Genomic DNA, 72,089 nt, shown 5'->3' with positions numbered 1-72,089 from the left:
TTGGAGCGTCACCCTGTCAGTGATCCTCCACAGGTGGCACTCTGCAGACGGATGATGTTGGCATGCAATTGTGTTTGCAATTCAATGTTACCTTGGAATTATTTAAAATAAAAGTGCTGCAGGAGACTCTAAGGACATCATTCACTAGAAACTATCGATAAACGTATGTACCTTTTCTGAGATGTTAACCTTCACACTAACACAGTAACAGTATGACAAATATTATTTATAGATAGATAACCTTTTTCCAATTATTTTTGTAGCTGAGCTTTTAGCTGTGTCAATAAAAGACACACATTGTGTAGTCAAAGATAGAAGTTGTTCATCTCTATTTCCTCACAACTCCTACAGTCCTGTCTATCTCAGCTCAGCCACCAGGCATCACCAAGCAGTTTGTTATGTAACATTCAGATTCCTCCTCAGTGTAAGTAATCAATAACAAATCAAAATATGAATATTCAAATATAATAATCTCCCGCTTGTAAAGGAAATGCAAAACATACAGTGTCTATTATATTGTAAATGATTCCTGGACTATATGTTAATATATATCTTTTTTCACGTCAGTGAAAGTTTTCACCTCGGCTGGAAAGTGTGAGGACAACTGTCTGTGATTTCCTGTGCTGAGATGTGTGAGGCTACAGTTGGGCACATTATCAGCATGTTATGTCATCAGCAGCAGGTTGACATGGAAGCCTGTACTTATTGAGAAATATATGGAGAGATTGATGTTCTCTATGTGACACAGGGTACAGAGGTTTGCATCCAAACATGCTGGCAGGCTGCGGAGAGCTAAGCCAGTTTGAAGATAAATCAATTATGATATATTTAAATATTATATCTGCATATTTGGATATAGGAAAGAGAACCACTTAACAAATGTACTTTTATTTAGTTTAAATATTATTACATCACAGCTAACAACTTTAAAGTCCAGGATGACATAAGCTCTTTCATGTTGGTCCTTGATGCGCCTAGAATACAGTAAAAACACACTAAGCCCAAAAGTACTTTAATATCAATGTTATTCTGACGATGAAGACACTTCTAACATGACTGGCGTCGTTGATAAGGGATGACTAAAGCTAAGTTATTTAGAAGATGCAATGTGTGAATAATTCTACATCAAACAGTTGAGTTGTCAGTGCTATGTCTACTTGTTAAACCATACATACAAGATCCTCCTCCTTACGTTGATAGATAGAGAGAGCTCAGAGTGTGCATGTCTGAGGAGAGCAGGAGGGAGAGAATACAGGGATACGCAAGGATAGTACATTGTTTCAATTTCACAACTGGTCTGGTCTGCATTCACAAATGTGTGCACTGCAGAAATGGTAAACAAAATGCATGTCATAAGATGGACCTTTACTGATCCCCAGAAAAGCAGGTGTCATAGCAGCAACAGAATAAGATCTTGAAGAAAACTGTAACAGAAAAGGAGGTTCTGTACCCACACCGCTTTCACAACCTGTTAACATCACATGACATAAATATCATACTTAGGTCACATGATGACACATTTCCATGACGACTGAGGAATTAGCAGTAAGAAGGTGTCGGAACAAGAGATGTGGTTGAAGTAATTCGGACATTATGATGAGAATTCATTTTGTGAAGCTGGTTTAGTTTAGTGTTTTAATAAAGAATACCATCATTCAATGTCCTGAGTGTTCATCATGTAGGGAATAGTGTGGGGTTAAGCAGGACATAGACTACATTGAATTACTTCAAATGAATTTATTGTTAAGGTTGACTGAAATATTTGTTATAATAGACAATTGTATCTTCTTTGTTGCAACTCTTCAAAGGGTTGTATTTATTTGGTTCAAAAGTAGTATTTCATTACATGGTTAAAACCATACATGTTTATACTGTAGGTACCCCTTTCCTTTTTTGCTGATTAGGCTTTTCCTGCAAGACTGAAAAGGACAAAAGTGTTTAAGAATTGAAAGAGAGCAAAAAAAAAAAGAGAGGACTGTAAGAAAGTGTAAGAAAGTCCCCTCTGTGGATCGATCAATGAAAACTCCTGTTTCAACAGTAAGGTAACACATGTATTGTGTTATTGTTCATAAAAACATAAAAGCTTAAAAAAAGGAATTCCTAACATTGTGAAGAATCAGGTTAGCCACGTTCAGCCAGTGTGTGTGACCCTGAATGCCTGCAGACAAGAAGCAAGAGTCCCTTCAATCAATGCCTGAGCTAATTGCAGTTAGAGCTGAATGGAAGGGCCAGGCTGACAGCAATAGGATCAATGTTTATTGTGTGGATGAGCCGGCTATTGTGCCTGAATAAACTCAAATTAGAGTATTTTTGCCCTATTTACATATGAGTGGCACCAAGACAACAGGCATTAATCCTTCCATGCTGAGCCGCAGGTGTAACACAAAACAGAGTAGGGACGTTTTTTAAGGTTATTAACAGGAAAACTAGTGTTATAAGACGACAACATGCTGGGCTAAGTATAGCACTAAGTCTATAGGGCTGGAGGTAAATCATTACCTTCCTCCTGCAGCAACATGGATTACCAGTTATTAAAAGTAGAAGCAAAATGATGCAGTTGTTCAGGGCTGGGTTTAAGTGTGGTTTTAAGCTGTGATATCCCTAAACCTGACTTTTAAAACAAAAGACATGTTGCTTTTTTCCACTATCTCTCTATGGTTTTACAAAAGCAACATTTGTACAATGTGTATGTGCTCTGGAAAACAAATAAATGTACACATATTTGGAATAAATTAAATAGAAAAATAACTTCCAGAATCGTGGCTTAATCCAACAAACACTGGCTTTATCTCTAAAACTCAACTGAACTGGCATTTTTGTAAGAGTTTTGCCAACTTCAAGCTACGTATGTCAGGCTGCATTGTTGGTAAATCAAATAAAGCATGGGACATATACAAAACTATGGTTTCAAGAAATGTCAAAAGTGTTATATAACTTGTGCTCTCAATTGTGATTCTTGTGGTAGTGCACTGCCATGTCGTGCAGCGTGAATACTTGAGCAGTTAGCCGTTTGCTTTGCCAAATCATTAAAGACTGCTCAAATGACACAATCAAATCATCGTTGGCTTCTTTTCAGGACCAGTTTAATAATTAAAGCCATATGCTTTTAAATGTGTAGTGCTGTGTTGCCGAAGCAGCTGATGGGGTCATTTCTACAGAAGTAAGCTTGAAACAGCATCAGAAATAACTATCAAACAAGCAGGTGGAGATTTCATTTAAGTTTAACGGTATTTATATTTACAATTTAAATGGAAAATGGGGGTTTCAAACTTTAGAAAAAACACGTATTGTTGAGCCTTCCTTTTTGATAATGATGCATTCATCAATAGAGATAATAAAGGTCGTCCATGAATCCTGTGTGCGGGTTTATCCTGATCAGGCCTCCTGTCAGGGCTCACACATTAACACAGAATATTTATTTTTAAATTAAAATGTTAAGTACAGATGGACTTTGATGCTTTGCAACACTTTCCCAGAAGGTCCATTTGAGAGATGGGTCTTCCTGGTGAATGAAGGGCTCTCTAAGAAGACAAAGCATGTGTCCTGCTGGAGCAGGGTAAAGCCTGAGAGATCTTTCACAACCTGGCAACTCAACAGTAGTTCTTCCTGACTGCTGATGACTGATCTTTGAAACACAGGTACATAATTTAATATCCACTAATATGCCATCAGTTGTCCCTTTACTGTGAATCGTTGATACCATTCCTTATCACAGACTGTCAATATGTTCTGTTCAGCTGCTTGTGAAACCCTCACATATGCCTGTTCTGCATTTAGATCTGTCTGCTGATGAAAACATCACATGTCAATTATCTAAATACCACGAGATGTCTGAAATACTGGAGGGCAAAACAATATTTATGTTGGTATGATTACACACTCTGAATAAAACACCTTTACCAGTTCAACTACAGAGGTGGAAGAAGATCAACCTGATCTCACCAGAATGCGTGACTCCACCACGACTCCTTAACACCGCATTGCGTGGTGGAGTCAGGGCCGGTGTCGGTACACGATGTGTACGGGGTACACGATGTGTTCGGGGTCCGTCTCTTACCAATAACGTCATGCATTGTACGCATTGTGATTGGCTGTATGGTAATTTACCCAGGGGTGCTCGGGGGCAAATCACATCTACAAATCATGACGAACCGAATTGAAGTATTCCTATGCTCCTAGCGTGTGAAAATGTTTGTGAAAAACATGTTAAAAAAACATGAAAACGGAGCAATGGCTGTACGCCATTGGCTGTACGGCAACTCAAGAGGACCATCATACACGGTCAAATTCCGAACATTTAAACATAGCCTACACTTCATTCTTTACTTTGTTCGTTATTATATGTAGAAGATGAACTACCTCTCTGAAAGGTCTTCTGAGTGGTTAAACATCACTAATGATTTTCTGACTTCTGACTGCTTTGGATATATAATTACACCACAATAAGGTTTTACTATCACAGTGCACTGAGATTTGTGACAAACTGTAAAGCACTTACGCATCAGTGTACACTGTAAACCAAGGCGGTTTTGCCATCACTTACTGTACGGAGGCTCAGTCACTGGTACATTTTCATTTACAAAGCCATGTTGGATAAAGTACCATCTTATATCTGCTCCCTGATCTCTCGGCAAATTGAAAGTACTTATATTTTTACTAACAGTAACCAACTAATAATTTTCATAAAGTGCATATTTATTCCAAACTCACAATATATATATATATATATATATATATATATATATATATATATATATATATATATATATATTTGTTCGAGCCAAAGTGCTGTACAAATAATAAAAATACCCTACAGTAAAGACATTTTACAGCTAATACAACAGCAGTTTGTTCAGAATATCAGTATGAGAAGAAAACGACACCCTCTATCCTTAGACCCTCACATCGTACAAGGAAAAACTTCCAGAGAAAACCCACAGTTTAAAGGGAAAAATGGGAGAAACCTCGGAGAGGGATCCCTCTCCCAGGACGGACAGACGTGCAATAGATGCCGTGTGTACATCGAAGAGATAATTAGACCCTCCAGAAAAACGCGATTCTGCGATCGCAGAATTTACCGCATAATCAGCAAAATGGCGCAGATTTTTAAAAGGCCGCATATTTATCAAAAACCCGCATAATCCCCGCATTTTTCCACACAAAGTTGAGGGGAAAAAAAGTTAACTCGTCTTGACGTGACGTCATCAGCTCGCGCATCACAGAATGTAAACAACACTGTATAGAGTGAACGTGTGGAGCTCACATGATAGAGAAAACACCAAGATGAAAACATCTAATCCATCTCATTTACAGACGAACATTTCTACTAAAGACAGGGCAAAAAGTGGGGGGAAACCATTCTGCACCCCGTGCAACTGTGTGTTGGCGCATAAGAGAAAATCAACGGTGATGACCCACTTTGATTAATTCAAACATTCGAAAATGCTTTCTGCTGCTGCGGACAAGAAAGCCAAACAACGCACGTTCACCGAGGCATCAACCTCAAAAACCCTTTCGAGGGCTACAAGAAACGAAAGTGAGTAGCCTACAAGATTGAAGTTGGTCAGATAACGAACAAGTGAACGAAAACAGAATGAGGTGGAGAAGTGTGGGGGGGGGGGGGGTGAGATAAAAATAGCCCAATTGCTTTTAAAATAAATAAACATTGAATTTGTTTAACGTTAGTGGCAGGTTGTGTGTGAGAGAGAATAATCAAGGATTTTTGCCCGCGTATTTCTGGAGGGTCTAGATAATACATTTTACAACATAGGTAGACCGAATGTTAGGAAATGCATGTGTCTATAATAAGAGGATGAATCCACGAAGATGTCAACAATCCTGTGGGAGCCTTCAGGGAGGCAGCACGACGAGACCACGACCCGAAGTCCACAACTTAATCCAGAACTCAGCAAGAGGATCAGCCTCGACTCAAGATCCCAGCGTCGATATAGACACAAAAGAAGAAAAATTTGGCTTGGTTAATCGGAACATGAGAATACACAGATACAGACAGACAGAAGGAAGAACAAGCACTCTGTTGTGTTCTAATATACTCCTGCCAATAGGGGGCGCAGTGTAACCAGAGTATACATACAATGTTGAGAGAAGAAGAGTAAGCCCGGGAGTTGATGCTGTGGCAGTTAAGCATGACGAACAGTAAAGAGTTGAGTACCCGTATCCTCTGTCCCTTGTTTCATTAATTTCTTTCTACTAATACACAACAAATTGGCGACGAGGATGGCCGTGGCTTCTACTCCTTTACCTCCCACCTTTCTTCAGTGTCCGGGAGAACCTACTATGCCATTTGGAACATGGCTAAAAATGTTCGAAAACTATCTGCTAGTGATCGACGTGGAAGGAGCCAAGTGGCCGGATACCCGTATACGTGCAACGCTGCTACACAGCGTCGGAACCGAAGCACAGAGGATATTCTACACATTGACTGAAACGGGAACTACATACAACCATGCCGTGGCTGCACTACGGGCGCATTTCGTGCCGAAGGTAAACGTAATTGCGGAGAGACACAGGTTCCGCCAACGAGCCCAGAGACATGATGAAACAATTGCACAGTACGTCTCTGCGCTACGTGAAATGCTCGTTTTTTGTGAATTTGGAAATGCAGAACAGGATATGCTGCGTGATCAGATCGTGGAAAAAGCCTACAGTGGACGCATACGTGAACGCTTGCTGCTAGAAGACAAACTGACACTGGATAAAGCCATTCAGATTGCAAATCAGGTGGAAATGGCGGCGCGCAACGTGGCCGAGTTCTCCAACAGTGAAGTGCCTGTGAGAGAGATCAGCGCGCCAAAATGGGAACAAAAACGTCCCGCTGCAAGTAAACAAAGGCAAGGTGAGAGAAAGTCTGAGCAAGCACGAAGATGTTACAGATGTGATTCAGATAAACATATGGCCAATTCCACACAATGCCCTGCTACAAACAAAATATGCAAATCCTGTGGAAAAACTGGGCATTTTGCCAAAGTGTGTCGTTCAAAACAAAAACGTGAAGTGAGGGAGGTCGTTATTCCAGAACTGACTGTTTTATTGCTGAATAATTCTGCCCCAAAAGAGAAGAAAATAATGTGCACTGTAGATTTGGGACTTTCTCCTGCTAACCAGTCATTTGAGATGATAGTAGATACTGGTTCTTCAGTGTCACTGCTGCCGGCTCATGTGTACGAGACCTATTTCAGTCAAATACCACTGAAACCTACAAAGGTTCCTCTAGTCACATACTCAAGACAGAGAATCCCAGTACTAGGGAAACTGCATTTACGTGCATTCCATGACGGAAATACTGCCTCAGCTACCCTTTTCATTGTGAAGTCAGGTTCAATACTGCTGGGCCTGGACCTGTTTGAGGCACTGGAAATGGTCATCATGAGAAACAGAGTGGTACTGAAGTCAGAGCACACAGTCAGAGAGATAACAACCCCACCTGCAACTCCTACTACACCGACACCTACTGCATCTGCACCTGTTAATACAGTTTTACCTATGGGCTGTGTTAGGAATGTAGTACACAAAGTAAGAGTGAAAGATGAGGTGAAGCCTGTGCAGCAGAAATTGAGAAGGCTTCCATTCTCAGTCAGAGATGCTGTTTCTGCAGAGTTAAAGCGCCTTCTTGATGCTGACATCATTGAAAAAATAGATGCCTCTCCCTGGGTATCACCGATCGTTGTGACTCAACGAAAGAACTCATCTAAAATAAGGATGTGTACAGACCTCAGGGAGCCTAACAAGGCCGTCATAATGGATTGCTACCCCATTCCACACATGGAGGAGCTCTTCTCAGAACTCAGAGGAGCTACCATATTCTCAACCCTCGACCTGGCTAATGCATACTACCAGCTTCCACTGCATGAGGACAGCAGAGATCTGACTGCTTTCATTACTCACGAGGGACTTTTCAGGTACAAGCGAGTTTGCTATGGGCTAGCATCAGCACCCTCAGCATTTCAGAAGATGATGTCCATGGTGCTGAAAGATTTACCTGGAGTGCAGGCATATCTGGATGATATCATCATTTACTCCTCATGCCGTGCTGAGCATGAAACCCGCCTGAAAGCAGTACTGTACCGACTGCAGGAAGCTGGACTAAGTCTCAACACAGATAAATGCAAATTCTACCAGGACAAACTAACGTATCTAGGACACAGCATAAGCAAGGAAGGTCTGCTGCCAAATGATGACCACATTGCAGCTATTCGGGATGCTCCATCACCCAGTGATCCAGTGACTCTCAAGTCTTTTCTTGGCCTAACATCGTGGTACTCCAAGTTCATACAGAACTATGCAACTGTGGTGGAACCAATGAGAGATGTGCTACGCAGGGCTACATTCACATGGACTGATGAGGCACAGAGTAGTTTTCAGCAGGTTAAACTACTCATCACAGACAGTTCATCACTCGCTCTTTTTGACCCGTCACGGCCCACCATAGTGTCTACAGATGCCTCAGACTATGGCATAGGTGGGGTGCTGACACAGATACATCGTGACAACACTGAAAGAACAGTGGCATTTGCTTCGCGCTCTCTTAGTGCTGCAGAGAGAAAGTACTCTGTGGTAGAAAAAGAAGCTTTGGCCTGTGTGTGGGCTGCAGAGCGTTGGAGAACCTACTTGTGGGGAACAAAGTTCACCTTAAGGACTGATCACCAAGCTTTGACCACACTCTTGGCTACAAAAGGCATGGGGAGAGCTGGTATGAGAGTAGCACGCTGGTCGGCCAGGCTACTCTGCTTCAACTATGATATTGTCTACAGACCCGGTGCTCAGAACCATGCAGCAGATTGCCTTTCCCGCCTGCCACTGCCACACGGACAGGACTGCACCTCAGACACGGAACCAGAGATGGTTGCTGCTGTCTCTGCCCTGCTGACTGCTCTTCCCTCGTCTGACTTCACAGATGCCTGCACTTCCTGTCCAGAGTTACGTCAGCTACGCAACTACATGACAGACGGGTGGCCAGCTTCATCCAAAGGCCTGCCTGCTAACATGTTGCCGTACTACCAGGTGAGAAATGAACTTTCTGCACATGAACAACTCATTCTGAGAGGGAGTCACAGGTTAGTTGTTCCAGTAAAGCTACACTCACACATGGTATCCTTAGCACACGAGAGCCACCAAGGCATTGTACGCACAAAACAGAGACTCAGAGACTTGTATTGGTGGCCTAAAATGGATGCACTGGTACAATCGGTTATCGCCGCCTGTGTGTCCTGCCAGATGAATGATAAAACAGCTAAAACTAACCCTGCACCTATGACACCAGTCCCTCTGCCTCAGGGGCCATGGCAAAAGCTTGCCCTCGACATCGTGGGCCCATTTGAGACTGGTCCGGTGGACTGTAAGTTTGCTATTACTATGACTGACTACTATTCAAAATGGCCAGAAGTGTGTTTTGCCCCAAGATGCACTACTGCAACAGTGATCACCTTCATGAGATCAGTGTTCAGCCAAAAAGGGAACCCTGTGTCTGTGGTGACAGATAACGGTCCACAATTCACATCCTCAGAACTCGCCTTTTTCCTAGAAGAAAGAGACATCCAACACATCAGGACTACAATCTACCATCCAGAAGGAAATGGAGCGGTGGAGAGGCTAAATAGAGTGCTGAAGGAAAGCATTCTCACGGCACAGAGAGAGAACGCTCCGTGGAAAGCTCACGTTGCTGAGTTTCTTCAGGTCTACAGAGCTACACCTCACGCCACTACAGGGACATCTCCGTTCCAGCTCATGTATGGAAGAAAAATGCGAACCAAACTCTCAATCCTGCCACAGCTTACGGATACTCAGGATCAGGAACTGAGAGACAGAGTGGAAAAGAAACAGTGGCACATGAAAACATATTCTGATGCAAAAAGAAATGCCAAGATTCCCAAAATACATCCGGGAAGCCTGGTGCGTGTGAGAAACCCGCTGCATGTCAAAAAGGGAAAGCCAAAGTTCAGTGAGCCTCTGAAAGTGACCAAGCAGAAAGGACCTCACAGTTACACACTTGATAATGGGAAAACCTGGGATGCTTCACACCTGTCGGTGCTTCCAGAAACATTCACTCCTCCATCAGAAGAAGTGAGGCCTGCTGAGCCAGCTACAGTGCATGGTGCTCAGAGCAGGAACCAGCGAATCAGAAAGCAGCCTGTTTGGATTGAGGACTATGTCACTTAAACTGTGGTTGAATTAATGTTTGAAAATGTTCTGCATATTGTGATATGTGAAGTTATTATCATTACAGATGGTTTCATGGTTACTACGTAAGTGTCTGTTTAAAATGCTAATGTTATGCATGCTGTTCAAGGGGAGAAGTAACTCTTTTTAAGAAAGGGGGAAATGTTGTGTTCTAATATACTCCTGCCAATAGGGGGCGCAGTGTAACCAGAGTATACATACAATGTTGAGAGAAGAAGAGTAAGCCCGGGAGTTATGGCAAGCCATTTGAGTATTTATTCCACATCCTTGATATCAGACGGCAGCTGTAGGGAGTTGATGCTGTGGCAGTTAAGCATGACGAACAGTAAAGAGTTGAGTACCCGTATCCTCTGTCCCTTGCTTCATTAATTCCTTCTACTAATACACAACACACTCCTTTTGGAGTGATTTTTTTTAAATATTGAAGTTAAATGCATCAATCTGGTGCACTTTGAGAGCAAAATGAAGAGATATATGGATACCTCTCAACATCCATATGAAACAACTGTAAACAGATTTACTTTGTCTTTATGGATTCGATTGTGGAATCGATTGTGATTGCTGCACATTATCCCTTACTTAATAAATACTTTTTTTGATAATCTATTCTATAGAAAAGTATATCATATTGATATATAATATATAATTTCTTGATAATATATAATATAATCAAATATAACAATCAAAACGAAATAAGTAGTATTAAGTATTAGGGCTAAGAAAATATTGTACCTGTGAAATAGTTGCATGTATTGATTTAAATTGACATGCATCCGCTCAGAAAAATAGTCCGTTGTTACTGTTTGAACTAACCTACCAACGGCAGTGAACATATTACATATTACCTACAATATTACGTTATATACTTCTTACCTTCGATTTCTCTTATTCTTCTCCTCATTCGTCTTTGTTTTTCTTCAAGTTTGTATTGTATTTCTTCAAGTTTTTATCCTGTTGTTCGACTGCACTTAAGCGTCAGCTAAATGCAATGTAATGTAATGATCAAAAAAACCCTCTATACTCTAGACAGCGTGGGTAAATTACCGTACAACCAATCACAATGCTTGACGTTGTGACGTCGTACGTCGTGACGTCACTGGTAAGAGACGGACCCCAAACACATCCTGTACCCGTACACATCGTGTACCAACACCGGCCCTCGGCATAGGCAGTATAGGCGAATGCTAAGGGCGCATCAACCTATAGGGGGCGCCGAAAATTGGGGCGAAAAAAAAAACAAAAAAAGTTGGAAATTAAAAAATAATTTTTTGGGATCAACAAAACACATCTTATTATCTTATACTAACATAACTACGCCTATATTGCGTACAGCGCCCATAAACTATGACACCCCCCCCAAAAAAATCAAGTTGAACCGCCTCAGCCCCAGTAAAAAACAGAGTTTTGTGTGAAATTGTTCTTTTTTTGAAATAATTGTTTTAGTGTGCAATTATAGGTTTCAATTTTGTATTTGTGTTAATTTAAAATAAATCAAACTCCCAAAAAACTTAAACAGATTCTGTTTTCTTTTATTAACATTGGAATTTACTGTGTAAGCGGTCACAGGGGGGAGAGCTTTAGAGAGCTCTCTCCTGAAAGACTGAGCGGCTCTGATAACCTCAGCTCAATGAGGTAAAGGCACACCTTTATATGATCATTATAGTTCTAACAAAATAAGAGAATAGGTGAAAAACAGGTATAAAATACTATATGACAGTGCAAAAAAGTTGTTATTAATAAACAAGAATACAGTTGGAAAGGGGAGTGATTTGTAAAATATCCATAAAGAAAATGAAAATCTGTTTACAGTTCTGTTTCATATGGGTGTTGAGAGATGTATCCATATATTTCCTAATGTTGCTCTCAAAGTGCACCAGATTGATGTTTTTAACTTCAATATTAAAAAAAAAAGTCCCACTTAAATCATGTTCAAATGGATAGGAAACTAAATAGCACACATCTTGTGTCCATATCGTTCTGTTTTGGTGGTCATGCCACAACCGTGCACGCGCGAGTCATAGTGAGTGTCTGCATTTTGGGGGGGGGGGGGGCACCAGCTAAAATATTGCCTTGGGCAGCACATTGGTCAGGGCCGGCCCTAGGTGGAGTCACGAACTTTGCTACATTTACGTGTCTGCACGCAAACAACGTCAATGTAAAGTGAATGAGGCTCCTTTGTCGTGGTGCACACACGCATTTCTACAACGTCCAGCAGTGAGCTTTTATTCTATAAAACGTTTTTAAAATCTACTTTATAGCTTGCAGTAACTCACGGGAGGATTCTTTTATTTTATTTGTATTCATAATAATTTGTATTTTTCGTCAGAATGTAAAAATTACATTATTTACGAATTTTTGTTCTCAAAAAACTGTGCATTGTGTGTAATACAACTGTGATTTTTATTAAATTAGTTAGTTTTTAAGGAAGGCCAGAGCTTCAGCTGTGTCAAATAGATTGTTCCCCTTTAGTTAACGTTATTTAAAAGATAATGATCATGTCCCCTTTATTGTATTACGAGCGTCCATTCCCATTGGATAACGGAGAATTTTTCCCCCGGAAGTAAGTATTCTCCTTACTCTCGATTGATTTTACAGTGATATCTGCACTACTCATCAACTCAAAAACACCAGATTATCCTTGTTGATTACACAACATTGATTGGTTTAAATTGTGTACAATGCTTTGGTATTTTTCCTCTTCGATTCGGAGAAACAAATATTTTTTCGGAGTTTTTGGATGGCAGAAAACGAGAAGACCCAGCTATCGTTTGGGATTACACCATGTGATTAGCTTGACAAACCCCGTGATCAGTCCTCAAGCTCTGTGATTGGTTGACCTCCAACTGCATTCCATATGAAAAAAAAACGTTTCGTAAAAGATAAAATCATACTTTATTCAGCAGTGCTTGCTTTACTCTTTGAAAATCATCACATGAATGCATTGTAATAAATGGTTTGGCTGCATTAAATATTACACATCTGTCGTAGTTCTTTATTTATCTACAGAGATCGGGCTCAGAATAGACCGGAAACTATTCTTTTACCCTTCAGTTTGAATTTCATAATAAAGTTAGTCGTAATATTTTGTTTTGATATTATTGTTTTTTATTAACTACTAGAGCGCTGGGTCATGTTAAGACCATCTTTTCTGTGTTGCTGTGGGTTTTTTCCATCGCTTTTGTGTTACAAATATCAAAACAATAACAGAAAATAATATATCCGTCGTAAACTAAACCAGAAAAAGCAGTATATTTTATTTTGTTTACACTGTAAACTTGACAGCTTTTTAACCCGCACCTCCTACTGGTTAAAGCACGTTATTACACGTTTAGAGTAATTGCAATGAAGGTAGATTGTGTTGCTTTTTAATGACTGTTTAAAATACCTTTTTCTGAATGTCTTTCATTTTTGTAAAGCACTTTTGAAAGTGTTATATTTGATGAAAACATTTAAATATTAAGACTACATACAAAATAGTGGGAAAGTAGAAGGTCAATGATATAAATATAAAATATAAAATATCAAGAAGATACTGTAAGTGATCTCTACAATAAAACAGTTTAGTGCCTGGTAGGAGGATGTGCAAAACAGACAAACTAATAAGGCTTTATTTAAACATTAAATAATACTTTAGGTTAAGGTCTTATTTTAAGTAAGAAAAAAGCTTTGGAGGTATCTATCTAAAGATACATATTAAGCCTGACAAAGTACTTAACGTCTAACATATTGCATGGTTTGTTTTGGAACTTGACAATCAACTTTCCTGCAATGTTAACTATGTTGAAGCACCTATTTTAACCGATATTATACATATTAATTATACTCTTATAAGATGTATGTAGATAGAATAATAAATGTGCAGAATATGACAGTTTAATGGTGGAGGTATGCACACATATTGATAGATGTCTTGTAATGCACTGTTGGACATGTTCGATTCCTGTTTTGAATAGTGTGCCGTCGATGGGTTTCATTCCATTTCAAAGTGCTTTTTGACGTTCCAAACTTCGCGCACTGCCACTCCAACATCCAAATCACAGAGCTTGAGGACCGATCAGGAGGTTTATCAAGCTAAGCACATGGTGTAGTAACAAACATAGCTGAGGATTCTGGGTAGTGTAGTGTCTCGTCTTCTGCCATCCAAAAACTCCGAAAAAATATTTGTTTCTCCAAATCGAAGGGGAAAATGACAAAAGCATTGTACACAATTTAAACCAATCAATGTTGTTTAATAAAAAGGATAATCTGGTGTTTTTGAGTTGATGAGTAGTGCAGATATCACTGTAAAATCAATCGACAGTAAGGAGCATACTTACTTCCGGGTGTAAAATTCTCCGTTATCCAATGGGAATGGACGCTCGTAATACAATAAAGGGGACATGATCATTATCTTTTAAAAAACTTTAACTAAAGGGAACAATCTATTTGACACAGCTGAAGCTCTGGCCTTCCTTAAAAACGAACCAATGTAATAAAAATCACAGTTGTATTACACACAATGCACTGTTTTTTGAGAACAAAAATTCGTAACTAATGTAATTTTTAAATTCTGACGAAAAATACAAATTAATATGAATACAAATAAAATAAAAGAAGCCTCCCGTGAGTTACTACAAGCAATAAAGTAGATTTTAAAAACGTTTTATAGAATAAAAGCTCACTGCTGGACGTTGTAGAAATGCTTGTGCACCACGACAAAAGAGCCTCATTGGGGTTTTTTGCGTGGTACCGACACGTAAATGTAGCAGAATGCGTGACTCCACCACGCAATGCGGTGTTAAAGAGTCGTGGTGGAGTCACGCATTCTGGATTATATCTCAGATTAGTCCCAATCTGCAAAGTAACTAAAGGTATAAATACATGTGGAGTATAAGTAGCCTATACTACTATTCACCTCTGAATTATAGTGGGGTAGAAGTACAAAGTAGCAAACAATTCAAATACTAAAGGAAAGTACTAGTATATCAAAATGCAGTAAATAAATGACTTTACACCACTGTTCAATTAAATAACACACAGGAAACTCGGTGGGGGTCCCTCAGGTAAAATGGCCTGCAAACACATGAATCTAAGGGCCTGGAGGCGCTGCTGGTGTAACTCCCACACAGAGCTGTAGATTCCAGCAAACTTCTTGTATGCCTCTTTAGAGAAAAAGCTCTCTTTTCATTTGTCCTTTCTGTCCAAGCTAAGTCTTTTCTTTTTCCTCTCTCCCTCTTTAATCCGTCCCTCTATTTCAAGAAGGGAAAAAAACACAAAACAAGGTTCACGCAGTGCTTTAGTGGCTAAAAGTGAAAGAGCTTGTGTTTTGTCTTTCTTTTTTTCCTCCCTGCGCTGGGTTGAGCCTTGAATCGCTCTGGAAAATTGCTTCTTTTGAATAGAGGGAAGGAGGAACAACGTTTAATAGGATCCAAAGGGAGTCTTTGCTCTTAAACAGGTGGAAATTGGACGTCCTCGAATTTATACAAATAGTAAGTAAGTATATAAGCCGGCGTGGAAAAGGAGGGATCCCATCTCCGAGGATTAGCAGCATTCTCCTGAAAAAATGTCCCCAAGTGAAAAATAAAAAGATGTCTGAGTTGCAAATGAAAGCAGGAGACGATTATAATGCGTGTTTAGCCAGCATAGCGCAATCGTGATTTGAAGTTGTTTAGGGGAATTGTTTCATATTTCTGTCGCAGGATCATTCTCTGTTTTCAGATGTGTGAGGGCGGCTCCTGTCCCCGGCTGATGTCAGGAGACAGACCCGCTGGGGGGGGGGGGGGGGGGGGGGGGGGTGGCGCTGCGACATGTGACAGATAGCAGCTCCTCCACACCCATCTGACCATCAGAGGTAACCTCACACACCGGCTGTACTTAACACTGCGCATTCTCCGGACCACAACACTTTGTCTCTCTCGCTCCTCTCCCTCTTCTTCTCCCTAACGAGCTCTGTAATGTCCTGTTAATTTTGTGTGCCCTAGTTAATGAGCATTAATCCATCACCCCTGGATGCTATTGTTGCGGGGGGGATGGCCATTTGAATGCTAATGCGTGACACTGTGACAGCAAGGTGCTTATTAAACTGACGTGTCCTCCTGTCTGTTCTGCTGGGAGCTCAGCGCAGTGAAGACACGCGGCGGAGAGCAGCGGCTCGGACTCTTCGGGACTTTCTCACCAAGTTTGGCTCTGCTGCTAACAAAACAAAAAGTACTACAACATGGCGAGTTCTGCTTCTCTGGAGACGGTGATGTCCTGCGGAAGGACCGGGCCCTCCGCGGCCCCTAAGAGTCTCGCCTTCTCCATAGACCGGATCATGTCCAAGAGCTCGGAGCCGAAGGGGAGCGCGGAGGAGCGCGCGGAGGGGAAGAAGCTGTTCTGCTCCCCGATCCCCTGCATGATCCCGCTGCAGCCCTTCAGCTACGACCTGCAGGCCAAGGCGCTGATGAACTACTCGGAGCTGTGGAGAGCCAGTTTCAGGGGCACTTTTTGCGGTTCCGCAGCCGTTCAGTGCAAAGGGAATTGCGGCATGTGTGGCAAATCGGAGCTGGGCATGAAGCAGCCGCTGCTGACAGGGAGCAGGGTGGTGAAGCCTCAGGTCCTGCACCAGGCAGTGGCCGTGCCCAGCGGCGGCTCACTGTACTATCTCAACTACCTTGACTCTGCGTACCAGCAGTCCGAGCTGCTGACCGGACACTGGTTCTCCAGCCCGCAGGCCCAGGCCTCTCTGTCGGCGCACCACAGACTGCTGCTGCTGGAGAACGCCAAACTGACCGCGGCGGGAACCGAAAAGCTGCCCACCCCTCAGTACCCGCACAAGGAGCACCTGCCGGGGCAGCTGGACCAGATAGTGAAGGAGAACCACGGCCTGAGCGCGGAGAAGAACGGGATGAAGCCCCTTAGCAAGCTGGGCAGCGGCGCGAGCAGCGCGGCGGACGGGAAACCCAAAAACTTCACATGTGAAGTGTGTGGAAAGGTACGCAGTTTTAAAAGTGTAAAATAAATATATAGAAGGCCTATATTTTATAATAAAAATGATTTATGACATATGTATTTATTGTTTACCTTTCTTATGTGAAATATATATTTTTAAAGTGTATTAATAAATATCTTGATAACAAAAACTTAATGATATAATTAGAATATAAATATAAAATATGCTACCAATATTTTCCATTAAAACAACGGTTCTCATACAAATAAATAAAACATTATTTCGAAAGCAGCAGACACAACATCCAGAAGATTTAAATATGATAATTTTACGAAAACACGTTTGTGTATTTCTGAATGTTCCTGACTGTTTGTGTGTCTGCAGGTTTTTAACGCTCACTACAACCTGACCCGGCACATGCCGGTGCACACCGGGGCCCGGCCCTTCGTGTGCAAAGTGTGCGGCAAAGGCTTCCGGCAGGCCAGCACGCTGTGCAGACACAAGATCATACACACACAGGTGAGAGGCAGCTCAGACACATCATGTGTTCTGGCTTTTTAATTAAATGACATATGTATTGTGTATTTATCCTAACTGATGTTGTGTTCAATTTCTGCCTGTTCAGGAAAAGCCTCATAAATGTAACCAGTGCGGGAAGGCGTTCAACAGGAGCTCCACGCTCAACACGCACGTTCGGATCCACGCGGGCTACAAGCCCTTCGTATGTGAGTTCTGCGGGAAAGGCTTCCATCAGAAAGGTAAGAACATACACTGATGGCAGCTTAACATGCTCTACATGAGGTCAAATATAATTATTATTATTATTCCAGGCGAGCTTTTATTTTTTTTCTTCTCTTCGTTTATTTTAGTCCTTAGAGTTGGCCCTTCAAAATATTCAGAAACTCAGTCGGTGGTTATTGGGTGTTTGTTTTAAACAAAGCCAAACATCGTGTCTATTGTTTATTCTGGAAACGAATACAAATAATCTACGGGTTTGAGATGATGTATGATACATCAAATGAACATGTTGGCACAATTTGAGTATTTTTCTGGTAAAACACATTCCTGCAGTGTGAACAGGTGAATTCATTTGAATGGAGACGCATTAGACAGAGCAGGACTTCCTGCACTGTCCCTCCTTGTTTTTGTCTCCAAGTGTTCAAATAATTCCTATAAATGTGTTGTTCGGTGGCATTTTTATGATGTAGGCTATCGGTTATATTTATTTATTGTTCTTGCACAGCCGTAGTTATAATTTAAGACAATGTTGTATTGTGCATTAATTTCACTGCATTGAATTATGCGTGAGGGAACAGGATTGGTTGGCAGGTGTTTCCTGTGAAGGAATCCTCAATTGGGATTTGTTGCTATAGAAACAAACCTTATCCGAGTGAAGCAGCAGCATATGCTGGCGCTCGGCTCTCTGTGAGAGTAATGAGAGGGGAAATAATTGCAGGCCAAGCGATGAGCCTGATGCGATCAGTGGAAATAGGACATGTCACTTTACACGGACTAATTCTCTGTTCAAGAAGCAGCATTTGCTCTGGGTCAGCTGCCAGACCCCGCGCAGTGGAGTCGGACTGTTTTCTGCAGTTGTCGCTGCGCTTGATTTTGACAAAGTTTGACAACTTCTTGACTTCGACATACAAACCCGTGATTAATGAAGGCTGTGCAGAGTAGAAGGGAGAGAGGCTGTGCTGAACTTGGCGGGGGAAATACAAGAGAGAAGAGGCCTCCTCCTTATCCTCACTTTCTTATTTGATTCAAAATATGCTAAACAGCATAAACCCTGCTTGTGATCTCTCTGTCCTAGATATTTCAAACATCTGTCAATGATGGAGATCCCTCCCTTTACACATTGAGCAGCTTTATTTCTTTTTCAGAATCAAATAATAAATACTGCCTGGTTTTAGAAAAAAGTAACGAAACTGCAAGTACATGCAAGTTATGTGTAAATATTCCGGATGCTTTCCAGGAAAACAAAGCTGGCTTCTTGTGATGCATAATGGTCTTATATCCCTTCATATTTCTCAGAAATTAAACGGTTAGTTATTGTCCTCCTTTTGTATCCCATGCTGTTCTGAATATGCTGATGCAATATCTTGCAGAGAAAATAATCTTAAATCGGGGCTTCACACAGAATATTTAAATGTGTATGTTACGGAATGTGGAGTTTTCCCCTGCAGTCGCAGCTGTTTGATGGGATATTATTGTACAGACCTACCATAAAAATACCAAACCGCTGCTTCTAACTTCTTCAATCAATCAGGGATTTTCTTCTTATTCCCTAAAAAATATAATGTTTTAATTGTTGGTCATAAAACTGATGATTTGACTATTATCAGTCTTACGTAATCAGTAGTGAAAATCACTATGACTTGCAGCTGCTGTTGAGTTCAGAGAAATTCTTCTTGATGTGTTTCTCATGTTCATTATTCTTTATTTTATTTCCCAGGAAACTACAAGAACCACAAGCTGACCCACAGTGGAGAGAAGCAGTACAAGTGCTCCATCTGCAACAAGGCCTTCCACCAGGTGTACAACCTGACCTTCCACATGCACACGCACAACGACAAGAAGCCCTTCACCTGCAACACCTGTGGGAAAGGCTTCTGCCGCAACTTCGACCTGAAGAAGCACATCAGGAAGCTTCACGACAGTGTGTTCACCCCCCCCTCAGAGGCCTCCAGAGAGCTGCAGAGCTGAGGCCCGCTGAAGCCCTCCACTCATTTCAATATCCACCTGTTAGGCCTCAGACTGCTTCATGTCCTGCATTTGTGGCCATGTTGAACATGTTAAGTCCAGAGAGAAGGTGGGGTGGTCCAATAAAATTGGATATGACCCTTTAAAAGAACTTTGCTATTCTTGCAGGATTCAGGGTGTGTGTTTCCACGGCGACCCTGCAGGAACACAGAGCCGCACAACTTGAACCTGCATGGCTCCAGTATTTTCTTCCTGTCACAAGCTTGGGAGAAACCCTCCGTCTCCATGATGGAACTGTAAATAATAGGTTATGGAAATAAACAAATGTTATTTAAAATGTGAATAATTTCCATGTTGTGTATTTCACAGAAAAAATGTTAATGTGAATAAATAAGTTATAACTTATAATGAAAACTGAATGTTTGAGAGATATTGTTTCAATTTTTTTGAGAGAGAAAAAAATAGCTTTTATTGGCTAGGTTCAGAAACATTTTAAGTGGAATTAAGTTGACTGCAAGACATGAACAAATTCAACACATTTTCAGTAAAATAACATAACATACAACAACATTTCTTCAACCTCGAACTTTTGTGAAATTCTTTTTTAAATTTCGGACACATTTGATCTTAAAGCCTTTTCCTCTCCTCATTTATTTTGTTGGGGCTGTACGTTTAAACCTCAGAATAAGGACATGACATATCAGATGGCACGTTCAAAATGAAACTTGTTAAAATAAACGTTTTCCGTAGCACATTTTTTACAGTACCAGTAACAGCACATTACATTAAATTACATTAATTCAGCTGACGCTTCTAAGTGACGTACAATACATATTGAAGCATGCAGGTAGCCTTTATTCAGAAACGTGCTGATCGTCAATGCTGCATTAGGGACATAAGAAATAGCTTTATTTATTTTCCATTTTGATGGACTAAAGTGAGGATGAGTTTACAGTCTTCGATGCAGTGGTGTAGCTAGACATTAAACAGTCGCTCGCCATTCATCTAAATATTATCCCTTATTAAAGCATACATCACATATCTGCGAAGGCATCCGTCTGATTACATTACATTACATTACATTGCATTTAGCTGACGCTTTTATCCAAAGCGACTTACAATAAGTGCATTCGACCAGGAAGATACAACCTTTAAGAAAACAGAATCATATAAGTACATCAGGTTTCATAGAGCCAAACATTTCAAGTGCTACTCAACTGGCATTTAGAAAGCCAGCCCTTTATTAGTATATAAGTGCTTTGTTAGTAATTTTATCGCTCGAAGTGGAGTCTAAAGAGATGAGTTTTCAGTTTGCGTCGGAAGATGTGTAAGCTATCTGCTGTCCTGATTTCAATGGGGAGCTCATTCCACCATTTTGGAGCCAGGATAGCAAACCCACGTGTTTTTGCTGACGGGAACTTGATAAACTTGGTGGCTGTTTTAATTTGAAGTGTTGTTGCAAAGCCACATATAGACTCAGTCTGGCTCTATATGCTTTGCAGCCACTTTGCCTCACCATTTATTGACAGACACGATCTTAATAATGGAGCATTTACACTTGACTCTGGCGTAATGGCGCAAATGATCAGAGATAACATGGGCCCTTGAAAGCGAATTACATTAAACAGCTAAACGGCCGGGGAGACTTGATTGGGCAGGGGGGGGGAGGGGGGGGGGGGGGGTACTGTCGCATCCGGAGCCGCTCATCAGAACAGGAGATAATGGAGCACTCAGACCGCAGCCCCTCATCTGGGCCTCCGCGTTAATAGGCCACAAGTTATTCTCCTCACGGCTCCTGGAACAATATTATCCCTGCACACATTCTGCACTGAGGCGGCTCCGTGCTCCCACATGGCGCTCCTTCTATTAACAGCCAATTAGCGCCGAGCCGGCCGGCCTGCTACATGGAGCCCGGCTCACAGGAGGCTGGAACCTGCTCCACGAGGCCGGCTGGGAGATGACATATGGCGGGGAGGCTGCAGGGAAAACAGAAGCAGCAAGTTATTCAAATAATAAATAAATGTAACTTAACAAAAGCTGAAAACATTTGTGAACTCAAATCTGCTGAGGTGGATGAGGTGCATTCGCTATTGCTGGATTTGTTCGCTTTTGGCAAAGTTGATAAAGTGTAAAACCACTTTGGTTGTATCCTCCATCATCATTTAAAATAAACTCTATTTTTCTATTTCTTAAACAACAACTTTGAAATACATTTTTTTTTTACACCAATTCCCTCCAAATAAACACTTATTTCTTTATCACTATATCATTATTTTTATTATAGTGAAATTGTTAGAATAATTATAAGAACACAAATAAATGTCCCTGTTCGGAATTCCGAAAACGAAATGCATAATGGAAACACAATCTAAAAATAATATTTATAACAATGTAAAAGCTTTGAGGCTGTGTGCTCATTTTTATAACAACAACCTTTATGCTATACTGATACGTCAGTGTTGTCAACGGGACGCGAATTGGACAATATTAACTTTACTGTGAATTGTATTCAAAGTAATGCGTGTTGTGAGAAATAGAAAAACACACACACACACACACACACACACGCGCGCGCGCGCGCAAACACAGTCAGGCTGGGGGCTGTCTTTAGCAGTAAACAAGCTAAAGACAGCAGGTTGTGCTTTTCCCTGCACTTTTTTCCTTTTTACCTCTCCAACATCTGAGCAACCGCCTCATATCCCCAAACACGTTAATTGAACGGGATCTTTAATTAAGACGCGCCCACGCGGAGGGAACGCGAGAGCGGGAGCGCGCGCTAATCGGCTGTCAACAACATGAGGAGGACATCTTTCTCTGTCTCTGCCACCGGGATCACCGGGGACTCAGGCAATTTACGGGCCACAAAGGAGCTGCTTTGAGACAGAAAGAGAAGAAAAGAGGAGGCGGGCTTTTTGTCTGCAGATTGAATTGATTGTAAATGGGAGATTAGCGCGAAGCTCCAGCAGCCCGTAAGTGCCCGGTCGAGGAGGAGCGAGAGAAAGAGACCAATTAAGTCTACCAAATGTTAATTTACATCAGTTTCCCCTCAGTTTAGTCCACATGAAATTCCAATTAAAGCGTCACCGCACTAGCAGTTTTGTTCCTTTACAAGGGGGGGGGGGGGGGGGGGGGGGGGTGCAGACAACGTTCCCACAACATGTGATGATACCATACAGGCTCAATGCAAAAACACGTAAGTGGTTACTGCCCTAAGGACATCGAAAGGGTGAGGATGCGAGCAGGCTCATAACATTACTAAAACATGAGTCAGTGTGAATCTAAAAAAATTCCAAGATAACTAGACACAAAGCCTCAACAGTATTATTAGCATGACAATTACAATGCTAATCAAAGGCACAATGCAATCAAGTTAAGAAAAAGGAAAGGGAGAACTTTCTGTTGGCTCCTAATCTGAATCCCTCAGATATAGATCAACACATTTCACATAACTGTATTTAGGTTAGTTGAAAGCAATACTAATTAAGTTGAACCTATTTAAACACAATATGATTGCTTTCAACTAACCTAATGCAGTTTTGTGGAATTTGTTGACATAATATATTTAATTAAAGTCAACGTTTCAGTGTTTTCAGTGTGTTGTACTGAGCAGAGCATCCCAGTGTCTCTTGCTCCCGAGGTGGAATATTTTGACATTTAAATAATACGAATATTTTAGCGCAGAGACTTAAAGATTAAATATGAAGAAATAAGTTTGTTGGAATTGTGCCCTCTTTTTTTTTTAGCACACCTCGCATATAAATAATTGATGAAATGATATGGAGATTCAGACTTGTTTGCACTAGTTTCATTATGTTTACTTGCTTCTTGAGCAGATTGTGAGGTTAATATCAAGACCCCCCCCCCCCTCCTTACAGCCCTCGTTAGGGGAGCCCTTTGGCACAAAGAGCCTCAGGATTCATTGTGGGGTGCCAAGGGTTAATGAGCAGGGCTTCTCTTCACTCATGGCTCTGCTCCTGCTTTAAAGAGAGCCAGCTGAAAGGGTGGAGGATGGAACGGCCATCGATGGAATTTGACATGTTAAGATGCCACGTTTAAAACACATTTATGTTACATATCTTATAAGCACATTTTACATTATTATGTCTTTGACCCTGATTTGTCTTAAAAACCAAACCATAAAGCCCTGGCTGTGCTGGGATCAGATCTGAGGAATCCCCAGTGATGCATGGAAATGAGCCACTCCAGAAGCGGCCCAACACACACACACTGAAGCGAAGCATTCACACACACCTCATTTAGATTCTTTTACAGAGTCAACCCAAGCCTTTCTCCACCCAAACCTCATCAGGTTGTCTTGAAGTCTCTGGATGCCCCCGCCCTGGCATGTGAAGGGCACGGTGGGCAGGGCCTGTGGCTGTGAGGGGAAGTGAAGGCTGCTGGGAACTGAGCACTGAGGAAGCTCTCATTGCTGGTCTGTTGTCAGATCTCACCCTCTGACCTCCATCTATCTGTACTGTAGGTCATGGTGAGGAGCTGAGGGGGAACCTCCATCTCTCTCAGGTGGTGCAGGGCGGTGTGGCCGGACCCCAACTCACTTTGCTGTTTTAAATACACCTAGAAAGGCTGACTATAAAGGCTCATACCCATTCCATCTGAAGGAGAACTGTAACCATGTATGCTGGGTTTGGGTACCCACTACAATTTTGACAAAAAGCCCAACATTCACTAGTTTGTAGTCTTAGGACGGAGGAACTCTTATTCCATATGTAACCACTCCCATCTGGCTCAGAAACAGACAAATGGATTGGGCATAAGAGTAGTCTTTCATAAACACTAAATTGACGGCATCAGAACACCTTTGATTTTATATTATAAAGCCATCCCAGCTCAATACTACTCTTTTCTGGAAACTGAAAGTCATTTATATTTAGAACCAGTAGTGTTTACTAAGATTTCATCATAATAAATATGAATATAGCGGGCTTAGTAATCATTCTCTGGATGATGTTCGATATATGGAGATTGTGACCTCTTCAATTTTGCACCCAGCAATCAGGAGCGCATCTTTTCACTGTTAAACACTGACATTGCATTGCTCATTTGTTGCATGTGAGCAGATGGACATTACACGCAGGAATCAACATGTCCTGAAGCACAGCAAGGAATCATGCATGTAGTGTGCAAACATTCTAAATTCATCAGTAAAACTAACAAAAAAGGTAGTTCAATTATTACTGATTTGTATTCCCATGTAGCATCCACACAATCTATTCAAATATGCATCTCTTTGTACAGCTAATTACAAGTGAATGAATGTGATCATCTGCTCTGGCTGCTCGGCTCCTTTCCGAGGCTTTGGAGCAGCGTGGCATTGTTCGGCAGGATCAGTTGGTTTGGGGATGTCCGGTGCCGCGGCTAATCCCTTTGACCTGACCCGGCCTGCTGGGAAACGTCCTCTCCTCCTTCACTTCAGGCCACCGTGTGAATGATGAACCAAACAATGAAAACACTCCCCAGACTCAATGCGGCTCTACACGATACACAAGCTGAGACCTCACTGAGAAACAAACAGTGAGAAGATGTCTGCATGCTTGTTATTGAAACTGCATGCTTTAAATATTTGGAATACTATTGGATGAATGAGCAACTGAAGTCATACCAAACATTTGATAAAGACATTAGACCTGTGGGTTTGAGGTGTAGATCTGAGCACATGACGATACATTTGGCCTCTTTTAGTTGTGCTGTACAGGAATCATCAGTTAAGTCCCATTTTAAAAACTGGACTGGTTAGTTTTGCATGTGATTTGTAGTTTCTTTTAAACAACCTTTTTCATGAGCACTGGATCTTAGTTGTTTTGGCAGGGATAAACAATCTCTGAGAGACCGATTATGAAAGATCACTGATGTCAGGTTTAGTTTAGGTTAAGCTCACAAGAGACCGACTAAAAAGAAGTCCCTCATTGTGAGACAGCCCGCTGTGCTGTATGAGCATCTGAGGGCTGCTGCAGTCACTATTCAAAAAGAATAATTGCACAGCTCCTCTTGAATACTGGAAAGATAAATATATAAAACTAAATAAACTATCATAGCACATGGGCCACAGGTATGAGCACATGACAGGACTGCAGTAGCGCTGCTTTTCTTAATCATCCATCTCATGCTTATTTCCCCAAAAACCACCATAAGAAACTATGGAAGATGCACTTCTCAAGTTTCGTAAAAGCAAACAGCTCTCTTCATTCTGCCTCTTTATTTCCATTCGAAGGGTATAACATTTTTGTAAAACAGATGAATCCCCAGTTCTCAAGTAACTGTACCTACATGTAATAGTTATAGATAATCTTTCCTGGTGATCAAAGTATTCTTTAATGGACAAATCACCTTACATATAGCAATTAACACAAATAAGAACAAAATAAAGAAGAGTCACAAAGCAAATGATGTTGTTTGATACAACTCTGTGCAGGGCAACTATGACATGATTTGGATTTGAATAATTTCCTGTACACAGACACTGTTGAAACACACAATGTGTTGACTGGTTTTCTGTTTATTTATTTGTTTATTTTGTGTGTCTTCTATCTGTGTGGAATGTTGTTGGCCCTGGTGTTAAGCAATATTTACATTGTTACTATTTTTCTACAAAGTGAAGATTTGTTTACCTACTTTTGATAAATGCTCTGATAGGATAACTGTATGCTGTTGAAAAAACCCAATAAACAAAGTTAAAAAAGAAAAAAAAAACACAAAATGTGTCTTAATCAATCTGAACACTAACTCCATTAATGAGTGTGGACAGCTTCAAGTATTCAAAATACAAAGTGAAAACGTCTCCTCTCACAGCTCCTCAGAACTCTGTGCAAAGGAAATAATGCTTCGCCACAAATTGTATCTAATCAAAGTACCATAATCTAGGGAAGAGAAAAGGCCGGAGTGATAAGTTGTTTAATGTTAAAGGTTTTTAACAGTGCAGCAGAAACAGCCCAACAGACAGAGAGATTACCCGTGTGCTTTCTAAGTAACAAACCAATTGAAGTGTTTGCTTTGACTGGTGTGATAGTAAACTGATTAGAGCGCGATAAAAGCCCTTATTAAGAATCAAACGCAACACGCTGCTGCCATGTGTGGGTCCATGCCAAGGCAGAATCAATATCAACAAAAGGCGCAAGTACACAAACACAAAATTCATGCCTGTCCTTTCAGTTGCACACTTAATCCCTCAGTCGATATGAATAGCACTGCACATTCAGAGTTTACCAGGCCCCAGCAGAAAGACATCTGTGGAAGCTCAATCGATACAGTGACTGAAGTGGAATTCAGCAAGTAGCCCCCCAACCCCCCCACTGGGCTTCGCTAAGAGCAATACTGCTGCTCAAGTATATTCAAGTCCAGCCAGAGGAGAATTCTCACAGGAGCTCAAGAAAGCTGGTCTTGTTTAAGTGCACAACATTTGAAAAAGAAGAAAGCTTTTAGTGTTTTCAGGAGGGGGGGCTATAAGAGCAGAGAGGTATGTGGTTACAGTCATGGGTGTTACATTGTTAGAAAAAGGGGACACTTTATTCAGATAAAAAAAAAAACACTACCTTAACACTACATTAAGCAGACAATACATACATAAATACATGCATCATAATGATGACAATACTTTGACATCTAGTGCAGTAACTACGCTGCTGCAAAGCGGAGCAACAATAGCTTTTCTACTCTCTATTCAATTATTACTGATATTAAACGTGTTGCAGGTCCAAACTGCACCACCAGAAAGTGAGAACAGTCCTCCAGATTGTACATGTTCTCTTGTGCAAATAAAGCTTTCTCAAAGAGTACACTTCTTGCTGAGAACTATTTTCAGAAAATGTTGTAACAAATGATCCTAACACATGGTGGTGGGGACAAAATTGGCCATTTCCAAAAGTATAAAGGACCCCTATGGTCACATTGCAGTGGGGGTGTTACTGAGATGTTCCACTCCGGCCAGGCTTCCTTAAGGCCAGTGCTGCTTCCTCTCAGTGTACAAAATGAAGCCTTCTATCTAATACAAGACAACATGACAACAGCAAGGCTCTGTGATGGAAAAGACAAAGAGCTGGCAGCCCGGACTCCTAAGTGGAGGTGACATCCCATAATCAAAGGAGAGACTCCGGACCCTGCGCAGGGTCAGGGGGGGGGGTAGCTCCAACAGCGCCACCAGGCACAGCGCTCAGCAGCCACTCTCATATGTGACATCTGAATTCAGAAACTGAAAGAAAATTAAATATTGTAACTCTCCAACAATAAAATTCAACAATCATTTGCAATTTAAATTACATCGGCAGTTGATACAAATCTGTGATCTTTCCGAGGTCGAGATCCAAACAAATGCAAGAGACTGGAAGTGTGAAATAACAGGCTGCAAAAACACAGCACGCCAAAATATTTTCCCTCTCCCATTCTTTCGCTCCCCTCCACTTGCCCCTGCTACACCCGCTGCATATCACTGAATGAAATGCAGCGTGCAATTACCCATTATCCAATCAACTGGAGTCGACACTTAACCATTTGCACGGCTTTGGCCTCAGCCAATTATCTGTCAGGGCTCTCAGTGGGCCCTCGATAACTGCATAATGATCCGGTTCAGATCCATGCCACGCCACAGAGATGGAGGAGGGCTGGCTGGCTGAGGGTCAGTGGGGCTGTCAGGGGCTGGCAGGATGACACGGGGTCCGGACACTGACTGGGCTCCGGCACCCCGGGGACTCCGCCCATTACTATACATAATGCAGGGCTAGTCATTTGGAAGGGCTCCAGATCCTGCTCTTCAAAACCATTTTAGATAGTTCACATATTCATCATCCCCCCCTCTCACCCTCCCACCAACCCATCCTGTCACCCGTGATTGGACACACAGCCCTGATTCCCCCCTCCCCCCCCCCCCCCCCCCCTCCTCCTTGAATCCTGGCCTTGACCTCACAGCACTTGCTCCCCGTCCTGCCCCTTCATTAAACCAGCACCCCACACAGCCCCACCAGTCCAGGCAGTGGGGGCCGCTGGCTGGTTGGCCCCTGAGGGCCTGCAGCACTGGGCCCAGCTGAGGAGCCGGGCAGCTGCCAACCACCGACCACTTCAACCACGAGCGTCCGGATGATTGCGTTTGTCAAGCCGCCACTCCGCGTCAGCAGCGCAGGTCTGATCACCCACAATTAGGGGTTAAAGAGGGAGAAAGGGGATGGGGGGGTAGAGAAAGGTAAATATGAGGGGCTGAGGGGTCTTCATCCACCATGCAGTAAAGAAGTAGGTGCTTTTTTGTGAGAAATATGTGTTATGTTGTTTCAATCTCTGTGCTGAACATCCTCACACAACTTTAATATAATCTGCATACAATGTGTTGCTGTTGTTGTTGTTGTTGTTGTTGTTGTGATCCCCTGTGACATCACGCATGGAAGCAGTCACACTGAAGAAAAAAAAATCCACCAGTGATGGTGATCTTGAGATCAATTGATTTTGTTAAGACATTCATTTGTATTATATCTTTTTAATTTTCATTATGATAATTTATTTAGCTATAAAATACTTTGAGATAAAAAAGGTAATTTCAACAAAGTATGCCACAAGCCCTCAATGCATACCGTAAATGTGTTATGTGTTCATTACAATAACGTCTTAAATTGTTTTACAAAAAACATAATTGAAACAAAGTCTGACTCAGTGGAATCCTGTCATCCTGAAGCACAACTCTGAGCAAAACCAGCTTTCAGAGAATATCCCTTCACTCATTAAAATAATGAAACAAAACTGCAGAACAACAAGCTAGTTGAGAACTAATAATTTTCCACATTCATTTTTTTATAAATAATTGTTTGCAGAACTCAGATTTTAGATTTGTTCAGTGATTTAAATAAACTAGTATTACAGTTTAGTTTGTCCAAACATATGGATGAATTAACATTAACGCTGACCCTACTGCCTCCTTAACCTCCAAATACATTCAGCAAGTGTAATAGTTGACTAATATCAAAATGTATATTTTTACTCATTTTAAAATGTTAACACAACTATAAGATTATTTCAGTGATGGCAAACACAAACTTTAACTAATATGATACTGCCAGTCCTACTGAAAAAAAGGTAGATTGAGATCTATGAATATGAAGATCATTCATGCAGAGTACAGTTCCTCAACAAAAGGTCCAGCTGCCTCTTTTTATCAATGGCGCTGGCTCCCTCTAGTGGGCTGGAAAACAACACTGCAATCACAAAAAGGAACTCATTGGAGAGCGGTATCATCTTACTGTCAGGACACACAGTCTGCTGTCATAGCCCCCCAACTGGTGTCACATAATGCTGGTTTTATAAAAGAACCATGTCGTAAACGTTTACAATACATAGAAACACTCTTTCTTCTTGATAAGTTGGTGTAAACAATGTTTAAAGGTTTAAAGGGAGTCAATTTCCATTCCTGAGAAAATTCCGGCTTATTTTTGCTGTCCTGTTGGGAGGGTGCTCATGAAGGAATCAACAAGTCTGTGATCTGTGAATCATGTGACCATTGAAGATAGATACCTTCCAGGCAGGAGAGTCATTTATATATAACTCGCAAAATACATTTGTGAATCCTCCTGTGAGAATTTATTAATATTGAGACTGATCTGACTCCAGATGTTAAGTTCACCTAGGAATGGTATCATTGACTTAAATGTTCAAATAAATGTTGCTCTTCTGTCTATATTGGTCACATGATGCCCCTTGACTGAAATGTTTCCTGTTCAATATCCCCACTGATTTCCTTAACATTCTGGGATGAGAGTCCACATCACAATTGACTATAAACTGTCATTTCCCTTTCATCACTCACCTCAGCAATGGACCTCTCTCCACTGTCCCTGTGTTCTGCCTCTCAAGCGCCTAGATGTCAAGAGAGGTGGTGAAGTGATCATTATGTATTGAACAGTATACTCTTTCACATTGAATCATAACAAGTCATACTGAATGTAAATACAACTGACTCTAAAGTAAGTCCCAGTCTGTGACATTGGACATTTTGAAGACTCAAAGTCCCAAGCAGTAGGTAGAATATTAGCTAGTCTATGTAATGTGCACAGAAAATAAATAGTTAACTGAATATTGGGATGGAAATTGCCTATAAGCACTCAGTAAAACATAAACACACACAAAAAGCTTCTGAATGATAAGAATTATAATTAAAACATAATGCACATTACCATTTAGAGAGAGTATCTTAAAGAACTCAGAAAATAATCTCTTGTCGAACTGAGGCTCCAGTAAAACACACTGACTGTGTCTCTACATGGACATCAGGAAGCCGTTTAGTATTATCCCGGTTATGTTCATATTGGGATATGGTGTTTAAATGAGCAAAGAGAGATCGGGTTATTCATGTTCCCTGTTTACATGATAAATACTAGTAACCTGGCATTTCGATGCCTTTTCTCATCTAAACTATTCAGTATTTGTATCTCTCTATCATGACATAAAGACGAAACTCCTCTCCAGAAGTGAGAAGCTTTTGCCGCCGCCGCCATCACTGTTAACTGATTAACTGCTACCAGCTGATGACTTACTTTCCTCTTCTTTGAATTTTTTTTTCTTATGTCCATGTTGTCTGGGGGAGAAAACATATCAAACCAAGAGATCGTCCGCTTTGATTTTCGCTGTATTAACCATTTCCTGAACATTTGGTGTGTGTGGCCTTACCTACGCTACCGGCATCGCTTCATACAACAGATCTGAGCTGTCCAACTATGGCAACACTCCTTGAACATGTGCGCTATGTGAGAATCTGCCTTGGTACAAAGTAGCAGTGAAAACATGGTACAGAGTTTCATTGATTTGGGCATTCTCTCAATAAGCAAGTGGAATGGATTTGATAGTGAAGCACTGACACAGCGCTCTACAAAGTGTGGCGAGTGGATAGACCGGTTCACAGACTTTCCGCAGAGTAAAAGTGGGGGGGTCTAAACTAATCATTTGAAAAAGTGGGGGGGACTTGTCCCACCCTCATATAATGGCTGCGAAACCCATGCCCCCCCCCCCCCCCCCCCCCCCCCCCCACCTCTTTCTCTACGAGCAGTCCTGTGTTTGGGGCAGGGGGCAGGCCCTGGTCTGTAGCTGTGCTGGCTCTCTGTTTGGCTCTCCTTGGTAAATGTCCTGGAACAGGAGCAGGGAGCGGGCCTTTACCCAGCAGGAATTACTCCACAGACGCCCAGTACCACATCTAGAACAGAGAAACAATAAAAACCTGACTGTCAGGGCCCAACACTGCAGATGGAGCTGTATTTTGAAAATAAGTTTTCCAAACGCTGCCACTCATGAGATTCATCTCAATATTCCTCCTTGACTCTTCTCTCCCCCTCCTCCGGGACTTGACCCGGAAATCGATCAAGACACGCCATGTTTAAGGACGTCCCAATAGCTTAAATGCACACGGACGAGTCGAGGAGGGGGGAGGGAGGGAGGAGGCTTCCAGAGGAGACGAAAGGGAGGATACCAAGCCCCCAGGAAGTGCGCCGGACTCTAAGGAAAATATTTGTTGTGGCCAAACGGTGGTACTACACTTCCGTTAGGTTGCTGGGCCCGGAAACACTTTTTCCCATTGACTTACATTGGGAAAGAGTGGTCTGTAAATCGTTGGATACTTTTTTTTAAACTAAATAAACCACCCAGTATGAACGTTTGTATAGCCCATATTAAAAACATTCGGTCCTCAAGTTGTAAAATGTGCTAATAACGTTATTCTGAGAGTAATTTTCCTCTGCATTATGAACACGCATCCAACCCACGGAACCGCGCCGCCCGGCACGTTCATGTGATGTGTTCAGTACTACATGCGTTTTATCTTTACCCATGGATGCACAATAAGAACGGACCATATCGCCTTACTGCCAGCCCACGGAGCTGTAATAATGGATATATTGCACATGTTTGCTGTAATTCATCATTTGTAAAATATTATACTACATGGGCTGTATAATTTAAATCTTGTACCGTAAATGTTGTATTAAACAAAGTTAATATTACCGACTTAGATTAACGTCCCTGTAGCTTCTTATTGCACTTGCAATATACCATTAAAGGAGTTGAACGTAGCTGTTTGCTATTACTATAATACAACGCAGGGATAAGCCAGAGTTTACAACCTTTGCATGTGGGCACAACACGTTTTGACCCAGTTTGATTCATTCGTTCCAGTGTTTCCCAAAGTGGAGGGCGCACCCCCCCTGGGGGGCGCGAGAAACCAGGAGGAAAAATGGTTATTAAAAAATATATATATAAAAAAATCATAATTTGAAAAATTATTGATTCGAAAATAATATGATACAGTGCAGTACTATTACTTCTGGGTCTCTGTGTTTCATTAAAGCTCGGCTCTGTGTGTGTGTGTGGAACGAGCCATTCTGTGTGCGCAAGCGAGAGAGAGAGAGAGCGCACCGGTACCGGAGATCGTTGTTTTTAGCTTCTGGTGCTAGCGAGCTACGCTAACGGATATAAGGAGTTTTTTCAACAACAAAGTGGAGGAGAGTCCTCTCCTGTCAGACTGAGAGACTCAGTAAGCTAAAGGACTCTCTCAGTGTTATCTCAGTGGGTCTCAAACGTTTTGGTCACCATTAATGTAAACAATTATTTCCGAGGCACACGTTTATATGATCATTGTAGTTATAAAAAAATAAGAGAATAAATGAAAAACAGGTATGAAATACTATATGACAGTAAAAAAAGAATAAAGTTTAAAAGGGTGATTTGTAAAATATCCATAAATAAAAAGTCAATCTGTTCACAGTTCTGTTTCATATGGGTGTTGGGAGAGGTATCCATAGATCTCTTCATTTTGCTCTCAAAGTGCACCAGATTGATGCATTTAACTTCAATATTTAAAAATAAATCTTCCCGGAGGAGCTTGCCCCCGGACCCCCCTATGTGAGGTCCACACACCACCTATAAAATAGCACTTTACCCCTGCTTACACCTATATGACGTGAGCTGATTATCGAGCCTTCATTGTAACAGTCGCAGGTACATTGTGTATATGCGTGGGGATTGTTGCAGTAGAAAATTCCACTGTAGCGACCGGTACATTAATGGGAAACCCTACATCAGGGGTTGGCAACAGGCCTATACGGACCCAGACCTATAATCAACACATTACAGGGGGATACAGGGAGAGAAGCGGATAGGAGAGTGAACAGGCGTGTTAGCGGCAGACAGGGAGAGACAAATAATTACACATGGCGCTCTCCAAGAAGAGGAAAGTGGACAGTGAGAACAGAGCTTTTAACCCTGAGTGGACTCATTCATGTTCATCCTGCCCACTGGGAGCACAGAACCAGTGTGTCTCATTTGTTCAGAGACCGTGGCGCTCATTAAAAGTGCCAAAACGCCACTATGAGACAAAACACAACAAATAAATATCGTTCCAGCGCAGGCTAACCGAGGCTAACCAATGAACATAGGCGGCGCGTGATGCTCAGGTTTGTGAACTTTTTTTACCTGACGCTGCCCGCCTCCGGCGTGTATAGAAAAGTGATCAACTCAGTGACCAATCAGAGCTCAGTGTGCGGAGTTTAAATCTATCAAGTCATATTACAGGATAAAGACAATACAGTTTAAACTGCCGTATGCAGAGAATACGCCGAGGTGTCACACTTATCATTCAGATCACATCATCAATCAGATCATCGATCATAATATCATAATATATCATATATGTCCTGATCTGAGTCGGCTTCTCGAGCCGTATCTGGCCGTGCATCACCTACATTGTCACATGCAGAAGTATTATTTTAAGCAACACATTAGGTTAACGAAACACTCAACTCAAATGTAATTAAAGTCAGATCCACTCGTGCCTTAGATGGGGCAGTGATATCATAAAACTGTTGTACGCTTTCAAACACTCAGTAGTTTATTTATTTTTTAACCAGTTGTTCTATATTCACCTTGCAGGTGCAACTATGTGGCTTGTATCCTGGATCATATGTTTAAGTCATGGATGGTTAAAGCTCATATTTGTCTAATATTAGTTTACTTTTCATTAATGAAGTATGACGCTGCGCTGTCAATACACTTGTCCCTGTTTGTGATTGGTCAAATGTAGCTAACCCCGCCCCTTTCATGTGAATGCGCTCTCAGCTGGAGAGAGAAACCCTAGCTTGATTTACAGAGTTGATAACCAGCGTCGTAGGACCGCTTAGCGAGATCTCGTTTTTTAGGGTTTGTTGGGTAAAATATATATATTACTTGGCCAAGGACTCATCACGTCTTTGGGAATCACAGGCAGCAAAGCTGTAATCTGTAACCACCAAATCTGTCAAGAGCCTCGAACCTTGTGCGACAATACATTTTATTACACAGGGCGTTGCCCGTGCATTTATGATTTTTCAAGACTAGCTGAAGAGATACCGCGGTGTAGACTTGGTTATCTTTGGTTGGTGCGCAGAATCAGATCGAGCCTCTTGGCAACACAATCCTCCAATCATCATTCGGCCGGCCTGTGGAAGTTCCCCCCTACTCCGGCACCATCATACTAATTTTTTTTCTCTAACGTTTCTTCAGATATAGTGGGAAACCATAATGTTGCTTCCTAGCTTTGCGGCGCAGCGCGGCTCCCATACAAAGTTAAGGCCGGTGCAATGTGCTGTTCTGACTACCTCTTTGTGTTCTCTCAGTCTCTGCACTCAACCTTGCTACTTTCAATATTGCAAGCTAAACACTTTCTCATGTAACTTTTCCCTTCGTTCCTGTCCACCCCATCAAAACTTGGGGAGGGTGATTGGGTCCATTTATTCCTAAATCACAGCACATACAATGAGCACAATAAGCAAATCATGTAATAATAAGAATCTTGAAATGTTATATAAAAATAGACTTCACAGTATGTTGAACTGGCTTCTTAGTAAAGTTTACTGGTGGCTGCATAGCAGCGCTAATGTCAAAGACACAAACATTATACATTATATTTTAATTTTACCAGGATGCAGTGACAAAAATATTTGGGAAGGCTTAGGCTTCCCTATTCTACAGTACCCGCCGCCCCTGCCAATGAGCACCTGCATGTGTATGAGAATGGCCCTGACACCATTTCAGCCCAGATTTAAACTCCTGGCAGGACAAGCTCGAGCTCAATTCTCGCACTGAACAGAACAAAGTGAGTGAGGGACTGCAATATAAGAGGGAAAGAAAGAGAAACTTTAGAACTGTTAAATTGTTATGATGTGTAAAGACTGATATTGTTCTATAACCGTCTGAAACTGTTAAGTCAGGATGTGAAACGGTAAACAAAGACAAAGGGAAACTCAAGCTGCTGCTACACTTTATTTGATTTATCTAAAATTAAACACTTTAATGATGCACATATTTTCAAAAGCTATTTTATTTATTTTCTCTATTTTATTTTTAAATGCAGCCCGAGAGGAACATTACACATATCCACAATATTTACTGTATATCTGTATAGTTCAATGTTAATTGACAATAAATATTGTTGTTTTTTAATTGTACTTTCTTTATTTGATTGGCAGTCAGTTGTTGATTACATGCAGACGTTGATAAAGCTGCAGGCTACTTCAATATATATCACACTAATTCATAAAGCAAGTTAGACATTTTGATGTTCCGGACCTTTGCATGGGGACATTTTCTCTAACTGGACCTCGTTGAATTTTAGTTGAATACCCCTGCCCTACATGTTCGAGCACGCTCTATGAAACGTCAAGCTACCCCACAGCACCCCCAAAATAAATCTCTGGCGCCGCCACTGAGCCTGACTTATGTTGGGGGGGCCCAACCTTTTTTTTTCTCCAAAGGGGGGGCCTGACAGAAAAAGTTTGAGAACCACTGCGTGATACTTATCGCCCGGGGAAGTCGTCATACTTATGCATATATCAATAAAGATATGTGTCGAAGCTCTAATCAAATTAACAGTTTTATTAATTGTATTAATTATAATTGTATATGTATACATATATATATATACATATGTATATGTATATATATAGGCTATATAAATATGTATAATATACAATATACACTGTGTTGTATATTTATACACACAAATAAACAACCTTTGTTGTCAAAAAACAAATAACAAGTTGTATTGTAGTGTTTATTTTAGTGTTGTTTCATGCTTATCCACATTTTGATTTCCGAGCACAGGACAGGAAAATGCTGGGCACAACATAAAGCTCAACAGTGAAGCTGGCAATGCTGAACAAAACCATCTAGAGTTATACTATTAATTCAGCTGAAAAAGTCAAAGCTCTACGAACATGTCATTAAAAATGTATTGCACATGGTTGGTATTTAACAACAAGGGGTGTTTTATAGTCTGTGTTGTAGTGTGTGATATTGGTACTTATGGAAACATGTACACCTTTCCCGCCACACGAAGGCCCCCCTGGAACGTTTCATGGTGCCTGAGAGGATGTTTGACCACGTAAATATATCGATCTGGTTGGTCCATCACCCTCCTCTCAGGTATTTTCCTACCTCCTTACTATGGTAGACAGGACGACCCGTTGGCCGGAGGCGGTCCCTCTCACGTCGACAACGGCCGCTGACATAGCCCGGGTCTTCATTACGACGTGGGTGTGTCGTTTCGGCACCCCTTCAGACATTTCCTCCGACCTCGGTTCACAGTTCACGGCCGAGCTCTGGAACGCCGTGGCAAGGGGTTTGGGGGTTAAGCTTAACTGGACAACCGCTTATCACCCTCAGGCTAACGGCCTCTGCGAGCGTTTCAATCGCTCCATGAAGGCGGCCCTCAGGGCCGGCCTGACGGACGGTAATTGGGTCGACAAGCTGTCTTGGGTGATGCTGGGCCTGAGGAACGCGCCTAAGGACGATCTACAGTGTTCCACGGCTGAGATGGTCTACAGTCAGCCGCTGAGGGTTCCAGGGGATTTCCTCCCCAACGCATCGGCACACTGGTCGGCGACGGCCCGGCGGGCTTTCCTTCAGGACGCCGCTAAGGCCTTTGCTCCGATCCCCACTGCTCAGCACGGAACTCAGGTGTCCCGAGTTCCCATGGAGCTTCGCTCGGCGGAACACGTGCACAACACTCACAGAGGCTCCCTGCAGCCCCCTTACGATGGGCCTTTCCGGGTCTTGGAACACAGGAGTAGTAATAATGATCCCGCTTTCGTCTCATTAGTATGCATAAAAAAGTGACAGGTCACACCTCCCCCAATTATGCAAATGAGCTAAGTCCCGCCTCCCCTTTGATCGAGGTGTGAGATCTCAAGTAGGTGTGATATCCCAAGTAGGTGTGAGATCCGTCGATAGGAGGGGGGTGATGTGTATTCACAGGTGTGAAAAGCCCCCACTGTCGCGCCTTATGATGTATAATAAAAAAAAATGCTGTTTCAATCACATTAGTATGCATAAAAACTGACAGGTTGGCCCGCCCCCAAGTGTGTGTGTGTGTGTGTGTGTGTGTGTGTGTGTGTGTGTGTGTGTGTGTGTGTGTGTGTGTGTGTGTGTGTGTGTGTGTGTGTGTGTGTGTGTGTGTGTGTGTGTGTGTGTGTGTGTGTGTGTGTGTAATTTTTTCACACACAAAATCAATAGTTATACTGATTGTAACATCCCCGGGAACGTCTCCAGCTTAGAATTCCCCAGATTACTGGAAATATCATGATGGAGTTTTTTCACTTCAGTCAAAATATTCATGTGTATGCTGTTTTTGACACCAAGATGCATTACATCTACAAACAGAGCATACAATGAGAGCACATTATACACTTTTGATGTTTGTTTCATTTCTTCGGTAATGTTACAGAATGTTTCGGAAAAGGAAGATTCCAGGACCACTTTAAATGTTTCGTTTACAATCGTTTCCCAATGACCAGGAATAATACTGCCAGAACGAACGATATCCAAAATGTCTTCTAGTTTACAAACTTCAGCCATTCTGTTTACACGGGGATCACTATTCACTCTGTTTTCAATCGTCCTCATCACCACACTTATTAAAAGGGTATTGACTACATTCTGATCAATATATACCGAGCGTTTTGCATAGTAGTTCCCCATTTTTATTTTACTTTAAAGAAAAAGTCAATGTATCGAAAAAGAAAAAATCCCTGGCTTCAATCAACCGCAGGTTATTAGTCTTCTTCTTCTCCATCCAACTCGGCATGGATCTTTTCAAGTCTCTCCTTGAGGCGTCTACAATTTTTGAGATTGTGCAGAAAAGCCTCCGAAGCGCTTTGGATCCTCCAATCATCCGTGAAAATGTCTTTATCAATAAGAGTCTGGTCGATCTCAGTCATGAAGTCGGTGAGCCAGAGTCTTTTCATTAACGCGTTGTAATTGTTTCTGAAGAAAAAATCGGGCATGTAATTCAGACAATCGTGTTGCCTCTGGCCGGGGTGAATGACTCGGCATCCGTTGCATATTTCTTCTCTGTACCGATGTATCACCCCCTCCACAATATCAACCAACACTGATTTCACTGTGTCCATAAACAGAGACGTCTTGGCCCAAGGAGCAAAATAAGCAGCAGTAGTACTGCAAGATTCGGGTGTCCAGAATGGTGGTGATGATGGTAGTCCAGGAGTTTGTTCCTGGCTGCAACTCACGGGGGGAGACTTGCTTTTTCTCAGATCCATGGCTAGTTTTCAAACTGTCGTCTTAGTGGGGGTCCTTAGTTTTAGATGCTTTGCTGAGTGGAGGGAGGGACTTATTGCGTTGAATGGGGGGAGTCATCTGTAGAATTGAGAGTTTTTTCACCAGGTCCCTCACTGTTTGAGTCTTTTTTTTAAAAGTTATTTTTCATCTATCATTTTCAACCAAGCAGCAAGAGGTCAAATTTAAGAATAAGTAATAGTTTGTCACCATTTTACGGGAAATAATCAGAGCGCAATGTCACATCTTAAAGACAGCTTGAACTGGATAAATGGTTAGTCTTCAAACATACCGTACGTTCTGCATGTTAGTATATCTGGCCAATTGGTTTAGACCCTACTGCCCTAGACGCATGCTCTCAATAGGGAAGTCACGCTTTGGAAAGAGGTGTTTCATTTAACAGATCCACCTTGATTCTTGTTGTGCTGGCTGAAGGAAGAGGGACGGGGGAGGAAAATTCAGAGGATGAAGAAGCAGAAAAATAACTTGTTTTGTAAAACGGACAGCACGTCAGTTTCAAGGAAAAGATGACACCGTGTTTATGCATGACATGCAAAATATCTTGAAGCCCTACAACCACAAAAAAGGTACAAGTATATTGTGTTGAAAATATCGCAAAAAGTCGTAATATTGTATAATGTATTAGTTGCATGTTGTATTTTGCTAAAAACCATGTAGTTTTTCAAAAATATAATGGAAAAAGGAAAGAAAGACAAAAACAGAATATCACAGTATGTTGAAAAATATGTAAAAAGTAATGTTGTGTTAAAATAACATGAAAGAAATCAAAGTAAAGCATCTAAAAACATATATTTAGAAAAGGAATGTTAGTCAAGTCAAGTTATCAAGACTGCATTGGTTCATCGAAACAGTGTTAAAATCACAAACTTGCCTTTTAGAGTCGCAGTCTTTTACAAAAATTCAGTTTTGTTAAGAGCAATCAAAACATAGTAAACATCGCAATTATTCCCAAAACAAACTGGGAATGGGGACATCGATAACATATTTTAATGTTTAATTTTCTTCAGGGCCACCGTAGTGCACATTGATGAACACTTTAAAACAAAAATAATGCTTACAAGTGTAAATGAGCCGGATTTTAGCTTTGAGCTAATTTCCATCTGTAGTCCGGTCACATACAGCATATACGAACATGACATTTATATATATATACAGCAAAAATAAATACATGATATGCAGAAAGAGCATGAGCAGCATACAAGCATTTACCATATGGCAGTACAATGTAGCAGCTATGATATATAAAGTGCAAGATAAGATAAAAAGCGCTACATAAAAGTGCAAGAGGAGATACCCCTGTGTTAAAGTGCATTTATTTAGCGGTGATTACACGTCTGTTTGTTGCTCAACCATTCTTTAAGTTGACCTTTAAAACTATTGAGAGTGGGAAAATCCCGTATCTCAGTTGGGGGGCTATTCTACAATGAGCTGCCTTTAATGGAGAGGACATTTTGTCCAAAGGTGGTCCGTCTGTGGTGGACTTCACAGTCTCCTCTGGTTTCTGACCTAGTGCTGCGTCCAGTGTGTTTTCTGTGGATGAATTCCCCCAGAGGGAGGGGGGCCAGCTCATGTAAATATATATTTTTTAAAAACACATACTTTTAAAAGACATAAAATTGTCAAAAACTCAAGAAATGTGATTTTCAAGGATGGTACAGTGGTGGTATGACTGTGGCTTTCTGTCAAACACCTGGATAGCTCTCTTGAACAGCTGTTCTATGGGTTTCAGGTGTGTGTGGCACAAGCAAATGACCAGTTTGTAAAACAGTATTCAATGTGGGATAGAATCATACAGTGGAGGTATGACTTTGCAGCATTGACAGTTAAGAAAAGGTCTAATTTGTTTAAAATATTGCAAGTTGAATTTAATGGTATTGGATACTTTCTGGATATGTTTCTTAAAAAGTCAAGTGTGAGTCCAATATGACACTCCCTGTTCAAGATACTTGAATTGGGAGACTAGTTCTATTTCTGCTCCATTTAAAAATACATTGGATCCTTCGATTTTGATTGATCGTTTACTGAACATCGTCGTTTGCATCAACATGCATACTGTTTTTGTTGTACTCATACTGTCAATACGTAGATTGTGTTATATAGCTTTAGATAGAATGTTTTTTCTTCCTCTTTGCATAATTTGCATCCACAATCCTTTGCCAGTAGGTGTTTCCACAGTCCTTGCGGTTTTCCAATTGTTCAACTAATTGGGAGCTACTGTAAGCTATTTGTATTTGCATTTTAGCACATTACTTCCTGCAGTGCTTCAGAAAGTATTGTGTTTGGGCTTTTATTGTGAAAGGGAGAACACTACTCAGAGCCAGACATAATTTCATAGAGAAAGCGAGTCTTATAGGGAGCCAATTTAAATGCTAATGTCATCTTTATTCTACATCCATTACAAATTTGTGCAATCAACTACTTCATTATGATAAGTTGTCTACAGCCACTTTAAATGCAATCAAATGTATATTTCTAAGTGCTTACAACTTAAAAAATCTTTACGTACAAATGACTGTATATTGAATATATTTCTGTACCCAGTGTTGAACAGGACCCAAACCTTTGAGAGATGAAAAAGGACAAATCTGCTTTAATCAACTGCCAAGTAGTCAAGTCTACATTTGTGTCTGTTCATTTGAAAAACTTGTAATTTGGTTTCTTTTTAATGGCCTAGGCGGATTTTGGCTTTTTTCTCTTGCCAAGATACTTTTAGACACACTTTGAGGTATGCAAAACCTTAAAACTAGAACACTGATGGCTGCCTTACGCTGCAAACTTCATCACCTTTTAACAAGAGAGTAAGTATATAAAACGTTATTTTGTATATTTTACACATCATAGAAACAGAGAGAGATGGCAGGAAGGGGGGAGACAGTCTCCCCCGCCTTTACAGACACTGTGTTTTAGAGAGAACAAATACAAGTGTAAGGTAAGTGTTTTTAAAATCCATCCCCCCTCTGTCTAGTGATAAGATGGCAGAAAGGGGGGGGGAGGGGGCAGGGCCAGGCTCACACACACACACACACACACACACACACACACACACACACACACACACACACACACACACACACACACACACACACACACACACACCAAAAGGCCTGACAGCCATAGGAAGAGGTAAGGGTGACAGTAAGGGAGGGTGTGCAGACTAACTTAATCAACACTTTTGACTAGGAAGGCAAAAGGTGCTTTCTTTGTTCTGATCAGCTCCAATCTGCATACTCTGTCTGAATACATTGAGAGTTACTTTTGACTCTAACAGTGTTCCACTCGAGTCAGAGCTTTCTGAACTTATTTCTTAGCAGCAATTCGTTTTTTTTTTTAATGGCCTATGCACATTTTGGCTTTTTTTTCTCTTGCCAAGATACTTTTAGACACACTTTGAGGTATGCAAAACCTTAAAACTAGAACACTGATGGCTGGCTTACGCTGCAAACTTCATCACCTTTTAACAAGAGAGTAAGTATATAAAACGTTATTTTGTATATTTTACACATCAGCAGAAACAGAGAGAGATGGCAGGAAGGGGTGAGACAGTCTCCCCCACCTTTACAGACACTGTGTTTTAGAGAGAACAAATACAAGTGTAAGGTAAGTGTTTTTAAATTACATCCCCCCTCTGTCTAGTGATAAGATGGCAGGAAGGGGGGAGGAGGGGGCAGGGCCGGGCTCACACAGTCACCCCGCTGTCTGATGAAGAAGGAAAGTGGTAACATACATCAATACTATTTTTAATTATTATGTTTATGGTGGGCTTTTCTTTAGGGGCTAAAATAAGATTTGATATAGCCCGGTCCACAGCAGGGGTTAGGGGAGACCGTCACACACACACACACACACACACACACACACACACACACACACACACACACACACACACACACACACACACACACACACACACACACACACACACACATGCACACTCACACACACACACACACACACACACACACACACACACACACACACACACACACACACACACACACACACACACACACACACACACACACACACTTGGGGACAGGCCCACCTGTCAGTTTTTATGCATACTAATGTGAGTGAAACAGCATTTTTTTATTTTTTTATTTATTATACACCATAAGGCGCAACAGTGGGGGCTTTTCACACCTGTGAATACACATCACCCCCCTCCTATCGACGGATCTCACACCTACTTGGGATATCACACCTACTTGAGATTTCACACCTCGATCAAAGGGGAGGCGGGACTTAGCTCATTTGCATAATTGGGGGAGGTGTGACCTGTCACTTTTTAATGCATACTAATGAGACAAAAGCGGGATCATTATTCCTACTCATAGGGGCAAGCACTTGGTGGTCGACCTGGGTGGCAAGGCCGACCACATCTCGGTGGACCGGGTGAAGGCTGCTCACCTGGACTTGGACTGGCTGGTGGTGCTGGCATGGCCTCTGCGACGGGGCCGCCCCCCCGGCCTTGACCACTGTCACCGGATTGGGGCCTGCGGTTCCGGTTCCACCTCTCCCGGCGGCCGCCCCTGCAGGGGTCGCCTCCCCGGCTCCCGTTCTCCGGAGTCGTGGTGGTCGGCCTGTCGTTCCTCCCCGCCGCACAGACTTTGTGTACGGGTGAATTCTGGGGGGGCTTGAGTGGTGGAATATTATGGGACATAATTCACCGTTGTATACAGTGGCGGCGCCAGGGTATGGCTGGGGTAGGCTAAAGCCATACAAAGAAATGGCTTAGCCCCACCATGAAAAATTATGTTAAAGTAAGCAAAATAAAGTCTGCCAACTCACGCGGAGTAAATTGCAGAGACAGTAGTTAGTAAGATTGATTTCAGTAGCCACTTGTCTGGAAATACCGAAGACCAGAAACGGTTTTGAACACTTTTGTCACGTAGTGATCGTCTTCTCAATAAAACATCTTTGATAATGTCTTCTGGCCAATCAGAATCACGATACAACATTACGTGTTGATAGAAATCAACACGTAATGAAATAAGACCCCACGGTTTGATGATTGATAGGCAGGGTTTGGTTGTAACGGAATAAATGTAACAGCGTTACATAATCAGAATACAAAAATCAAGTAACTGTATTTAGCTTGCTTTACATTTGAAAAACGAGTAATCTGATTACAGTTACTTTCTTAAACCTGAAGTGAATACATTTTGGATTACTTATTGGAATTATTGGTGGAAAGATTTCCTCACAACATTTAATATTCATTACTAAAGGTACAGCCAAATCATCACTGTTTTTTGTTGTTGTTATTACTGTCAGGAAATGTACAACTTAACCCTGGTCCGCCCAGTAGTAGTAGTCAGATCGCTACTCCTGCTGATTTTAAAGCTAGGTCTGGGTTGGGTTTCATCCACTTGAATGTGCGCAGTCTGTTAGGTAAACTAGATTTTGTCCGCATTTGGGCAAGCTCGACTGACGCTGACGTCATTGTTTTATCAGAAACATGGCTAAATAAATCTATTTTGGCCTCTGACATTGCCTTAAATGGTTATAATGTGTATCGTTCCGACCGGCCTAATAAAGGTGGTGGCGTTGCCATTTATGTTAAGAATAAGTCAGTATAACCACATTAGTTTCCAAATCTATCCGTAACCAATTCAAATTTTTAGCCTTAAATATAGAAGTGGCAAAGGGGCAACAGGTCATGGTGGTGGGCTGTTACAGACCCCCCTCAGCTGTCAAGGACTCCTTGTCTTCGCTAGCAAATCTTTTATCGCAGCTAGACGACAAGGAAATAGTGCTACTTGGAGATTTGAACTGGGACTGGTTAACTGCAGTGTCAGAGGATTTTAAAAACCTTTGTATCTCTTTGAATGTTACTCAGATTGTTGACAGTCCTACTCGCCCTAACATGAAGTCCCCTAATAAATCCTCCCTAATTGATCTAATTTTAATGTTCCCTATAAATACTTATCTGTGGGAGTATTTGCGAATGATCTGAGTGATCACTGTGTTGTAGCCACAATTAGGGACACTAAGGTTGAAATGGTTAAACCTTGTATTATTATTAAGAGAGACATAAAACATTTTGTGGAGCAGGGTTTTGTTCATGATCTGTTTGGGTTTGATTGGGGAAAAATCGATCTGTGTGCTGATGTAGAAACTGCATAGTCTTATTTTTATCTTGGTTTTATGGAGATCATTGATAGACATGCACCCCTGCTGAACTGTCTAGTCTCCTTCATGAGAGAAACAAGGCCTGGGCAAAGGCTAGGCAATCAGGCTCAGAGGTAGAATGGCTGCGTTTTACAGTGGCGTTTTCTCCTGGAGGCCAAGGGAAGCCAGGCTTCCCCTGTTTTTTCGGATTGTAGTTATAATTTTAATAAATAAATAAAAACACTTCGTTTAGTTTCGGAAATTCTTTGTTGTGTGTTGCTGCCGGCCCGTCTCTCCCCCATTCTCATTGAGTATTTTACAAAGAGTGAAACAGCGCCCCTCTAGATGTTATGGTGAAATAGTATATTGCACTCTCTGTTGCGAGAGGAGGCCAGCCGAAATTTGCTTCCCTTGGTGAAAAAAAATGGAGGGATTGACCAATCAGATGAGGCTCACGTCATGCCCCTGCCAACCTGTGATTGGTCAGGGCCATGCCAAGGGAAGCCAGAGGCGGCTGGCTTCCCTTGCCTCACAATCCAATCAAATCGCATCAGTGGTGCAGTGACCGCCAAAAAGCGGAAGTAAGCTGCGCTCGGTTTCCCTCGACAAAACAGCAATGGGATTTCTCCATAGGATTTTGGAAAATAGCTCAAAATAAGGTCAGTGGAAAACGAATCTGCTAGATAAATGCACGTTTTGTTCAGTCGGATAATATCCACATGTCTACCCTACTTTTATCATTTTCAAATCATAAATCTAATCGATAGAAGATAGATAGCGTCACTGCACCACTCTCACCGCCGTTAGAAAGTAGCAAGCAACTGAAGCAAGTGCAATTATGGAGGGTGGAGATTTGGAGTATTTAATCAAAAATAATTGTACTAAACTTCCGCTGCAGCAGCAACAACAAATAAAATCTGATGACAGGCCAATGCCCAAACTGGAGCTGTGTACAGCGAGGAACAAAGGAGCGAACCGGACGTAAAACGTTAAAGGTCTCCTGATTTAGTTTGTGAATGAATGCTTATTAGAGTTTCGGCTGGAGAGTGCGTGCGGACCTGTCGGTCAGATAACAGGCGTGTGTAAGTCCTGCATTTGTATGATACAAATGTGTGTAAAATGATACCGGGCGCTGTGTACAGCGAGGAACAAAGGAGCGAACCGGACGTAAAACGTTAAAGGTCTCCTGATTTAGTTTGTGAATGAATGCTTATTAGAGTTTCGGCTGGAGAGTGCGTGCGGACCTGTCGGTCAGATAACAGGCGTGTGTAAGTCCTGCATTTGTATGATACAAATGTGTGTAAAATGATACCGGGCGCTGTAATCACTCATCTGGTTACGTTATTACATTGACCACCACACCCCCCCCCCACCCCAAAAGAAAGGACGTATTATTGGCTTCCCCTAATTTTTTCCCCACGCCACGCTACTGGCGTTTTAGGCAGCTAAGGAATAGCTTCACTTCAAATCTCAAAAGTGCAAAGTCAAAGTACTATTTGTCAGTTACCACAGAAAACCTAAATAATCCTAGGAAATTTTGGAAAGCCGTAAAATCGATATCCACCGGTGAGATCCGTAATGAGCTACCTCCTTGCCTTACCACAGCATCGGGCACTATATCGGACAGGGCCACCATGTTAAATTGCTTTAATAAGCATTTTGTGTCCTGTGGTTCTCTGTTTGATTCTGTTTCTAACTCTGCTTCTGTGAACACCCCAATCCGTGACTCTGAACAATGTGGTCCGGAAAACCCTTTCAGTTTTACTCCTTTTACTGTCAATGTTGTTCATGAAGCATTATCTAAGTTAGATCCTAAGAAACCGGCCGTCCCGGACAACGTAGAACCTTTCTTTTTAAAGATAGCTGCAGATGTTATTGCTCTTCCTCTTACTACTCTTTTTAACCTCTCCCTCAGCACAAATGCAATTCCAAAAGTATGGAAGTCAGCTTATGTCTTGCCTTAACTAAAAGGAGGGGAGGCAACTATTTTAAATAACTATAGGCCAATCTCAAAATTGTCAGTTCTGGCGAAGGTGCTCGAACGCCTAGTGAGTGAACAAGTAAAGGAGTTTTTATGTAAAAATGATATCCTGTCTAAACATCAGTCAGGCTTCAGAAAGCAACACAGCACCATCACTGCGACAATGAAAGTGGTGAATGACATTACGAGTATTTTAGATAATAAGCAGAGTTGTGCAGCTCTATTTATTGACCTTTCCAAAGCGTTTGACACCGTCGATCATCGCATCTTAAAGCAGAGGCTGGTCAGTATTGGCATATCCAGCCATGCAGTTGGGTGGTTTGTGAGCTACTTCTCTGAAAGGTCCCAATGTGTTCACTTTGATGGGCTGTCTTCTCAGTGGTTGAACATTGCTAATGGTGTTCCTCAAGGTTCTGTTTTAGGTCCACTTTTATTCTCCATATCAACAGTTTAGGTGAAAATGTGAATGAAGCTACTTTACATTTTTATGTGGACGATACCGTTATGTACTGTGCAGGTCCCTCCATTAAGGAGGCTGGTGTGAAATTACAGGCTGTTTTTAACATTATTCAGACTCAGCTCGCTGAGCTTAAGCTTCTTTTAAATGTTGATAAAACCAAGGTAATGCTATTTTCAAAAGCTAAAAAGACACCAGAGCCTGTTTTAGATATTGTTACTATGCAAGGACAAGTACTTGAAGTGGTTACCTGTTATAAATACCTTGGTATCTGGCTTGATGATTGTCTTTACACTTCATGTCAATAACCTGCTTAAAAAGCTGAGGGTTAGGCTAGGTTTCTTTTTCAGAAACAAGTCCTGTTTCTCGCTTGAGGCCAGGAAAAGGCTAGTCTCTGTGACCTTTTTACCTGAGCTTAAGCTTCTTTTAAATGTTGATAAAACCAGAGGCTATGGTGATTTGATTTATATGAATACCTGCCTATTGCCTGAACAAGTTAGATGCCGCCTATCACAGCGCACTGAGATTTGTCACAAATTGTAAAGCACTTACTCATCACTGTACCCTGTATGCCAAGGCAGGTTTGCCATCACTTACTGTGAAGAGGCTCAGTCACTGGTACACGTTTATTTATAAAGCTTTGTTGGGTAAACTCCCGTAACATATCTGCTCTCTGATAACACAGAGAGTTGCAAGCAGCTATTGTCTGAGATCGCATGATGTAGTATTGTTAGATGTGCCAAGAGCAAGGACTGTCTTAGGGAAGACAGCTTTTATGTGTGCAGCTCCACTTGCTTGGAACAATCTTCAGCAATAATTTAAACTGAGCAGTCTCATTCCTCTGCATGTTTTTAAAGCTAGGCTAAATTAAATGCTTGTTGATGCTATGGGCACTTGTAAATGTATATAACTATGTAAATGTATCCTGTAAATATAATGTATGATGTCCTTTATTGTTTTATGTTTCATGTGGAACCTATATGCGGCAGGTCTCCCTTGAAAAAGAGATCTAAGATCTCAATGGAACCAATCTCGTTAAATAAACGTTTGAAATTAAATTAAATGACAGCGCACAAAACCTATTACCGCCGCAGATGGACCAAAAAAGGGACGTTTGAAAAAAATGTGCGGGTCCACTCAGTGAAACAATAACAACGAAACATGGAGGAACAAAAGTCTGCGTTTAAATCGTGTATGTGTGTGTGTGTGTCTGTGTGTGTGTGTGTGTGTGTGTGTAGAGGTGTGTGTGGTTAAAACAAATCAGCCACACTGCTCTTTAGCCTTTCTAATGATTCTGAAGGTAAACACAGCGAAGGCGGTGCGTGAAAGGCACTGCGCGCTCCTCTTCTCAGAGCCTGAGTTAACTCTCCAGCTGCCTCCTGGTGCTGCAAAGATTTCATGAAGTGAAGGAGATTTTCCTTCTATAAAACAGCTGTGGGCAGCAGATACTGTGAGTGTCACAGACATGAATACATAGATCAAGGCAGACTGGTGCAAACACTCTCCTGTTTTGCCAATCCGGTGCTTAAAAAAATATAGCTCTACACCCCTGGCCGAAATGTCCTTAAAAGGAAGTCCGAGTTCGACATTTTAATTAATGTCCTGCCAACACTGGCAGGACAGAAGGCGACATGCCCGTTCTAAGCCGTGTCCCTCACTCCTCACATCCCAAGCTGCATCCCAAAAAAGTTTATTATGTTATTACATCGTTTCAGATGTTATGTTTCAGTTGTGCTCTTGATAAGCCATTAAAACAGTAAAAACACGTTCAGTTTCCTTTTGCTTTTTGCGTCTCCTGTACACCAAAACATACCCATCTGTGATGAAATAAGAAAGGAATCCAAAAGTAAATCTAAAGGTAATCTGATTACGTTACTTTTTTAAGAAACGTAACTGTAACTGTATTCAGATTACATTCAGAGCCATGTATTCAGTAATCAGTAACTGATTACATTTACAAAGTAGCCCTCCCAACCCTGTTGATATGTGTGTGGGCTGTCTTTCATTTTGACACACAGAACAATGGGGCCTATCCACCCTTATCCACAATGTAAAACAATTCACACAGCCTCTTCCCTCTTCAGTGAGGAGCAGCAGGTTCAGCTTTCAGAACAAAGTAACAAAAAACAAAAATGGCATTCATTTTAAAAAATATGTCGTGTAGTAATAGATTTATTTATTTTTCTTCTCAGGAGAGTACAAGAATGTGTATTTTATGTTAGTATTTCAAAAAATCTCCTAGGGGAGAATCCCCCCAGACCCCCCTGCAGGGGTTGGGTTTTCAGCATGTCAACTCTTTCACCTGTGGGGAAATTGCAGGATTGGCTCCAGGTCGCCCTTTTTATTTACTACAAGACAAATGTGCCTTTTTATTTCATACAGTTCAATTTGGATTGAGACAGGGAAATAATCTAAACCTTACGCGTGGCGTTTCACTGTCAAGGGGGGCGATATAGCGTGTATGTAATTACATTGCAAATACTGATTTGAGCCCCATCACTGTATGGGTTAGCCCTACCATAGATTACCCAACAAAAACACTTTAGCGCCGCCACTGGTTGTATATATTGTATGTTGCACCACGGCCCTGTTATCAGCGTAATATATAACTACATAACGATTTATGTGTACATTAGCATAATTAATAGCTAGCCGCTAGCTGCCGCGGCCACCTCGTTAATATCAAATCCATCATAACAATCCAGTACTGTCATGAACGTGCGGTGCTGTTACGTGTACACATTGACGTGCTTAATGTGAACGAGTCTTTTGGGGGGCGTGGTTAAAGTTGCGCATGCTCTATGAGCGCACATACGGGTACTTCTCAGGCATGATGGGTAATCTGTGACGTTTCGCTCTTTCAAAAGTTCGGCCATTTTATCTTCATGCGCCAATGAGCAACTCTCATATATGAGAGTTGCTCATTACAATTATTATTACAATTATTACTCTTATGAATGAGGCCCCGCCTCCCACACTGTATCCAGTTCTTATAGAGTGGCGAAGTCACGCCCATCTACTTCCGGTCCATGGGACCTTATTTCGGAAAAATAATGTATTGAAGTCAAGAGAGAGAAAACATATATTTCGATCCCGTTTGAATTGTGCCATGAATTACATGAATTACACATGAATTATGATGTTTGTCAATCTTAAAAAATAATTTCCATGTCAAAAAAGTCACAGTTTGTCGTAAAACTGTTGAAATATAAGACTGAAAAATACGTAACTAGAAAGACTGCAAATCCCAGATGATGATGAAGTGATGTCACAATTGTTTTCCTCCACTAAGAGATAGCTAAGATCAGCGCCATATAGATAAAAATCTATCTATATGGCGCTGGCTATAAGATAACTTTAACAAGATGCCTGTGTGCTTGGTACCAGGTTGTTATCATACCAGCATTGGGTATTGCTCGTTCTTTCGCTTCCCGTCTGATGAGAGGACCAGGAGTGGCTGGATCAAGTTAGCTACCTAGCTAGTAGCTAGCACGTGAGTTAGCATTACAGCCTTTTCATTTTGTATTAGCCTTAATATGAAGTAACATTAAGTAACCCAACATTTTAAACAGTAAGAGTAGTAGTCATATTTCGTGAACCCTTTGAAGAGTACTGTCACAGGTGTGATCATTCTATAATACACAATTTAAGCCCGGGGGAGAAATGTTAAGGCTAGCATCGGCGATCGCCAATCTTTTCTACTTCATGCTATCTGCACAAATGGTTGACATTAAACATTAAAAAGACCAGGCAGTTCAGAGAGAATCAAAGGAAGGCAGGCAGGCAGCTTTGCATGACATTCTTCTTGACGTGTTTCATTGTGGTGATATTGAGGGTCAATCGTTCTGTTGGCAAGACAGTAGTGACGACCATCTTGGTGACGTGGTTGTTCTGCGAGACCAGAGATGTAGTTCATTCAGCGTTTCACACAAAGAAATGTGTCACTTCACAGTTTAACGACACATTTTTTTTTTTTGACTTGCAAAATTATCTTTTAAATTGACAAACATCATATGTGTAATTCGTGGCACAATTCAAATGGGATCGAAAGATAATCTTTCTCTCTCCATTGACTTCAATACATAATTTTTTCGAAATAAGGTCCCACGGAGGTCCCCCGGAAGGGGAGGGACTTCGCCACTCTATAGAGAGGCGAAGTCCCGCCCATCTACTTCCGACCCATAGGACCCCGGAAGCGTAAAATTATACATTGAAGTCAATGGAGAGAGAAAAGTCATCTTTCGATCCCGTTTGAATTGTGCCACGAATGACACATATGATGTTTGTCAAATTAAAAGAACATTTTGCAAGTCAAAAAAATAAAAATGTGTCGTAAAACTATGAAGTTACACATTTTTTGGTGTGAAACCGCTCAGTGAACTACAGGTCTCTGGTCTCGCACAATACGCGTCACCATCACAAAGATGGCCGTCACGTTAGCAAATTTCACCCGTTTCTTTCAGAATGAGGCGAAAAAGTATAAAACGAGGTGAAAATCACTACAAGTCTGGGCATGTTGAGAGCTGTACATACACGAAAGGGTAGTTAGTCGGTTCTGTAAGAGCCAGCATACGGGACCGGCTTTACAAGGTTTCAGTGAGTAATATTAGTGCAATGTTTAACGTTAATGTCAGCTAGCTAACATTAGCTAACAAGGTACACTAACGTGTTTTGTTTTAGCAACTAGTTTTCTCCTTAAGAACTTTGTGGTGTCTGTGTATGCCGTGGATAACATTAGTGTTCACAAGAACAAGATACACTCCCGTGTTTTGTTTTAGTTGCTCTTCAGATTGAAGCGGACAGTTTTATATCGACTATAGGTGTGATCTCCTTTTTACATCTCGTTGTGTCATTTGAGTTTATTTGCTGTGTGTAGATTCAAGGATTTTGGTTATCTTGTCAATTTGTTTGGTTATCTAGGCACAGCTGTGTGTGACTCCCTCTGGTACACTGGTATGCGTTTTCCTAATATAGAGAGCATTGATTAATTAATAAACTACACACTGAGTCTAGATCCTGACCAAATCCTTTTTTGTTGATCAAATGTTTTTCAAAAATGTATTGTATATTATATAACAGCTGCACTTCACCGACCGGAGTCTCTGCTACTGTGGACCACGAAGGAGGCGATCATCATCCCCATCCCCAAAGACCCTGCATGGCATGGAAATCTCCTCCTCCTGGAAAAATTCTACACCCAGCATATGCTCCCTGTGTTGGCCAGTAGAGAGGAGGACATTTAAATAAACATACTCTTAACACCCTCGGACTCTGCGTTGTGTTTCGTATGTGTGATGGGGTGTTATGCAGAGGGGAGGAAAACAGAACACAGCAGATTGGGATTGTGGTGGAGATGCTGAGCAGTTATTTAATTGTTGCGTGTAATTATTATTATACTGCGTGCTTCTTAGTTATTCCATCCTTTGCTGTAACATGGATCTGTATGTAACTCTATATTTACTTGTTATCTACCACACTTCCTTTTACATCATACACCATCATTATACATGATGGTGTATATAGGATATATATTAGGGCCGGGACTCGATTAAAAAAATTAATCTAATTAATTACAGGCTTTGTAATTAATTAATCGCAATTAATCGCATTATTAATCATATATAAATATTTGAACTGAGAACAGTGAGAAGCAATTTTTTTCACATGGATTTTAGTATACCATTGAATAATGACTGAATACATAAGCTTAAGCAACAAAACATTGTTTAATTTTTTCAAGGTGGTACTTAACAAAGACCAACAGAAAAGTGCAATTTTTGCCATAAAGTGTAGCCATAGCATATTTAGGAATATAGTACATTTCAGAGATTCAGGTAGCCTATAGGTAGGGAGACCTTCTGTAAACTATAACACTTTGTTTTTTAAGTAAAACACAATACTTTCAAGTACATTCAGAACATTGGAAACCCTGACTATTAGAAAACATCTCTCTGTTGCTTCAGAGGCCATAACAGACTTTGTTGATTTACCAACAGTTGATTTAAAAAATCTAATCAATTTCAGTCCAACTCTCTCAATAACCTTGGCCAAAACAATAAACAGTTCAACATAAAGTGCCAGTTGCACCAACAACGTAATAAATAGTTCAACATAAAGTGTACCATTTAAAATAAAATAAAAAAGTGCCAGTGATTGACCTCAGTCCCTCCTATTCTTCCAATATCCTGATGAAAAATAAAATCTCTCTGTTGCATAGGCCACTGTTTGATCAACGCGAATTGGGTGTGGGTCCTTGTACTCCGAGTCGGGCTAACGTCCACGCTAGCTTCCACGCTAGCTGCTATATGTTTTGCATTGAGGTGATACTTGAGGCTTGATGTGCTGCGGTGATATGCAAATTACTTTTTGCATAATTTGCAAACAACCGTGCTCTTATCGATGCTTCCATCCGTCCGTTTTTTAAAACAAAATGTCCCATCCACGGGGCCAACCAAAGCGGTCTCATCAGCTTCTTCGTTCACGTTTGACTATTGTTCAATGTGGTTTGTTGTTGTTTGAAGTCATGAACGTTAGTTGGTGCTCCAGTATAATCGGTACCCCTGAAACTCATCCAGTGAGAAACGTTCCGCGGTGCAAAAATAAGTGCGATTAAAATGCGTTAATTTTTGTGTAATTAATTAATCTTAATTAACGCGTTAAAGTCCCTCCCCTAATATATATATTTGTATGCATATCTGTAAATTGTATAATTTTATTTTTCGTATTTGGGATTTCTCTTTTGTCCACTCAAATACACTTGGCCCTTTCTCTTTTCCATGTGGAAAATGGCAGCTACATATTCTGCTTTTCTCATCTGGCTCCCTGTCTGCTCGTCTACAATGACAAAATTATATAATTAATTACTAATAATCAATTAAACCTGTTATTACCAATATTTCACAAATTCTTCATGTAAACTTAAGAGCACAGCTGTATGTTGAGTATGTCAGCTTTGCTTGGTTCATCTTACTGGGGGACAGCTACATGGATGTCGGTGGAGTCCACAATGATTTTGCAGTTGAAGGCAGAATGAATTTATTATTGACTCAGAATGAAGCACAACTTCATGTCATACAATACATTGACTTTATTTGTAATTGTGTAAAATAAATATGAGCATTGATTAGCAAGCAGGAGCAGAGAATGGTGATGGATGGAGCTGGGAAGAGAGAAGAATAAAGAAAACAGATCAACTTTATTATCGGATATTAAAAATTCAATTTCAAAACAAGTTGCCGCTCCTACAGTTTTCTAGTATGTAAAGATGATTTCACATGACCAATGCAAAATATCACACTCAATACATGTGTGTCTCTGGGGGGTGCATTGTGCCTTTGATGTATATAAATAATATACCATAACCAAATTACGTACAGTGGAAATCAGGTTGCCAGAGCATGTTCCTCAGGGTCTCAGCAGTTACAATTAAGGTAAAGAAAATAAAAGAGAAAAAGGTCAGTAACAACACTTTAAGTAACAACACTGAATAATTATCTATTTTAATAATTTTCTCTCAGTAATCACTCAACTACTGTCTTTCCAAAAAACAGATTGACTCACTCTCACTATCCTCACAATGAAACACGTCCAGAAGAATGTCATGCAAAGCTGCATGCCTTCCTTCCTTTGACTCTCCCTGAACTGCCTGATCTTTTAATGTTCAATGTTAACCATTTGTGCAGATAGCATTAAGTAGAAAAGATCGCTGATGCTAATGTGGCGTTAGCCTACCTCCCGCCCCCTTAGCACCTGGTGGAGGGGGCGATAGGCTACTCTTCAAATGTTTCACAAAATACTTACCACCATGACTACTCTTACTGTTTAACATTTTGGTTTACTTCATGTTAAGGCTAATACAAATGACAAGGCTAAGTAATGTAATGTAATGCTAACTAACGTGCTCGCTACTAGCTATGTAGCTAACTTGACTATGTTCCATGCAAAACATGTATATTACCTGATATGTTTGGTCCTGGTCCTTTCACCAGACGGGAAGCGATAGAACGAGCAAGTGGTATGATCACTTTTGTGATTACAACCTGGTACAAAGCACACAGGCATCTTGTAAAAGTGAATTTATTGGCGCAATCTCTTATATTTATTAGAGGGAATAAATCAGTTATGAGATCTTCTTCTTCTTCTCTGCTTTAATTGCGAGTCGCAACCACCAGTCTTGGAGCATTATCGCCTATGACATCACTTACGCGACCCAGAATGCGATTTGGGATTTCTATTCTTTCTAGTTGCGTATTTTTCATAGTCTTATATTTCAACAGTTTTACGACAAACTGTGACTTTTTTTACATGGAAATGATTGTTTAAGATTGACAAACATCATATGTGTCATTCGTGGCACAATTCAATCAAACGGGATCAAAAGATAACTTTTCTCTCTCCATTGACTTCAATGTATAATTTTCCGCTTCCGGGGTCCCATGGAGGCTCCCGGAAGGGGAGGGACTTCGCCTCTCTATTATACATCCATGGAGGAAACACGAGAGCAGACTACGCGGAAGTGTTTTCACTACTCCGTATAAAAGCCCCGCCCCCACCTTCACAGCTGTTCGATTTCAACCAGTCTATGATTTCAACTCAGGAAAACGGAGAACTGGAAGAATGAGTGGAAAACCGTCACATAAATCTACAAGTGCTCACAGCTCCATCGGAATTATTATGTGCAATTCATTTCTTAAGGTTATACTAACAATTTAAGTCATGTTTAATGATCTTGAACGTCACTAAAACATAGCTACGAAGAAAGCTATTTCATAAATGGCTAGATCTTGATAAATAACAATTATTTTATAGTTTTTTGTTATATTCAGTAGTTAAATTATTTAAAATTCACAGTCCTGAATGTGGGTTTGTGGTGAATGTGGGGATCTTTGAGAGTAAAGGCTTTCACATTACTATAATTATATTTGTATTTAAATTTTACACCAAAACGGAAAACAATAGCAGGAACAACCATCATAAATTGAATTCCTTGACTAACAAGAGAAAGATTAATTCATTTAAATAAATGTTTAAAAAAATTAAAGAAAAGAAAACTAAGTTTAATATTTCAAAATGAGTGACCCACTGCCCCTCTGTAGGCTCAGCAAAATATTGTGATAGTTTGCTCACAACAAAACTTAAATCTGGCCTTGTGGTCAAGTATATAAGGCTGCCTACCGCCTCTCTGTACATCCTGACATCATCCATTTTCACTGCATTTTCTGTATAGTCAAGTTTTTTGATCAAAGGGTGTTTCTCTGGGTTTACAGTTGTGCATGTTAAACCTCTCCAGTATCTTGTTAACTTATTTTTCCTGTGACATCTTTACACATCCATCCGACTGTTTGAAATCAATACCCAGAAAATGTTTTAGCCTGCTTAAATCTTTCATCTTAAATTTGGTAGAGAGCAGTGGCGGGTGGTGGAAAATATTTTTGGTGGGGCTATGGAAATGGTGACAAAACCACACTAGGGCATTTAAAATCAGGAGACTAAATACGAACTGTGTGTGTGTGTGTGTGTGTGTGTGTGTGTGTGTGTGTGTGTGTGTGTGTGTGTGTGTGTGTGTGTGTGTGTGTGTGTGTGTGTGTGTGTGTGTGTGTGTGTGTGTGTGTGTGTGTGTGTGTGTGTGTGTGTGTGTGTGTGTGTGTGTGTGTGTGTGTGTGTGTGTGTGTGTGTGTGTGTGTGTGTGTGTGTGTGTGTGTGTGTGTGTGTGTGTGTGTGTGTGTGTGTGTGTGTGTATCAAATCTTATTTTAGCCCCTAAAGAAAAGCCCACCATAAACATAATAATTAAAAATAGTATTGATGTATGTTACCACTTTCCTTCTTCATCAGACAGCGGGGTGACTGTGTGAGCCCGGCCCTGCCCCCTCCTCCCCCCTTCCTGCCATCTTATCACTAGACAGAGGGGGGATGTAATTTAAAAACACTTACCTTACACTTGTATTTGTTCTCTCTGAAACACAGTGTCTGTAAAGGTGGGGGAGACTGTCTCACCCCTTCCTGCCATCTCTCTCTGTTTCTGCTGATGTGTAAAATATACAAAATAACGTTTTATATACTTACTCTCTTGTTAAAAGGTGATGAAGTTTGCAGCGTAAGCCAGCCATCAGTGTTCTAGTTTTAAGGTTTTGCATACCTCAAAGTGTGTCTAAAAGTATCTTGGCAAGAGAAAAAAAAGCCAAAATGTGCATAGGCCATTAAAAAAAAAAACGAATTGCTGCTAAGAAATAAGTTCAGAAAGCTCTGACTCGAGTGGAACACTGTTAGAGTCAAAAGTAACTCTCAATGTATTCAGACAGAGTATGCAGATTGGAGCTGATCAGAACAAAGAAAGCACCTTTTGCCTTCCTAGTCAAAAGTGTTGATTAAGTTAGTCTGCACACCCTCCCTTACTGTCACCCTTACCTCTTCCTATGGCTGTCAGGCCTTTTGGTGTGTGTGTGTGTGTGTGTGTGTGTGTGTGTGTGTGTGTGTGTGTGTGTGTGTGTGTGTGTGTGTGTGTGTGTGTGTGTGTGTGTGTGTGTGTGTGTGTGTGTGTGTGTGTGTGTGTGTGTGTGTCATACTTGCCAACCCTCCCGATTTTCACGGGAGACTGCCGCATTTCTCCCGATTTCTGACAAAATCAGATTTACTCACGTCTGTTTCCACTCGGACTTTAATACAGCTTGTTGTTTGGTTTCCATGTTAGCGCGTCTCTTTAGCAGCGCGCGCAACTCAAAGTCAGGGTGAGGAAGATGAAAACTGAACAAGAATCGACAACTCGACCCTCTGATCACTCCTTTCCTGTAAAATACAGGTCCAGCCCACACATATGCTCCATGGTGCCACAGGCATTGCCCTTACAACTACAATAAGCATGTAAATGTTAATCTACAGCTCCGGCGATCCACTAGCACCGGAGCCGTCCTCGACAACTACTGTAGCATCACCTTGGATACGAGTCCAAACAACTCACAGACACACAGGCCAGGGCGCTGAAAGGGCGCCCTTTGAGCATCAGATCTGACAACGATGATTGGCTGAAATTATGTTTCGGCATGGTATACAGATAACAACAGTCAGCTTGTTGGCTGCTGCTGCTCTGGCTGAGGGCTCCTTTCTACCACCCGGACGAGAGAGGGTAATGATACACACTGCGGCCAGCCAGGAAACATGTGATTTATCAGTAACTTTAGACATCGTAAAACAATTTTAAACGAGATTTTATTTTAGATTATACATTTTACTGATACCAACTATATAATATTTACCTTGTTCTTTAAAAATAAAAATAAAAATATATATTTTTGGAAATATATTTTTTTATTTGTTTTTTATTTTGAATGACAATCAAACATGTGGGAAGAGGGGGGGCGGCACCCCTAGCGCCCCTATGGGCCGGCCGCCACTGGTAGAGAGCATCTCTTTCACTTCCTTCAGTATTTTTTCATTGCTAGCTGCAATGATCAGATCATCGACCCAGATTATTATTATCACCTTTCCACCTTCGGTCTCTTTGGCATAGACACAGTGGTCTGCTGGGTTCTGTGCAAAATCGTCTTCAGTTAAACAATCGTGCAAAATCCTGTTCCAATTTCTACCGGATTGTTAGACCATAAAGAGATTTTTCTAGCTTACACACTAGACCTTCCCTTCTTTCTTCATAACCCTCTAGTTGTTCGATACAGATTTCATAATCTATAGGAGCGTGTAAGTACGATGTTTTTACATCCATCTGATGCAGTGGCAAGTCCTCCTGTGCTGCTTTCTGTAACAACACTCTTACACTCGTCAAGCTGGCCGTGGGGGAAAAAGTCTCTCCATAGTCAATCCCCATCCTCTGGCTATAGCCTTTGGCCACAAACCTTGCTTTGTACTTATCCATTCACTCAATATCACTTTTGATAGAGTAAACCCATTTGCCCCCACTGTCTTTTTGCCTTTTGGCAGATTTGTCAGGGTAAATGTGTTGTTGTCATTTAATGATTGGATTTCGTCATCCATGGCTTTGACCCACTCTCTTGAGTCAGTTGACATCATAGCCTCCTTAAATGTCTGTGGAATGCCACATACTGCTCTGTAGCAGTAGTCTACGGTAGTATGAGTCCCATCACTATCACTGTCTTCAGTTACAAAGTCCTTTAATTGACTTGGTTTCCTTCTGTCTCTAGTCGGGTATCTCCCACCCTCAGATTCATCATCTGTCCCACTTGCTTGGCTACTGTTGTCAGACATAGTTACTGGACTGTCACTTTGTGCACTAGTCTCTTTAGCATTCTCTGTACTCTCATGTATCTCCTGTGTGACCCTGCTAGCCCTAGGTTGCCTCACAGTGTCTTTGTCATCATTTGGGTCTGAACCAAATGTCTGTTTCTGTTTCTCCACAGTTACCTTGTTTACAAACTTGACTAGCCTGTGCTTTTGTACTTTGTACATATCATGTGTTGAATGACATTTTTGAGGGCATTGTTCCCTTGGAATTAGCTCTGTGCTTTATTCTCTTTATTTCCAAGAAATATTTGACTCTCAGTGAACTTAACAGTGCTATCAAACAGTTTCCATTTAAAGAGCCTGTGACACGAGTTTCCCCCATCATCCAAACCCATCAATTTGAGTAAATATTGTCCCCTTGAAAACCGTTACTGAGCTGATTTTGGATATTTGTACTTTGATAACCATTAATCTGCCCTTCAATGTAGACCATTTTCTGGATCTTCTCGAGGATTCTTCAAGTCCCGCCAAATTATGTGTGACGTCATTGCGGGCACAGCGCTCCAGCTGCACCGTTGAGGATCCCAGCATCTGCATGTAAACCTGATGTAAACGCATGATGGCGCACACAGCAGCAAGCTCACACAGCGATGACAGTTTAATTTCGAACGTGTCTGAGAGCTCATATGAGGCTGAAGGATCGGTTTATGTTGTATCTGTTAGAAGTTTAAGAATTAGGTGCGTCAATATGGGCGATCATACGGTCATGTAGCCAGTGGTGGACTGGGACTAAAAATCATCCCGAGACTCTCAAACGGCCCACTTCGGTATCGCTAGTAAATTGTCAACGGGGGGAGTGGGGGATGTGCTAGTGACTTATCCGACCGGCCCACTTCAGTACCGGCCCATCGGGATTCGTCCCGATGGCCAGTCCGCCACTGCACCCAGCCCAGCCCACGTAAACTGTCAACGGGGGGAGCCTCGCTGCGGGGAAACGGTGGACCTAGTGTCCCGATCGGAGTGGGAATAATAATAATAATAATAATAATAATCCGTGCATTTTAATTTCCCCAACATTGTGGTAAAAAAAAACACACGTTTAATCCATGTTGGTGTACTACAACTACAAAAAGCATCGGTTTGTTTTCTCATCAGAAAATGCAGACCGGCTCAAACAAACAATTTTTAAATCATCATCCTCACCATCATTTAATGTATCATATGTTCGCCGAATTGACATGAAAGCACTAATAAATGTAGTTTCATCCACTTGAGTTTACAACTACAAAAATAATCGATTTGTTTTTATATCACATCCGACGGGAGGAAATTCAGCAGCTCTCACTACCGATTTTTAATCCTAATTTAATCATCATCTTCACCACAATCATTTATGTTTATCTTTGCTGAATTGACATGAAAGCACTGACAAATATGAATATACTGTAGTCAACTTAATTAAAACGTTATTAACGTGCCTAAACTCAGTAATTCACCATTTCTACGCATGACAACACACTTTGTCCATGTTTGGCTCTCTCGCCGCACAGTGAAGCGTTCCCACATTGACGTCACTTCCGGCTTCCCCCAAAACTTCAAAATGAGTTGAAGGAATTTCCCCGCGATGTTTGAAATTATTGATATTTATCGGAACGGTATCGCACCTTCTTTTTTAAACTGACTGTTCAAGATGACTGGTAGCCCAATATTTAATTGCACAACAGCTGTTGGGAGGCTGTCACAGGCTCTTTAAATGGGTTGACAAAACTGATTGTCCACAGTTACTTCCTGCAACGTTCTCAAAACACAAATCAATAGGGGGGAATGCACATGAAAACTTGACTCTTATAAGACTACTGCCTTTCATTATTGGCCACAGAATACCACAGAATGATCCAGCATGGCTTCTGCTCATGTCTCTAAAAGATATAGTTGAACTTGTTGTTGCCCCAATCCATGATGATGAAAGCATTGCTTACCTTGACTCAACAATTTGTGAACACCGACACAGGTTCTTTTAAGTATTTCCCGAGCGAAGATTAATCCCGAAGCACCACTTCTTGGAACACTATCCTGCTTTAATAAAAGCTTTTGAACCAGTGTTAGCTTTCTGGACAATGAGATTTGAGGCCAAGCAGAGCTACTTCAAACGAATTGTGAGGCATACTGGCAACTTCAAGAACATAACTCTATCCTTGGCTACAAAGCATCAGCTCATGATTTCCCACCACCTGCATTCCACAACAGGAGAGGCTGCCTTGAGTGTTGTAAGAGTTACATTGATGCCCTTAGATGTTCTGCATGCAAATGTTCAGGAGTCTATCAGGCGTCTATCTCCTTTTCAATGTCATGTTCAACTGGCCAACACAGTCACCTTCCAGGGAACAAGGTACTCAAAAGGCATGATTGTGGTTCATGGTTGTACTGCTGGTCTTCCTGATTTTGCAGAGATTGTGCAGATTGCTTTACTTGGAGAAAGTGTATCTTTCATTGTAAAAACACAGATGTTCTGGTATGATGAACACTATCAGGATTTAATCTAGAGAACACAGATCACGTAGCTCTTATCAAACAACAAAACCTTGTTGATATTTGTCCTTTATCTGCCTATACTGTGGCTGGAAAGCGCATGATGACATTGAAGCATTACATCTGCCTCAAATGCTAAATTTCCATTCTTGTGTTCCAGACATGGAAGAAACAAACGTGCGATTATGCATCCACATGAAGTTAGGAAAATGACCCTCTATGATGGCATACCTTCAACCGTTTAGGAGTTGATTTGTGCAGTTAAGGTTGCCTATTCCATAACAACGGATCTAAGTCTTCAGTACAAAGATAATGACTTTGATGACTTCTTCCCACTAACCTCAACGGAGGGTTTAAAGGATAAAGACACACTTAAAGTTGTGCACTTAAGTATACCAGACTGCATTATGCTGACTCTTGTCCCTCAAGAGGGTACCCCTGATACCTCTAATCTGTCATCTGTCTGTGATAGCCATGATGTGAGTTCAGAAGACACTGGTATTCTGAGTCCTTCACCCTCAGAAAGGCGACTTCCATGGCCGACTGTATTTTCAATACCGACTTTCTCACACAACACTGAGTTGGCCCTGAGACAAGGCAATGAAATGTATTCCAGAGAAGGTACACCATTGACGTCCCCAAAGTTGAAACATGACATTTTGGAGCACTTGGCAGAGGCAATCTTCACCTACACTGCTTATCCCAATGACGAACAGAGGTCTGCTGTAGCCCAAGCCTTGATCGCAAAACATCCATGCTTAAAGGAGCCTGGTTCCTATAGCGGTTGTTACGGATGGCAGCAAAGTCTAAAGTACAAAGTAGGAAACTACCGAACAAAACGGAAAGCCTTGGGAAGTCCTGAACTCCTGGTAAATTCCCTAACCCACAAGAACCAGTGTGACAGACAACCTGCAAAGAATGTCAAAAAACCAAGGAGAGCAGAAGTAAATTATCTCCCCCCACACCCAGTTGGAGAGACAGAAGACTCTCTTGAAGCTGCAAGACTTGCCCTCATTGAAGCAAGCAAGAGAAAAGATAGTGCGAAGAGCATTAACGATATGATGTCCAAAACCTACAGCTGGAGGAGACGGGAACTGGTGGCCAAGTCCCCGCAGGTGGAAGACTTCAAAGAAAGATGGCCTGCACTCTTCCAACCTTTCCAGGTGAGACTCAAGAAGTCCTTACAGTATTTGTTACAACACATAATGATAATCATGTTAACATTGTCAAGTTTCCCTCAATTGTTAAAGGTCACATGTCATGGCCATTTCCATTGATCATAATTCCATTGTTGAGGTATACTAAAATAGAAAAATACTGTGCAATTTTCCAAACTCACATTGGTTTCGCATACAGCATCTCTGTAAAGTATGTGTATTCAGCAGTATTCACTTTCTCCACTAAACGGCTCGCTGCAGCTCCCCCCCCCCCACATTGGTTTCGCATACAGCATCTCTGTAAAGTATGCGTATTCAGCAGTATTCACTTTCTCCACTAAACGGCTCGCTGCAGCTCCCCCCCCTCCCCCCTCCCCCCTCCGTGATTTCCTTGTTTAGCGATACACAGCCAAACTCAACTTGAACAAACACAAAGTCACAGCCGAAATAAAAACAATTAGTGTGGCTTGATATTGAGTAAGAAAAAGGTTTATTGGTTGATAAACGCTGTGAGAATGGGTCTGCAGAGAGAATTTCACGCGATCCCAACTGTCTGTTATCAGCCTGCAGCAGGGAGCAGAAATCAACAGGGCTGCCTGCACTGAGTGTGTGTGTGTGTGGATTGGTCAATTTGGACCAATCAGCGGGGGCTTAACGTAACGGCTCCGTGGACGTAACGTAACGGCTCCACGGATTGACCCATTTACTTCCGGGTACGTGCTTTCATAAGCACGTACCCGGAAGAATCAAATGGATGATGACGTCATGATGACGTCATGATGACGTTTCACCAACGAGGCGTTTTGGGGAGGTATTTTCTGTTTTAGAGTTTTACTCGCTACAGGGTGTACTTTGAGGGTTTTGATTCTGCACACCGTTTACATGCAGAAAAACCTTCATAACACACAAGGGGACGGGGTAATAACCGGAAAAGCATGACCTGTGACCTTTAAACAATTACCTCCCTAGGAATTGTTTTTGAATACATTTGAGTGTTTTTTGCATTTAATTTGCCTAAATGTTCGCCTTTTAGATTTTGACAACATATTGTAACCGACAAGTTGACTCCATTAATTTCTACTAAACTTGCTTGTGTATTTTATAACATATTCATTATGTCTCTAATAATCTCCCAATTTAAAATGTGTTGCAGATAAATGAGGAGGGGCGCTAGGAGTTGATAAACTTCTTTATTAAAATGAGTCATGCTCTTCTGAATGTAAATCAGAATAATACATTTCTTACAGAACTTTTAACCACATAACAAAGTCCCCGACCAGACCTAAAAATGGAGTGTGACTGCTATTTGGAGAGGTCCCAGTTCACCTCCTGGCACCTGCCGTGGTGCCCTTGAGCAAGGCACCGGACATCCCCCCCCACTCCCATTGCTCCCTGGGCGCTGTACAATAGCTGCCCACTGCTCCTGGTACTAGGATGGGTTAAAAGCAGAGAACACATTTCACTGTGCGTGCTGTGTGCTCTGCATGTGTGACCATTAAAGAGGGTTTCATCCCTCCCATTCTATTCTACATTTACATGCTATCATGCTTTACAGGATACCAGAATAATATTAATACATTATATTGAAATAATACACCAGTTGTATGTATATACAAATATTTCTCTATTAGATGTTTATTTGTAAGTGTTGCAGCCACAGATTAGGCGGTCACCAGTTTTCTTTCTTCCCTCGTCACAACTTTTTTGTTTTACGAGTAAAACTTTGAACATGCACGTATATTCTCTTGCCTACACTGCTCTGCTGCAGGTACACTTAATTCAACTTACTAGCCTAACTCCGTACTTATTTACAACCACAGAAAAAGAATTCTTCTTCTTATGCTTCTTCTTCTCTCTTGACGCAACCTTATGGCGAAGGCTAACAACAGCATTTCCAAATAAAATACTGATTAGCAAGAACACAATATCATAACATGTACATGTGTGACATTAGAAATAATAAAGAACAACATTAGATGCAAATAAAAAATGTATTGTGGGGTTGCTTCTTACATGTTGTACACAGTGGAAATAAACATTCTGGTCAACTTAACATCAGGGATCTTCTTAATTAACATATATCTGAATTAAGCTGTCACATAAACACAAGATAATTGAACATAAATCGTTAAAGATTGGTTGAAATAATCAACTGTTCTTATTTATTCTAGGACCCATATGCTACTGTCTGTAAAAAGAGAGAGGTGACCTTGAGATGCCTCATTGAATATATGGGAGAATGTCGAGAGCAGCTAATCTCTGAGCATGAGGTGAGGTTAAAAATAGGTAGTTTGACATTTTATGAACTATATCAATATCATGAGTGGTAAATTCTTGCAAAATAGTATTTTCTGTAATCTCTTAAACCGCTTGTAATGCACGTGAATTGCACCTCTGTTACCAGCTAATGTAAACTGGTTGTACTCGTTGTAACTTCAAGACTGATTTTGTTGTTGTTGAGGAAAACACATGGTGTTTCCTGATTTGTAATCAATTTAGTGTTTTGTTTGTATATACAGGGAGAAGCAGAGGTTGAAGTGCAACAGAGGCTCGTGATGCACAGCATGAAACATTGCCCACGAGCCAGATGCAGTTGGGATCATCATCGAGGGCATGCCAGTGTTGGCTGATGTGGGCAATGCCAGAGCCTGCTGCCTCCTTCTTGGACTGACCTATGCTCTAAATCTGCAATATCCTGCAAAACTTGCCAAAACCTTTGAAGTCTTTCAGAGACTCTTCATGGGACTGGACACCCTTCAGCCAAAGCCATCTTCAAGGTATATCAGCCTAAAAAACAAACTGGCCTAGAGCTGTTGGCTCAGCTGATGGCTGGCAAAAGCTGTTGGTCATTTGTGATCAACGCTGTATTCACAATGTTTCTGAGCTGTGAGTGCAATCTTGTAAATATACATGTATGTGTGGTTTTATGGACTGATTAAGAGCGATCCTGCATTCTGTAAAGTTACTTTCAGAAAGTCACCCCTACTTCTCTTCAATCTGACATCAGATTCTTGGCATACTCAAACATTTTATCAAAGTAACAGTTTTTAGAGTATGCACTTTTACATGTTCCAACATCAACCAGAGAGGAAAGACTTCAGGAGTTCAGCTAAGACATGCACATTTTTTTTGTTTTAAACCAGGATGTTATTAATCGTGTCCTTTTTTTTATGAGCCTTTTTAAAAATAGAAAAACTGTTTAAAAGCTCAGATAATACTTTTACAACTTGTAAGCAGCACTTTAAAATTAAGTCACCTTACCCAGGCTACCCATCACCTTACGTTTGCCTAAGTGTGAATATAAATACAAATGTTCTTAAGATTACCTTTGTCATGTTGTGTTTTTATTGAAGGAATCAGAAAAATTAAAAATGCCTTTGTTCTGTTTTAAAACCAAAATGGGTTAGGGAAAAAAACATTAGTTAAAAGCCAGGATTTTGTCAACTGTGTCTGTTTTTGTAGGAGCCTTAACAAACAGAAAATACTGTTTAAGTATAAGTTCTAACTTTTTGTAAGTCATTAGCAGCACTTACCTTAAGAGTAACTTTAAGTTGTTAACACAAATGTTAAGACTTTCTCCTGTGTCAGTGTTACATGTATGTTAATGTTATGTGTTGTGCTTCTCAACATGTTACTGTTTTATGAAAACCGTTTGAAAGCACTTTCTGCTGCTTATGTTAATAAAATGTATTAACATTTCCATAACGGTCTCTTTTTTAATTTGTTTAATCTGCAATGTTTCAATGCTATCAAATATTCAAAGGGTTGGATTGAAATCAGGAAATTTGTCATATAGGTTCTAGCAACTCAATTGTGTTTTATAATTTACTTTATTTATTCTTGTCTTATGTGGTTCTTAGCAGATTGTTATTTGCATTGGTTTATGTTGGCTTTTAATTGTAGGCTCATCTCATCTTTTGACATGCAGACAAAATCACATTAGTGAGTTTACTCAACTCCTATAATTGCTTGGAACCACTTGACACATATTTTTTAAGTTTTAGCAAAGTAACACATTCTTGAGTAGAGGAAAACTTAAAAAAGTACATTTCACCAACTTAAAAAATGCAAAAGTTGACTAAACTCTTAAAATTGCTTGGAATCTTTTGACACATATTATTTAAGTTTTACCAAAGTAACACATTCTTGAGTAGAGGAAAACTAAAAAAAAGTACATTTCACCAACTCAAAAAATGCAAAAGTTGACTAAACTCTTAAAATTGCTTGGCACATTATTTAAGTTTTACCAAAGCAACAGTTTTTGCAGTGTAGGTCATGTGAAATCATCTTTACACACTTGAAAACTGTAGGAGCGGCAACTTGTTTTGAAAATTGAATTTGTAATATCCGATAATAAAGTTGATCTGTTTTCTTTATTCTTCTCTCTTCCCAGCTCCATCCATCACCATTCTCTGTTCCTGCAGGTCCTGCTTGGTAATCAATGCTCATATTTTTGTACACAATTACAAATAAAGTAAATGTAATGTATAACATGAAGTTGTGCTTCATTCTGAGTCAATAATACATTCATTCTGCCTTCATTCATTCTGCCTTCAACTGCACAATGATTGTGGACTGCACCGACATCCATGTAATTGCCCCCCAGTAAGATGAACCAAGCAAAGTTGACATACTCAACATAAAACTGTGCTCTTAAGTTTACATGAAGAATCTGTGAAATATTGGTAATTATTTGGAAAAAATGACTGATGATGCAGAAAACTTGTCTTATTTAGGAACAGTGGTCAGGTGAAGCCATTTATCACTACATATACTGTATGTGTCACACATAAAAGGCCAAACACACTGTTTGGCCTTTTAAGAGCTCTGCCTTACTTCCTCGCTCTTGGTCCTCTTCTACCTGGAAATAAAGACAACCAAAACACACACAAGCTGAATGTTAAAAGTGCTTCACAAGATAAATAGAAGAGTGCAGACTGTTTAAACCATGGGTAGGGGGACTATTTGGCAGGTTTAAATGATTATTAGTAATTAATTATATCATTTTCTCATTGTAGACGAGCAGACAGGGAGCCAGATGAGAAATGCAAAATATGCAGCTGCCATTTTCCACATGGAAAAGACAAAGAGCCAAGTTTATTTGAGTGGACAAAAGAGAAAGGGAGCTTAGCTGTACATCAGTCCACCGACCACAGCTACACCAAAGGGCCTGAGTCTGCAGGCACTGACCCCAAACTCTCTGGCATGCAGTCGGCTCTCACACCGATGCCGAACCTGGACCCTCCAGCGTGCAGTCCTCAGACAACGAACCTGGACCCTCCAGTGTGCAGTCCAGTTGTTTTCCGAAGACCTGGCAGGGGATAATTGTAAGAGAATGGTAAAATATTCAGCAGCAGGCTTACCTAATGATGTCATCCGAATGGATGTTCGCTGTTGGTAAAGTTGAGACACCGGCTGGACTACTTTTGAAGTGCCAGGCTTCCTCCACTGGCACTCAACATCTGTGGAGCTGATCTGCCACATGGCAAATATTGCCAATGCTGCATGGTGACTGCATTTGTACATCCCCCGTGCACAATCACAGACAGCGCTCTGCATCGCGCCACGTCTCCCATGCATAAAGTAAGCACCATTTGTTAGCATGCTATAATAGATTGAATGAGCAATAATACAAGGATTGTCAGGATCTGGGGTGGGAGGGTTTATTTTTCCATAGTTTTATCCTCTTGTCTGAATGTTGTTGTTTGTTTTTCTGTATCTTTTGTAATTTGTGTTGTATTGGTTGTGATTGTACATTGTATTTTTTAAATGTATATGAATAAAAAGATTTGATCAACAAAAAAAAAGGTTGGTCAGGATATAGACTCAGTGTGTAGTTTATTAATTAAATCAACGCTCTCTACATTAGGAAAACGCATACCAGTGTACCAGAGGGAGTCACACACAGCTGTGCCTATAACCAAACAAATTGACAGGATAACCAAAATCCTTGAATCTACACACAGCAAATAAACTCAAATGACACGAGATGTAAAAGGAGATGACACATACAGTATATTCAATATAAAACTGGCCGCTTCAATCTGAAGAGCAACTAAAACAAAACACGGGACTGTATCTTGTTATTGTGAACACTAATGTTATCCACAGCATACACAGACACCACAGCGCTTTTAACGAGAAAACTAGTTGCTAAAACAAAACACGTTAGTGTACCTTGTTAGCTAATGTTAGCTAGCTGACATTAACGTCACACATTGCACTCATGTTACTCACCGAAACCTTGTAAAGCCGGTCCCGCATGCTGGCTCTTACAGAACCGACTAACTCCCCTTTCGTGTATGTACAGCTCTCAACATGCCCAGACTTGTAGTGATTTTCGCCTCGTTCTGAAAGAAAGAGGTGAAATGTGCTAACGTGACAGCCATCTTTGTGTTAGTGACGCGTATTGTGCGAGACCAGAGATGTAGTTCACTGAGCGGCTTCACACAAAAAATGTGTTACTTCACAGTTTTACGACACATTTTTATTTTTTTGACTTGCAACATTTTCTTTTAAATTGACAAACATCATATGTGTAATTCGTGGCACAATTCAATCGGGATCTTTCTCTCCCCATTGACTTCAATCCATAATTTTTCCGAAATAATGTCCCATGGAGCTCGACCGGAAGGGGAGGGACTTCGCCACTCGATAGCCAAAACCTGAAGCTGAATCCTAACCTATCAGGCTCTCCTCTCCTCTTTCTCTGCTTCCATCTCTCAGGCAAAAAGCACTTTCTTTCAAGATAAGATCCAATCTTCCTATTCCAATCCCAAAAAATTATTTTCTATCTTCTCCACCCTCTTGGACCCCCCCCCCCCAAAGCCCCTCCCCCCTCCTCCCTTCTGTCAAGCGACTTTGTTAACCACTTTGAAAAAAAGGTTGATGATATTCGCTCTTCTTTTTCTGACTCACCTTTACTCACCGCTGGGTCACCAGACCCACCTTTCACCCACACACTGACCTCCTTCTCCCCTCTCTCTCCAAGTGAGGTTCTTACCCTCATTACCTCTGCCCGTCCTACCACCTGTCCTCTGGACCCTATCCCCTCAAACCTCCTTCAGACTATCGCTCCTGATATTCTACCGTTTCTCACCCATTTCATCAACACTCTAACTTCTGGTCACTTTCCAAACAGTCTCAAGGAGGCAAGAGTAAACCCTCTCCTAAAGAAACCCACTCTCAACCCGTCTGATGTTATAAACTACAGGTCTGTCTCTCTCCTCCCGTTCCTGTCTAAAACACTTGAACGCGCTGTCTTTAAACAACTCTCCTGTTATCTCCATCAGAACAACCTTCTGGATCCGCACCAGTCTGGTTTCAAGGCAGGTCACTCAACAGAAACTGCCCTCCTTGCTGTCACTGAGGAACTGCACACGGCTAAAGCAGCCTCCCTCTCCTCTGTCATCATCCTTTTGGACCTGTCTGCTGCATTCGACACGGTGAACCATCAGATCCTCCTTCGCACTCTCCAAGAACTTGGAGTTTCAGGCATTGCACTTTCCCTCCTCACCTCATACCTCAAAGACCGCACCTACAGGGTTACTTGGAGAGGGTCAGAGTCCGACCCTTGTCAATTAACTACAGGGGTCCCTCAGGGTTCTGTTCTTGGTCCCCTCCTCTTCTCCTTGTACACAAACTCGCTCGGGGATGTCATTAGCCCGCATGGTTTTTCATACCACTGCTACGCTGACGACACCCAACTAATTCTGTCCTTTCCCCGCTCAGAGACCCAGGTCGTTGCACGCATCTCTGCTTGCCTAGCAGACATCTCTTGGTGGATGTCTGCTCATCACCTCAAGCTCAACCTTGACAAGACTGAACTGCTTTTCCTTCCGGGAAAAGATTGTCCCACTCTTGACCTAACAATCAACATCGGCACCTCTGTTGTTTCCCCGACTCAGACTGCAAGGAATCTGGGTGTGATCCTAGATAACAAACTGTCCTTCACTGCAAACCCGCTGCTGCAAATACACGCTTTACAACATCAGGAGGATACGTCCCCAGCTGACCCAGAAATCAGCGCAGGTTCTGGTCCAGGCTCTCGTTATCTCACGCCTAGACTACTGCAACTCCCTCCTGGCTGGTCTACCTGCATGTGCCATCCGACCTCTGCAGCTCATCCAGAATGCAGCGGCTCGTCTGGTCTTCAACCTTCCAAAATTCTCCCACACCACGCCGCTCCTCCGCTCCCTTCACTGGCTTCCAGTAACTGCTAGAATCCACTTCAAGACACTGGTACTTGCGTACCA

The 72,089-nt window shown here is 41.3% G+C and overlaps 1 protein-coding gene and 1 long non-coding RNA gene across 3 annotated transcripts; both read left to right on the top strand.

Moving 5' to 3' along the window:
• The first annotated feature begins 16,310 nt into the window (after positions 1–16,310).
• fezf2 (FEZ family zinc finger 2) lies at positions 16,311–20,170 on the top strand. Its single transcript, XM_079681544.1, has 4 exons — positions 16,311–17,149; positions 17,492–17,626; positions 17,733–17,865; positions 19,563–20,170. The coding sequence occupies exons 1-4, from the start codon at positions 16,394–16,396 to the stop codon at positions 19,811–19,813; spliced, it is 1,275 nt and encodes a 424-aa protein (XP_079537670.1). The 5' UTR covers positions 16,311–16,393; the 3' UTR covers positions 19,814–20,170.
• Positions 20,171–46,081: 25,911 nt separating this feature from the next.
• Positions 46,082–69,453, top strand: LOC307039459. Of its 2 annotated transcripts, XR_013808244.1 has the most exons (6): positions 46,082–46,179; positions 62,838–63,840; positions 66,006–66,104; positions 66,354–66,611; positions 68,228–68,268; positions 68,853–69,453. It is a non-coding gene; the product is annotated as an uncharacterized lncRNA (long non-coding RNA). The 2 variants fall into 2 exon arrangements; XR_013808243.1 differs by lacking the exon at positions 66,006–66,104.
• Positions 69,454–72,089: the final 2,636 nt, after the last annotated feature.

Source organism: Notothenia rossii (genome assembly GCF_949606895.1).
Source record: "Notothenia rossii genome assembly, chromosome: 5".
Lineage (NCBI taxonomy): Eukaryota > Metazoa > Chordata > Actinopteri > Perciformes > Nototheniidae > Notothenia > Notothenia rossii.
This window is presented reverse-complemented; position numbering and strand designations above follow the sequence as displayed.

Bases quoted from the DNA above. Each gene is read 5' to 3' on its own strand.
- fezf2 (XM_079681544.1), top strand. From the start codon at position 16,394: ATGGCGAGTTCTGCTTCTCTGGAGACGGTGATGTCCTGCGGAAGGACC. The intron at 17,627-17,732 runs GTGAGAGGCAGC...CTGCCTGTTCAG, and splicing joins ACAAGATCATACACACACAG to GAAAAGCCTCATAAATGTAA. The intron at 17,866-19,562 runs GTAAGAACATAC...TTTATTTCCCAG, and splicing joins GAAAGGCTTCCATCAGAAAG to GAAACTACAAGAACCACAAG.